Source organism: Natator depressus, chromosome 7 (assembly GCF_965152275.1).
Source record: "Natator depressus isolate rNatDep1 chromosome 7, rNatDep2.hap1, whole genome shotgun sequence".
NCBI classification, from domain to species: domain Eukaryota; kingdom Metazoa; phylum Chordata; order Testudines; family Cheloniidae; genus Natator; species Natator depressus.
In genome coordinates, this window is record NC_134240.1 from 17581900 (window position 1) to 17637004 (window position 55105).

At 41.3% G+C, this 55105-nt stretch overlaps 1 protein-coding gene across 1 annotated transcript; it reads right to left on the bottom strand.

Moving 5' to 3' along the window:
* Window positions 1-14620: 14620 nt before the first annotated feature.
* SSUH2 (ssu-2 homolog) lies at window positions 14621-47674 on the bottom strand. The gene is made up of 12 exons (XM_074959678.1): window positions 47620-47674; window positions 41689-41808; window positions 40041-40122; window positions 37565-37694; window positions 35893-35953; window positions 33953-34077; window positions 33114-33176; window positions 31039-31124; window positions 25733-25828; window positions 23791-23896; window positions 22607-22714; window positions 14621-15472 (listed from the first exon to the last, which is right to left on the bottom strand). The coding sequence occupies exons 1-12, from the start codon at window positions 47645-47647 to the stop codon at window positions 15326-15328; spliced, it is 1152 nt and encodes a 383-aa protein (XP_074815779.1). The 5' UTR covers window positions 47648-47674; the 3' UTR covers window positions 14621-15325.
* Between the last annotated feature and the right edge of the window lie 7431 nt (window positions 47675-55105).

A 55105-nucleotide genomic window follows, 5' to 3' on the forward strand; every position in this document is an offset into this window, starting at 1 on the left:
TGTAGACAAGCCCCAAGAAATATGCTTTGTCAGAGGGGATAAAGCATCAAGATTTCCACCTGTTGAAACTGACACAATTTTACAAAGTGTGGGTGTTTTTTTCCTTTCTGTGAGTTGTTTTCGTGAGAAGGGATGGGATGAATATTAGATGATGGTTTCTTGCCTTTCTGAATCTGTTAAAAATAAATGCAATGGGTCAAATTTAACCATGGTGTAATTCGCCTGAAGTCAATGGAGATTCACCAGGAATTAAGTTATAAATATTGCTTAGAATACGGCTGTTTTATGTGCTTTCCACTCACAGGATTCTCAGGGGGGGAAAACTCTCAATTGGTTACCTTGGAAAAATGGGTTTTATCTTTCTTTGGTTATTTTTCTTGGCTGTATTAGACCAGCTCCACCCCTGTATAAAAAGGACATTGTTATACTGTGACTGCAGAGGTCATAGGGCGAATGACCAGGGAGAAAATACTATCTTCAGTGGTCCTTGCAACTCGTTTGGAAATGTGAAAATAATTACTTGCAAAGAATTAATATAGGGCCTAATATAAAGCCCACTAAAGTGTGTGGAAAGACTCCCATTGGGAGTCCCTTCCAATGGACCTTGGATCAGGACCATTGGGAAAGTCAATGTATTGTAAAGATGAACATTGTTTTGAGTATCCTGTGAAGCATTTGATTTTAAATAAGTTTAAATAAGTTTGGTTCAAATTTATTTATTAAGATTTATATCATCAATGATGTATTATTTGTTGAAATATATATGGCTAAATGTTATTACCTTTCATCTGACATGTGACAATCTCCATGTGTGTGTACAAAGACACAGACTGTCGCCCCATCCTGCAATTGGATCCTCACATTCGACTCTTGTACTCCTGCTGAGATTAATTGACTTGGCTCCACTCTGGCTCACCCACATGAAGTCCAGTAGCACGATCGGCAACTCACAAAATAACAGCAACTGAAAAAAGAGAATTGATCAATGTATACAAGGTCCAGTTACACCTAGATATCGCATATCTTGACATAGTGTAAGACTTGACTGGGTAGAGTCTATTTACTTCCGAGCCATTGGCCACTAAGACCTCATACTAAACACTCATTATTAGTTTTCTTGTATAAAATAGTGGGTTTCTATTTTAAGCAAAATTATTAATTTACATTTGTAAGTATAGCAAAAGAAATGAGGTTGTATTGAGGTGTCATTAATGCACAAGTTCTCTTTTTTAAAAAAACAACATATGAGCTATTTTGGAGCTATATGATTGGGCCTTTTCTCTGGTAACTCAAAAATGTCCAACTTGATTTTGCTCAATTCTTACTTTTCAAATTGGATCATGAAATGGGATCTTCTATAGTGGGGGGTCAGGTAAGCAGAGATTGTTACAGAGTTGAGTGGTGAACCTCTGACATGGCAATTTTAAACTTTCAGGCATAAATTTGAATTTACATGTTTTTAGGTGCCCATTTTGGGTGTTTGCATATTTATAGCATAATTTATCTGTGAAGGGGCCAAAACAAAACAAATCCATTCGGCTGTCTAATGGTTGCTATGCAAAATTTAGCCCCCATTTCAGAAAAATATATAAATATATGGTTAAAGTTGAGGCCATATTTAAAGATTTTGCTGAAGCGGCGTCTTCATCTGCAGTTTGTTCAGATTCTGGTGACTGCACCTGGTCTGCCATGGTCTACCAAAGCCACTGCAGCATGGTCTACCAAAGGCACTCACTCTAGGCTCCAGGCTCCTCAGCCATCATCTCTCTTAGGTAGAGACCCAGGTCTTGCTCCCTCCTGACTGGGTTTTTTCCAAGCTCCTCAGTTCCCTGCCTACACTGTGATATCGCCAGAAAGCCAGACTGCCTAAATAAACCAGTGTCTGCACTTTGCTTTCTCTTGGAAGGCTATGAATAGCTGTAATTGCCAGCAGTCAAAAGTTACCGCACAGCTCTTTCTAAGCAAGCACATTTATTCTAAGGTGAAAGCATTACAGAAAAAATGTACTAAAAACAATAAAAACATACATGCATGCTAAGAGGCTTACTAACTCCAACAAGGGCTTTGGTATGAGTCAGTCCTTCAAGCCCCACCAAGGGCTTCTGTGATTATAAGTTCATAACAGCCTTAGCTCAGAACTAGCCCACACATGAGTAGGTTGGTCTTTCCTTTATACAGTGTAGGCCTTTGATCTTGAGACTCCAGGAACAGTTAATCAGTAGATCATGGTCCTCTCCTTGGGGCGTAGCTTCAAAAGGCTGGGTTTTTGCATAACCAGAGGCAGGGAATTGGTATTCACCTCCCCTTAGAGATTCCCCAAACAAACCTCTTAACATTGTTCATAACAATTCCCAGGGTACACATTCCATCCCCTCTGTAGCAAGAGATTACATACAATCCCAGCCCACAATAATACATAAACCATTAATTTAATGCAATGGACCCCAAACATACTTAAACTTAATTCAACAAGGTCTCCTAAGCATATTGCAGGAAATTGCTATATCTGTCACAGACACTACTTGCATTCGGTAGGATATCTGTCACGAATGGAATTATGGATCATCTGAACAAAGACCGCATATGCCAGAACTGGAGAAGGTGTTATCGCAGTGCCAAATAATTGACTATTAGCAGGCTGGTCTAGGTGTTGTACAGTTGTCAGGCCTGGCAGTCATCCATCATCCAGCTGTTGGTGGCAGGGAAGAAAAACAAACTAAGTGAATATGTTACAATTATGGATCGTTTGAGAGTATGAGAAGAAAGGGGAAAGCTATACTAAATCACTTCACGACAAAGGTAGAAAATAGCTATGTTAATTCTGTCACCTGAAAAGGTTTATGGGAATTATTTAAAATTTTATTAGTCAAATTCTGTAGGCTGGCATTTTGAGATTTTTTTTTCTTTCAGAACATGCGTCCTTATATAAACAGTGAAATTGGCCTATTATTATTCCAGATGCAAAGATACTTTGTGTGTGGACAGTGATAAGCAGCACGTGTGATTTACCTCAGAAATGCCAACTATTTTTTCACCTTGTCAACAGTAAATATTATGCTTGATCTTCTGAGAACCTTCAGGGCACGCAGAGAGAACAGAGAAAAGCTAATGGATGAGAAAAGTGGGTTGCAACTCCAGCATTTGCATTTGGAGCACTAACCATCAGTCCTATTGAACAGGACTTTAACAGTTAGGAGTTCCTAGTGTAAAGTAGTAGGGCCCATTGATATCAGTGGAGTTAGTTCCACTGGTGTAAATCAGGAAATGACCACGGGCTCTAATGCAAATAAGATACACACACACACACACACATACACAAATGTCTCAACATGTACTTAGAAATGGGCCCTTAAAAACATGTATGATGGACCTCACAGAAATAGATTAAAACTAACTTCTAATTTCTAACTCTAACTTCTAATTCATGTACTTGAAATCAGAGATAAAAAAACAAATCCCTGGATCCAAGCACTCCTATAATAGGAAAGAATCGCAGAAAGAATCACTTTCTTCCAACACTAACCCAAGAACTTTATCAGTACACAATTGTATCCCTAAAGCTGCTCTGAATGTCTCTCTCTGCTTCATTGAAGAACTTCTGCTTTCCTCCTTCCTTCCTGAGTTTCTGCAAGAAAATTAAAGAAATTGTGCACGCATCCTCATGCTCCCCAGACTTTGGGATAAATTCTAATCTGATGAGAACTCTTCAGTTTAGGCTTTTTTTCTGTAGAAAAATACTAGCAATTATCTAGTGCAATATTTATTTGAATCAGCTGCTTTGTGAATGATGTAACCGGAATCTCAGAAAGGAAAACACCAAATATGGCAACATTGTAGTGAAAATATATCCTGAAATGGGTTTTTGAATTGTGATTAAAACACAAATGGATATGACAATGGTGAGACTGCAAAAACCCTTACCCTTATTAACGGTTAGACTGCTAACAAAACCAAACTAGAATTTGGAAAGAACAAAATAGCCTTATTCAGGGAAGTTTTCTCCACAAAAATGAGCTGTGTCAGGAGGTCAATATGTGAAGAATTTCAGGGCTAGATAGATGGATAGATCAATGCACTTGAGAGTTTCTTCTGTGAAGATGTTGTTTTCCACAGAGGCTCTTTGATATATTTTTAGCTTTCCTGCTTGCAGTAATGAACTTGCTCCAGCACATAGAAGGGAAATGATTTAAAAGAAAAAAAGCAGTAGAAACATGTGGAGGAATCTAAGTCATCTTTAAGGGCCGGGGGAGGGTCGCGGGAAGGAAACATGAAACTCTTTTTCATCAGACCCAGACGGAGCCATTTCCTTGCTCACCCAACGTCTGCCAGAGATAGGGACATGGATAAAAGCCAGCAAAATTTAAGATGAGTCTAGATTAGATGGTGATGATACTGATTGGTGCAAGAACTGGCCACATCCTCAATTGAATGCATCTGTCTGTCTTTCATCAAAGGGAGTCGTAATCTCCATGCTTTACTACACTCATCCCCAGTCATAGGTTCCCAGATTGCTACAGTTGCCAAAACCACACACTTTTCAACTACTGGTGGACCGCCAATTATGTCCTTTCATCTCAAATGCAAACCTTGCCATAGCTGACCATGTTTTCATTACCTCTCCCACTCTCTGACTGCAATGTGGGAGCCATGCAGGCTCTCCAGCTTGTGCTGAATGTGTGGCTTTTCCCTGCTTAGAAGGTGTATATAGCAAGAGTAGTTTGAACCCATTCTATGTATTGGCTGCCAGTCATCTACCTGGGAAATTCAAAATACTGCTTTACTTACTGTTTTACAATGGCCTATCTTCCCAGCTACTGCAGAGACTCAATCTAGCTCTGCCCCCCTCCCCCATTCAAACACATAAAAGTAGGGAGTAAAGGGGAGAGCATTCCAGTATCACACCCTTGTTTCTGGAATTCACTCCCTTTACACATTCATAGCGTGTGTGCAATCCCGGCCACGCTCAGGAACAATTCTCCTCTTTTGTGCAGGCTATTCACCCACTGCAGGCTCTGGTACCTATCTTGAGATTTCCCTGTCTCGGACCTGCATAGTTGGAGTATTGGAGGCTGTGTGTGCATCCCCCATGGTGATGGTGATGGTTGTTTTTCCTGTGCTAGGGAAATGTTACTGCTTTTAAACTAAAGCCAAGTGAAGTGTGCCCAGAGCATTGGATGTGATGCAAATATTGGAATATATACAATAAGTTGTATACTTCCATTAATGGGTCTCTGTTTCAAACACCCTGCTACCTCACCAGTCACACTCTTTTCCAGGCCAGGTAATAAAGATGTCAAACAGTCCTAGTATGAACCCTAGGACTTCTGATTTTATAGAACCATTATTAACACTTGCTGATGTTGAAGATCAACCAGTTAGTCCTACTCTGCTTGCTGTCTCTGGGACAGTTTCTAACCCAGAATAGATCTTCATCTCTCACTCTAGGACTGCTCAGTTTCCTTAAAAGTATTCTGTAAGGGGCTTTGTCAGAGGCTTTTTGAAAATTCAAATATATATGACTTATTCTGCTTTTTCAACTATATTATTAATACTGTTGAAGTATAGACTAAGCTCAGTTTTTCTTTCCAGAAGCTATACTGGCTTATCCCTATGATGTTCACCTTGGAGGACGGGAAAAAAACCAGGATCAGGTGGGGCAGCATCACCCCACACCAGTTCTAATGGATGTCACGGCACCCCAAAAGTAGTAGCCATCCCTGGTTCACAGACCGTCTCCAATGTCTCCTTAAGGCTTTGCTACCACCTGCCTGGGGTTTGGCTAAATATTAAGGTTAACTCTATGATACAGCTTTGCAGAAAAGTGTGTGTGTGTGTGTGTATTATTTTTTAATAATGTACAATGCTAACAGAGAGCCCCACACAGTATGCACAGTGGAACAGTTTAAGACACCAATAAGGTGATTACAGTCTGGAAGAAAAATTACCTGCAATTATAGTCAGTTATGTGATAAAAATGAAACGTATCTCCCCTCTCTGAAAGCCTCAACCTCTAAGAAGTATTTCCTCAGTCTTTCAACAATATTTTGCTGCAAGACCTAAGAGACATAAGAGGGAGAGCCGACAATAGAAATCCAAACAAAACAACTTGAGAGAATTTATAGTCTTCCTGTCTTTTACAGTTTTGCACTTTTCTGTCACCAAGCGAAGAAGGATATGCATTGAAAGAGCAGTCACAGCAACTAATTTATCATATTTACTAGATGAAATCATAGTTAGGAGGTGTTTTATTAAAAGATTTAACTTTTTTGTATGAAGCTGCGAAGACTCGGGGGGAAATTAGTGGTCTACGAAATATGTGTATTTCAGTACTTTCAAAATTAAAAGTGTTATTAATGGACTTGCAAGGCAGAGTTTGCTTCTTTCATCATAAACAGCATAAAAGCAGAATAATCATTAAATTACATGCTGCAGTGACTGAGACATAAGGTTTTATTAACATTTAATGAAACTTTAGAATTCAGGCAAAGATACAATCGAAATTTTAAATTATTTTTTAAATAGAGGGTTTTTTAAAACTTGAAAAGCTTTCAGCTCTATCATTATGCAGAAAAAATAAAGCCTTTTGTGGCCTAATATAATTGCTTTATGATTTTTGATCGTCACTCAACTCCTGCTACTATATACTGTGTTTTACTATCCAAGGGGAATTGACCAGGAATATTAAAACAAGGGACAGCGTCAATGAATGAGTGGTCCCTATTACATCAGTGTCTTAAAAATATTTCAATTCTTATTATTTTATCCCCAAGAAGTGGTAAGAAAGCTGGCAAAATGTAATGCAAACAGATCTTCCCACTTTGGATGCACTGATCAGAAGAAGAAAATTAAAAAATGCCCATCTAGGGGAAGGGGGCTATTTTATGTCCAAGTTAGTGCAACAAATTTTAGGGAGACTCTTTCTATAACCAGCTCACCTGGCTACTTTGCATCAGCAGAACAAGGCAATATGTTATGACTGCATTATTAATATATATTGATCTGATGCCATCTATGTGCACAGCACTGTACAACAAAGGGAATGTGCAGATAAGCAAAAGATCCTTGTCCTGAGGAGCTTATATTCTAAAGGTTCCATGAGTACCACACTGGATGCATTTGGGTCTAATAATGATTCATGGAGAAATGTGCATACCAGATGCAAGCTAGTTCTCACTCACTGACTTGGATAGATAGATACATTACTTTTTTCAGTTGGGGTTATTGCCTACAAACTGTCAGACTATATAATCAGTGAAGCAAAATCAAGAACAAAGAACTAGTTCAGGGATCGGCAACCTTTGGCATGCGGCCTGTCAGGGAAAGCTGCTGGCGGGCCGGGACGGTTTGTTTATCTGCAGCGTCTGCAGGTTCGGCCGATTGCAGCTCCCACTGGCCATGGTTCACCATTCCAGGCCAATGGGGGCTGCAGGAAGCAGCACATCCGTAGGCCCGCAGCCCCCATTGGCCTAGAACAGCGAACCTTGGGCCAGTGGGAGCTGTAATTGGCCAAACCTGTGGACGCTGCAGGTAAACAAACTGTCCCAGCCCACCTGTGGCTTTCCCTGACAAGCCGCCTGCCAAAGGTTGCCGATCCCTGAACTAGTTAGAAGGATACACATGTTGATTGTAGTAAAGGGGCAGCTGCTGTAAGCTCAAATCAGATGAAGTTTTGTGCAGTAGATTTCCTGGAATTATAGACATTATAGATACAGGAAAAAAGACTTGGTCATTTAATCCATCTCCCCTCACCATTCCCGAAAGCACATTTCCTAATGCTTCGCCCAGTCATGTTTTAAATAGCACAAGTAGTAGCTTTTGCCACTTCCCTTACTATCTAATAGCTCTCATCGCCACAACATTTCCCTGGGCTTCGGCCTATACTTTCCTCCTCTTAATTCTACGGGTGACTAACGCAACCTCTCTGTCCTTTGTAGTTGGACCCTTTGAATACTAGTAACCAGTGAAAGGAACAGGAGTACTTGAGGCACCTTAGAGATTAATAAATTTGTTAACAGCGATTGAAATAGGAGGGAGAGTTCTCACCAGCCAAACAGGAAAGGAGCTATCAGGGAGCACCAATAGCCCAAACAACTCTGGCAGGGGACCTGGGGGGTTCTCTCTGCTTTTAGGAGAGAAGGGGGAGCTGTGGTCTAGCCTGTTCGCTGCTACATTAGCTCTTGCCTGTCAACTGTTATCTTGCTCTCCCTGCACCAGTGCAATTGAGAGGAAAATTAGGCGTTATGTAGCTATTGGATTTCAGCACAATGACATTCTGAAGCTCTGGTTGTTGAGGAAACAGGCTGTCATGGCTTTGCTGAACGAAACGGTGTAGAAAAAGAGCTGTTAATACAATTAATTTACACTCAAATGTAGCAGGTGTATGGGCCAATTTTAGGAGAAATGTGTTTTACCAAGACCCAATCAGAAATAAAAACCTGTCTCCCATTATGCAGAAGGCTGTGCAGTCCCACAAATGCACCGGTAATGGCTCAGGCTACAATGAACCCTTCTGATTTAACATGAAAAAGGGATGAGGCCACTTGGGCACTGCAGTGTGAAGCAACCCCAATTCCCAGGGGTTCCTCAGTGGCATCAGGGTCAAAAGAGGATATCATTTACATGACACCGTGATGGGTACAAGGGTTTCCCTCAGAGTTTGTAGAGAGCCCTATATAACCATGGGCAGCCATGAATATCCATTTGCCATCCCCTTTCAGTAAATACTTTGTTGCCCCTTCTCATCCAAAATAGAACCTTCTGATCTTCCAGGGTTTCTAAATGCTAACCTTATATTCTAAGATATGAGGGGCAGGGTGGTCCTGTGGGTAGGGCACTCAGCCTTTTGGAACATTGGTACAACGACCATTCATGAGCTTTTCCAAGTGATTGTGAAAGCAACCTAAAATGAACAACAAGTTGCAAAGTAAAAACCAGACATTCAATCCTGCCCCTGAAAATCAGCTTATATTATAGTGTTATATTGTACTCCATTCAAACTGCAGGCTGCACATCAGCAGCCGCTGTGTATATTATGGCTCATCTGCTTCATTTCCTCTTGAGACAAAGGAAACAAGTTGGCTTTCAAGTTGGATGTATTTTGCGCTTTCCTAAACAGTCAAGTCAGATTATTAACACAATTCCTGTTAATGAGTTAAACGTGTATGCTGCTGTAAGTCTCCAGCAGTGCTGACATCACATTAAACTCCAACAATTGTATATAAGCCTTGCTATCTAAATCAGCATGTGCCAATGCTTTATTGAAATGGCTGAACGTGATGGCATAACTTCCCTACCAATTGTTGTCTTAGACTTACCCTTTCCAGCTCGGAGAGCTGTAATTGTGTAACATCTGGGATCTTCTTTCTTTTCTTTTCTCTTTACAATTTACCTTCAGTATGTGCACCAAGTAATATCCTTTTATATGTTGATGTCTCCATAGTTTAAGGTCTGTTGATGGGTTTTGTTGCCCAGCTGCAAACTCAATGAAATTCACAAAGGTGCAAAGAATAATTAATGGTAGGAGATGGTGCATAGAGTTTACAATGTGTTTCTCTTCTTTTTTTAACCCTTTCGAAATAGCTGGGTCTCTAATATGCCTCAGAGACCGTGTACAAGGCAAATAAGAAACATACTGTTGTCCCTTTGTAAGAAACACAGTAACCAAAATGAGGACTTCTGTACATGGTAATGTGTTAATCAGGTCTGTTTATAAGGGATTCCAGCCCTGTCCCATATTTTGTGTGCACAATTTTTCACCCATAACTTTTTGCCTGCAATCAGTGGGTGACACAAATGATGCCATTTATATGGCTAACTGGTGCAAAATTGGTTCACTTGGTTCATGTGCAAAGGTTTGTCTGCCCTGTTAAAAATGGTGGCAAAGAGAAGGAGAAGGGCTTTGCTGAAGCACTGATCATGGCTGTGTAGGGATACCTTGGATCAATTAAATTGTATTCTTGAACTCTTAATCCCCTGCATAACGGGGGCAGAGCCTATGACTGGACCCTACCAGAAGTGTAAAGTTGGCTATAAATGAAGGAGCAACTTGTATAGGGGTTATGGAGGTAGATATGTAGGGTCTCTTGGACTGGAGAAGTCATAGTGACATGGGTCCTGCCTGCAAGGAGCATTTTTTAAAAAAAGATGGTTTGGAAAATTACACAGGGAGTGGGACTGGATGCAATATGTACTAGAGATAACAGAAGTGTGTTTAATATATCTGCTAGGGTGCATGACTCACTGAAGATTAGGAGCAAAATAGCAAACCTGAGTTTTATTGCACTTTGATGAGTTATCCTATGCTGGCTGGGAGCTTCACTAGGTGACCTAGTGGATCTTTCCCATCTTCTATTTCTATGAGTCTGGTTTAATAAAGAAAGAGATATTGAGCTGTATTCCAGCTGGGAGCACATGACCATTGATGATTCCGTTTATGAGCAAAAATGTGTTTGCCCTTGACCTGGTTAGTTTTCTTTTCATTTTTGTGACTTTCCTCCCAATGTAGCCTGCATGATGCTAGGAAAAACCCTTGGATCTTTGGTTTCTATGCAGGTACATTTTGTGCAGCCAAAACGCCATGCAAAGATTCTAGTGAGGGAAAATATTAAATAACTTATTTTGCTTCCTTCGGACACTCACACTGACTCTGGCAACATGTCAGAACATTTCTCAAAGAACAAATGACTTCTGAATAGCACTAAATCTTTCTCATGTTGTTTAACATCAAAAACTTTAATAAGACCATGGCTGTGTTTCAAAATGGCTTAGAATCCACCTGGAGGTCAAGGCTAAGCAATTTTGAATATGGAATTGGCATTAGTTCTAGCTTGTAAAATCTTTCTGTTAGATTTTTTATATATGATAGATGGGTCAAACACAGCCTGCTAGGGTCTCTCAGTGATGAAGGAAAGGTGAATGATGTCAATACTTTATGTGACAACAGCCAAACAGAAACCTAGGTTGCATTCAGGTTTGGCCAAAGATGGGAAGAAAAATGCTTGAGCTGTAGAAGAAAGAAGATAGAACATGGGAACATTGACTATGAGGAGGCCTCAGCTGAAAGTGTTGGATAATGATCAGGTTTTATATAGAGAATTGGTTAAGAATTTTCCATTGGAATGATTTTCCAATGGAAAATGTGGTCTCCGCAAAACTGACATTTTCCATAGGGAAATTTCAATTTTTCCAAAATGTTTTGATCTTCTGATGGGGAAAATCTAAATGAAACATTTCATTTGGATAAATTCAGTTCAGAATATTTCATTTTGTTGACCTGACCTGAAATGATTCCTTTCCAATCATTCCAACAAAACTTTAAACTGAATTTCCCTATCAGTACATTGCCTCATGGTCCTTGTAGTTTGAGCCCACATTCTCTCCTAGGGGTCAGGCTCTCTGGTAGACTAGGTGTCCCATAATACAATGCACATTCCCCACTCACCAACCTGTGTGGTGCAGCATGGGAGTCACATGATTCTGGATGCATTATGGGAGATGTAGTCTGGCTACAGAACCCAGTGGAGTACAAATGTTTGCTCCTGTTAAGGGCATGGTCAGTGGGTTCACACCCAACAAATTCTATGCAGTGGGACAGAACAGAAAATGGAGCCCAGGACTCCTTCTCCTATGCTGCAGTAGCTGTCTGCAGGCTGACGACAAGGGCACAGATGCCCTTAAGCACTTGCCTGAGCTGAGGAGTTCTTTCTTGGTTTGTATTAGTAGTTTCTCATCCTGGAGAAATGAACTCACTTTTTGTGTATTAAAAAAAGAAATTAAAGGAATTGATAGCTCTGGCACTGCTATAGCACTTTGTACATAGTAAATGCACACATGAGTTTGCTTGATGTATTTCAGGCAAGACCTACCACTGGGATAGAGTGTGTATTAGAGCTACTGAGTGAGAAAGACATGGATAGGGAGGAGAATAAGTTGCTTCAAACTGTGCTTTGTAAAGGCATCTGTGAAGTGGGGAAAGAAGGCTAGAGGAAGCTTCAGAAACAGCCCTTTGAAATGCTCTTCTTTCCTTGGAAATGCAGTTTGGTTTGTTTTATATTATCATATGTGACACCAGAGAAGTGGGGGGAGAGACTGTGGCAAGGCAAAAGAAAAGTCAAATATTATTTTAAAGTGCATTCTTCTTAGCAGTTTTTCAGTGATTTTAGAAATGCACCTGAATCAAAGCCTTAGATCACAATGTCTTGCCACAAATGTGAGGGCTTCAAAATCTAATTCAAAATGCTGTAGCTCAGACCAATATAAAAGACCACCCAAAGCAACATGGATTTAAGCCGTAATGCAGCAATCTATGGACTAACGGCAGCCGACTCAGTTTGTGAGCCTAATTGTCTTAAGAACAAATGCCAGGGATAAATTCTACTGTGTACAATTGTTAGCAGAAGTCCCAGAAACCATACAGTCTTGAATCTGTGCAAACAACGTTGATGAAAAATGGAATGCCAGGCAAAACTACATTTCTGTTTGCATTTGCCTCCCTCTGGTGGGCAAAGCTATAAGGGCATGTACCTCTCCCAGCTCTCATCCTCTGTGTGTTACAGTAGATTACCAATGGGATGCTTCTTTCTCTTCTAGAAATAATATTAGACAGACCTCCTCTAGAAACTAATTCTTCTGCTGTAACATTACTTTCAAAGGCACTGGATTCTGCTAAATTTAGAGCAGTGAAAAGAATTCTGAAAAATGGTCCATCAACCCAAATATTCATCAGTTCTTTTATTTTTTAATCTAACACAATTCAAGCTATGCACCATCCCTAATCTGCTCCCACATGACCTTGTGATGTCAATAGGAGTGTTATGTGCAAACTGAAGGCACCGAAATGTACTCACTATTGCCAACCCCAACTATCTGAAAACCAGGAGTCAGGCTCCAAAATTATGAAATTGCCTTAAAACTCATGAGAGACAAGGTGGGTGAGGTAGTATCTTTTACTGGACCAGCTTCTATTGGTGAGAGAGAGGTAAGCTTTTGAGCTACACAGAGCTCTTCTCCCAGTCTGAGGAAGGTACTAAGAGTGTCACAGCTAAATACAAGGTGGAATAAATTGTTTAGCATAATTAGTTAACATATATTCTAAGGGATCATTCAAGGTGAAGTGGCCTATTAATAACTCTGCAGTCATATTACAAAAAGAGTGGGTTACAGATTGTTGTAATAAGCCATAAATCCAGTGTCTTATTAAGACCATGATTTTTAGTGTCTAGCAAACTTATGAATTAAGCTCCCCGGCTCATTTTTTGAAGGTGTTGTGCAGGTTTCCTTTGAGGACAAGGACTGAGAGGTCACATATGGAATGATTGTTTTGTAAAAAGTGTTGGCCCATGGGTGTTTTTGTTTTTATCATGTTTCTATGTGAGTTCATTCGTGTGCATGGTGATTATCTGGTTTCACCTACATGAGAGTTTTTAAAATAAAAATGTTGGCTTTTTTTTATTGGCTTTCTGGTTTCTGAGTGTTTAGAGGGTGCTCACTTCACCCACTCAAGCTTTTCTCTTCCACAATTAGGGCTAGACATTTTTTTTTAAATGAAAGCTAGGATTCTTAGGGGGTCTCTGGCAATAGCTGGGACTAGGGTGACCAGATAAGGACAGTTCCGATTTTTGGGTCTTTTTCTTATACAGGATCCTATTACCCCCCATCCCCTATCCCTATTTTTCACATTTGCTGTCTGATCACCCTAGCTGGGCCTTTAAGAATAACACCAAATATTGCAAGATTAGTGGTTAAACTGCAAGAGCAGACAACACTACATACTCTAGGCGTGATCCAGCACCCACTGAGGTTAGTGGAAAGATTCCCATTTAGCTTCAGTGTGTACTGGATCAGGTCCCAGCATTGGATATCCTTCCTAGATGAAGTATTGCCGGCCAGAGGGCAGCAAGCACTGTCTGGAACCAGGTGATGGGAACAGTAAGTTACAAGTCTTCACTTCTAGTGCTATAGCAACATTTTCACATGGCTAGTTTGCCTGAGGAATATTCCACCTTCATCCCAATCCAGGCTGGAAAATTCAGGATACACAAAGCTGTCAGAATCCTTTTCAAAAAAATGCTGACCATCCTGAACAGTCTTCCATGCTTTTCCAGGACTCCATGATCTTCCTCAGCATGATCATCACCAGCCCAGCTTGATGGACTCCTTGATCTTTGTCTCTCAGCTCCCAGTGGACTTTTGACTTCCCATAGACACATAGCTGCATTGGACACCCACCCACCCCTTATTCTAAAAAACCTGAACCCTAAAGTCTGGTGCTAGGGATGGTGAGAGGAATTAAACATTGGCACAAACAGGTGGTGAAATTGACCCCTCACAAGGTTATAGGAATTGCATCAGGATTTGAGTAACGTGGTTTTTCTGCTACTCGTGGGAGCATGTGCTGGGTTCTCAGGAAGAGCAATAATCTTTAATGGCTGAGAGTTTCAGCATTGACTTAAGTGGGAACAGAGTTAAAAATTCCACCCTAAAAATACATACAATTAAATAAACAATTCCACTTTGATGTGCCCACAGGCCCGATGTTCTTCACCTCCTCTCTGACTGCCAAGAACATCACACACAACGTACAGGGTGCCTGAAAATGCTATTTATTCTTATCTGATACCTTCTATACAAGTATTATAACGTCAGGCAAACTCTAGTTGGTATTTTAAAATAAAATAAATTTAATAAATATAGAAATATGTTATCTGTTACTATGGGTTATATGTAGTAGCTCAGGGAAATCCTAACAAAGAAAATAAAAGAAGAGAGACGAGAATGCATCAATCATAAGTAGCATAACCTTGAATGTAAAAAAAAAAAGGCTTAAAAATATGTAACATTGTAATGGTGAATCATTACAGCAATAAACAAAAAATCCAAAACATCCTCAGATGGAAATATTTTTCTGAAGGCCTGATCTTTCCATTGGCTCTAATGAGGCTGAATCAGGCTCTGAGCTGCTAATAGCATTGATGTGTATGTCAATTGTGTTCCTTATTCTCTCTCTCCTGGTAGGGTTTGTTTTCTTCTTTCATTTACTTTGTCTACACTGGAAATTTTAGGTCCATGCAGTTCTGTGGTAGCACTAGATAAAGCTGCAGAGTAAACAGGACTCAGGAGTTATTACCACCCTGTCTTCTAACTGTACCGTGAGCCGGGCCAGATGACACAGTGATGAAAATACCCAGGTCCTGCCATGCTATTTCTTCCTCTGATGCTGACCCCTCTGGCAGTGCATCCACAGGAAGTTACAGATCTTAATATTGCCATTGTAAGTGCAGCCATTGTTTGTTTCACACTGAAGAACTCTAGAAGCATTCCACTCCAATCATATGATGTTGCAGCCACAGCAGTACCTCTCTGGGTAGTCCAGTGCATACACCTTGTTTTCTAGTCCATAGACATAGTATAGGTACGTCTTCCCTGCGTACAGATAATGAACTTCTGTGATGGGGATCAGCTCAATAGTCTGGCGCTGAGAAAAGAAAAAAAAGCATATGAAAAGCCTTAATTAAGGCTGATGCCTCACCTTTTGCCACGTCTTGAGAGGAAGAAAGAAACGCCTGACATCTGATAGAGAGAGATGCCTTCAGCCACCAAATCAGTTGTCAAATGCTCTCCCCCTTCTTCAACAAACTATCCTGTGTGTTTGGAGCTTTCGGCCTTGTGCACTCTAGAACATTGGCAGGGAGTTTATGACCACTTTGTGACATGCTCGGCTTGTTCACAAACAAGCCACGGTTAATACTCAGTAATCCTGGGAGCTAACTGTGTGCCTAGGCCAGGCCAGCATGTAGTTGTCTTCCTGTAACCGTGTCATGACAGTGTTATTTTGCTGTGTAAATGTGACCCTTTCACTGTGTAAACAGGTTAGCCAGTCCTGTATTGTCACAGCTCTGTGTGTGGTAACACACCCCAGAAAACATTGCCTCATATATTGTTGGTACATCTCCTGTCGATACAATTTTCCCTCTCTGTCCCTGCAAGGCACTATGGGATAGCTACATGGTACAGCAGCTTTGTATGAGTAGATGTGTAAACAGTGGACATACGGTTTTCTGGTTAAAAGCCATGAGGGTACAAGTCATCTGTGCTTGCTGTAACCAGGGCAGATAAGCATGTCAATCATGACCTTGTTACAAAACTATTTGAGTACTTGTAGATAGATAAATCCTTAGCTTCCAGGAAAGTTTCAGACGAAAGGAAATTAAAGATATGTTTATTGCTTCAGAAACTAGGTCTGCATCAAAGCCAGCAATCAGGGAGTTAATGTCTAAACTGGGTCCCACACCCTGAAGGATACTGACAGAGCTAATTAGAACTCTTCATTGGTCAACCAGGGCCCAGGTGTGAGTTCCTTATTAACCTTCATTTATAAAGAGATCCCTCAGGTCAATAATCAGGAAGGCTGAGGGGGAGGGTAGTAGCAAGGCCTGTAGTCTAAAAAAGTAGAGTTAGTTTAGTTTTGGGTGAGCAGGGCTCTCTGTTTGGATTTCTGTGAAGGGTTTATCTATATAAAACCTTTGATGGGTTCTTTTGGTTATCTAGAAGTTGGGGCTAGTATGTTTTAACAGGCCTGATGCACAAACAATTACTGTGAGTCATTTCCTGGTTTCGGGGGAGTGGGGGGTTGTTGATAGTGGTTGGCTTTTGTGGGGAGGGGAAGATTAGGGTAAAAGAGTACAGAAGTCTAATCTCCAGGCCACAGTGTGAATATCCTGAGACAGTCTCTCCTCAGGTCTCCCAGAAAAATATTTGCGGAACTTTCCATGTGGGAAGAGTACTAAGACTTTTTTTAAAGTGAAGTATATAGACAAGCAGCAGCAGCATGATAAAAGCCACAGATTACAAGCTTTTAGACAATGAGATTGCCTAGAGAAGGCCATCCTTAAAGGCATAATTTGGTCCATTAAATTACAGTTGCAGATTCTTTTCAGCCCCCATTCCATGTAGCCCCATCCCCCTGCTCCCAAATAAAGATTGTTAGGAGCATGTCTACCTTGGCAGTGTGAAGAAAGCAGCTAAACTTTTTAAACCTTCACTTTTAGTCTACCTACCCTTGTTCTTTCTATAAAATATTCTACGGTGGAAAACACTAAAGAATCAGCCATTACTACACAGTTGTCCTAGATAGCGCCTATTCTGAATGAGGGAGAGGAACACTGTACTACAGGATCAGCCTTTTGGCTAAAATAAACTGAAATGTTTTACTATGTGGCATGTCTCTTATTGGAATATGTTTTCCCCTTGCAGGGAGGAGAGGCTTTAGGGTTCAATAGGTCTTGACCCTTTCTAATGAGAATCAAACCCTGGAAAAGTTTGGATCCATGGCTCTTTCAATAATGTGCCAAATCAAGATCTCCAACCCAGGATCCCCTGAATCTTGGGAAGGTTCAGATTTAGAGCCAAAAATTGTTGCTCAGGCTCTCTCTAACTTACAGTGCTCCTACAGCATAAAGAAAATTAGATGGGTGGTTTCAAAATACTCAGTGAACTTTGTGTAAAAAGAGACCATATTGTAATCTACCTGCTTTTCACTTATATACAGTTTACATGCTATCTGGTTATAGTTCTCTGTTTGATTTAGTTTGTCTGTAATCCATTTCCAACTGGTTCCTATTTCATCTGTTTCTTTTCTCAGCCAAATACCAGTACTATATGAAGTTTTGCAGATGCGCAGGGAGCTAGAGACATTTTTTGCAAAGGGAATAAGGATTATTCCTGTTATTCTTCCAACCCAACATTTAATGGAGCTTTTAGACTTGTTTCTTCCTTATCCTCCATTATGTAGATTCAATTTTACTATAGTGAACTTGCACTATGTACACTTAAAGTTTATGCCTATGATACCTGAGTGGCATATGAACACACACTTCTTTGGTAATCTTTTTCTGTAGTGACTGACCGTTTATTAATAAAACTAATTCAATAGATGTCTTTTTATATGGGAAGCTCACAGTGACCCCTTTATATTCAGAGAAGGGCATCCTTCTACATATTATACAATATTTATCTCACCATCCTGCCCTTAGTGGCAGATTTTCTTTTCTCATATCTTTTTATAAAAGAAAGAAGCAGGATGGGCTAATGGCTAGTGCATTAGCCTGGAACTCAGGAGACTTGGGTTAAATTCTGTGCTCTGCTACAGACTTCCTGTGTGACCTTGGGCAAGTCACTGAGTCTCCCTGTGCCTCAGTTTCCCCATCTGTACAATGGGGATAATACCACTGCCTTACAGGGATGTTATAACGATAAACCCATTAAAGATTGTGAGGTGTTCAGACACTGTGGAGATGAGGCCTATATAAGTACCCAAGATAGTCACAAGATCATCCTTCTGAGTTAAGGTGCTGGGCTAAGGGACTCAGGGGATTTGGCTTCACATCCTGGCTCTGCCACAGCCTTCCTATGTGACCTTAGCAAGTCACGCAATCTGTGCGTCAGTTTCTTGACATGGAGATAATACTTCCTTTCTCTTGTCTGGGCTATATAGACTGTAAGTGGGAGGTGTTTACAGGCTCCCTACCCTCATGGTTTAGAAGGAGGAAGCATGTCTCAATAGCACTGTTCTCTTTTTCTCTTACCCAAAAGACACAAGGGCTCTCCGGGCTTCCAGATATGTGGATGGGGAGGATGCAAACAAGGGACATGCTGCATACACGGTATCCTATTTCCCAACCCTACATACAACCCAGCATCATACTTACCACCGTGCAACCCAGCAGAGTTCTTGTGAAGTTTAATGCTGACCTTATTAGCATTAATCCACCCACCTTTCCCAATTTGCAACTGGATTTTTTTGGAGGGTGGATTCTTGGTGTACTGGCCTGTGGATAGCCCCTTGTAGCAGGAAGAAGCACACAGGGACTGGGGGCAGAAACACAGAACTGCCATAAATTCCATGCCACTCTCTTCCCCTAATGGAAGAATTCTTAGGAAACTTGCAAAATTCCTGTACCCTGTACAAGGGCCTCAAGAATATGTTTGGGTACATTTCACTTCTGCTGGAACTCAAGAAGATTGTGAATCAGAAACAAACCATCTTCTAGGAGTCTGGTGCCTTCTATGGCAGAAAGTGTCACCAATGCAGATTGATTGTATCCCCTCCAAATGCTGGCCTCACAAAACATTTCCACAGTAGTTCAAAGACAATGACAGCAAATGCTTGGTGTTCCTCTTCAAGGATCAGCATCTTCCTGGGAGGGTAGCATGTCAGTGAAGAAGCAGCATTGAGAAAGGCAAAGACGAGCCCATTGGTTGTCTTTGGAGCATATAGAAATATGGGTCTAAGGATGAGTTGTCGCAAAGAGAGGAAGAGGTTTAGGAGACAGTGTGGTCCAGTGGCTAGAACAGGGACCTGGGACTCCTGGATTCTATTCATGGCTCAGTCAGTAACTGTGTGACTGTCTTTCGGAGAGTCTCTGGGGCGTCATGGTACCAAACCTCATCCGACGCAGTGCCTGGTAGGACACCCGTTGTACCACAGCTGAGATAAGCACTGTAGATACTTCAGCTGCTAAGACTCCGTCACTAATGGGTTCCTTGTTGCACCCCAATGCCTTCAACGCCACACTCTTTCCAGGGCCAAAGACACCCTGACTCTGTCCCACACTCTGCCCAGTTGCATCTTCTGATGGCCCTATCACTCCCTCATACTCCAGTACGAGTGAAAGAGCAGACACAGAATCACCATAAGCAGATTGGCCATGCTAGCCCCTGCTGACTCATCCCAACTAGCTGCATGGCCTTGGACAGTTCACTTAACAATTCTGTGCATCAGTTTGCACATCTGTGAAATGGGTATAGTAATCCCAACCCACTCACACCATGTAAAACATTTTGAGTCTCTGTGCAGAAAGCTGCAGATAAATCACACGTGCCAATTAGAGAGTTACCTGGAACAAAATCCTGTTTGGGGGACATTTTAGCAAATGTGTTTCAACAGCTAGAAATAACTAATCAAGTGCAAATATTTCAATGAGGGACCATGCCAGAAAAAGGTCTGGACAGGAAGCTAACACCTAGGTTAAATGACTGTTCACTATTCTGTAGTGTTTTGAAAGCAAGTTTTCAGTCAAACCATTTGTCTACATAATTCTCTCTCTTTAGTCCCATTCAGCCTTGCAAAGGTGTACAGCTCAAAGGTGTACAGCTGGTAGCATTTATTATGAAAAGACACTGCCATCCCGTGCTGAAGCAAAGCTAATGCAACTGGGATCTAGTTTAGTATAAACTAACAAGGCAGAGGAGAAATGCAGTAGCTGTGGTAGATTAAGTAATAATCTCCTGCTCTCATTATGTAATGATCCTCAGTTGCCCACCCTGACGTGTTACAAGTACACAGAAGGTCAGTGTTCTAAACACAACTAAATGAAGCAAGCGAAAGCCGCCAGACTGTAGTCACGCTGAGCCTACGGAACGTTTATGGGCACAATATTTACCTCCATCATATGGCCGACTTCATAAAAAGCTGGAATGCCAGCAGCCAAGCAAATATGGAGTAAGAGGTGTTTCTCCTCTTTTCTTCCAAAAGATGCTGATTATTAAGTGGTACAACTTTAGCCAAGAGCAAGTGGAGGGTGCAAAGAATTAAGTAGTGAGGAATAGTCTGGCAGGACGCAGCTCAGACCTAAGTAAACAACACATGGTCTGGGAGATTTGGCACTGGAAGAGCTTCTCGACACCTGCTTTCCCAGGCAGCTAGAGGAGGCATTTGGATGGTGTGTCCCAACCTAGTGAACAAACTGCTTTTGATAGTGAGAATTATTGCCTGGAATTAATTTGGAAAGCATGAGCTTGCCAAAGAGTTGATTTTAGATTGACAGACCATATGGAAAATCAAACCATTGCCCTGTTAGCTTATTTTGGTCTCTTAATTTACTTTTCTTTTTTAAGGTGGCATTTTTCTCTTTCCTGAGGGAAAAGGCAGTATGTACCAGCTATAATTTAGCATTTGCAACCTAATGAAGGCAATAGATGTGACTTGATGGAACATAATGGTTATGCAAAATTAGCTGCTAGGATATTAACCCGGGAGAATAAAGAATTTATTGTCAGTGACTTTGTTTGGAAAGGGGGAAAGAAGTTTCTCTTGTCTTTAGAGAAAAGTGCCATTATTTCCCCTGGGATTTAATTCTGATTTTTAAAGATATCAGGCTTGACATCTGCTCAAAAATAATATTGCTCTTAAATGACTAACCTAGTAATTAAAATCTAACATCCTCCCCCAACATCACTGGTTTTAATCAATTGCATGAATAAATCTAATGAAATAAACACAATCCAAAATTATCAGGAGTGACCAGTGGTTTTGGCTGCCCAACTTTTGATGCCTTAGGACTAGATTGCCCCGGTTTCTGACTCTGAGTTGGGGAGGGACACAAAGAGCCTTCCCTCATCATCGACTCAGAGGCCAAGGGCAATTGTGCAGCCCCTGCTCTCAGGGAAGTACAGGGCCATCTCCCCCTGCATAGTCCCAGGGATTTAAATTGCTCCAAATAGGGCAGAGACTTGGCACCACCTGCTCTGTCTTTCCTCTCTCCCCACCTTCCCATCCCTACATGCAGACACTGGCCTGCAGAGCTAGCTGGCCATGAAGAGTGAAGCAATGAGATGGTGCAGTGTGTCCCTTCCCCTAGGTGCCGGAGCGGGATTATATCTCAGGACCCCCTTGGATTAGCCTAGCTTCCTGCCACCCGACAATAAATTAATGTATTTTAGGGCTAGCAAGGACCATCATGATCATCTAATCTGACTTTCTGCATAACAGGTGATAAACCCTCACCCAGCAATTCCTGCATCAAACCCATAACTTGTTTGGCTATAGCATATCTTTTAGAAAGAGATCCAGTCTTGATTTAAAGACTTGGAGTGTTGGAGAATTCATCCCTAGGTAAATTGTTCCATTGGTTAATTTTTCTAATTATTAAAGATGCATACCTTATTTCTTGTCTAAATTTGTCCAGCTTCTCTTCCAGCCACTGGATCTCATTGTGCCTTTTTCTGCTGAATTAAAGAGCCATCTACTGTCAGAAATCTCTTTGCCGGGTGGATATTTGTAGACCATGCTCAAGTCACTTCTTAATCTTCTCTTGGAGAAACTAAATAAATTGAGCTTCTTAAGTCCCTCACTGTAAGGCATGTTTTCCAGATCTCAGATCATTCTTGTAGCGCTTTTCTGAACCCTTTTCAATTTTTTAGCTTCCTTTTTGAAGTGTGACACCAGAATTTGACAGTGTATTCCGGTAATGGGCTGGCTAATGCCAAGTAAAGAGATAATACCACATACCTACTTGATTGTCCCCAGCTTGTACATCCAAGGATCACACTTTCCCTCTTAGTTACAGCATCACACTGGGAGCTTATGTTCAACTGGTTATGTACCATTACCCTAAGTCCTTTTCGGTCTCTGCATTTCAGGATACAGACTCCAATCTTGTAAGTGTGACCTACAATATGGGCTACTGGCTAAGAACCTGATCCTTTGACTCCCATTGCTGTCAGGGCATGTTGGGTCAGCAACTAAATTCCACAACCTTGCCTTGCATGAGTAAGAATCAGATATCCACACCTTCTACCCTTGGTCCTACTATCTGGCTTCCCTGCTTACCTGCTGTAGAATGCGTGATGATGTGGTGAATGCTGCATTATGCTCCATGATGGCTCTCTGTGAAGCTAGGGAGAGCTGTGGTATAGGGAAGTCAATGATGGGATACACCTGAAATTAAGAAAAAAAAGGAATAAAAACCCAACCTGCATGGCACAAATTATCTGGTTTGCCATCCTGTCAACACATGCAAGGAGCCAGCTACAGCACAATGAAAACCTATTGAATGTCCTTAAATAGTGAAATTGTGGATACAGATTTATATCCATTTTACCATAACATTACAGACCTCAAAATGTAATTGTGGCTGGAAAAGTGACTGTGTAAAGATGGCATCTTCCGACTTAGAGGCTTCTCTTCTCGTGCAGTACCACAGTACACTCTTCTCGTGCAGTACCACAGCAGCTGAGATCAGCTGATGTTCTCTAATTGAGAAGCCCCAGATTCCAGTGCCAAGGTGGTAATTCCATAGAAAGGATTTCCATTATGGAATTCACTCCCGTCTTGTTCCAACAGAATCCCACCAGTCTTCTGGATTTTGAAGGCTTGTTGCAAAGCCTCATTCTCTCACCATGGCTTTCTCAGTGTGTGTTGATGATTTATGGAAGAAGTACCAGTTCTGTGCATTGGGAAGGATCACTGTCCTGGTCAATCAGCCAAATGAAAATCTGAATGGATTCTTTTTCAGAATGATTTGTTCATGTCCCTTGAGCTTTGGAGAGACACATTTAAAAAAAAAAATCTATCTAGTTTCATGAACATAACTGTTTCCTAGACACCTGTGAGTGATGTATGCTTAGGACTTCAGAGGCAAGACAGCTCTGGAATAGTGAACTGGATTCTATTCTGCCTCACACCCCTGAACTAAATTCTGATTGCAGGATCTTTACTACTGACATGACAGGCTTAGTTAAACCTAAGTATTCTGGGGCAGGGACTCTGCTCAGTTACATGTTTGAACTGTGCCTAGCACAATGGAGCCCTGGGGGATGGCTGACACAATACAAATAAATAATATAAAGAATTCAGCTAATTTACAGTTGGTTAGTGGTTTGAGGAGCTGGTAGTTATTTTAACTCAAGTCCACCCTGCACTAAAGCTGACTTGTGGTAAAGTGGAAGAAAGTCCAGAAATGGGTGTGAGGTAGGAACAATCACTAATTTCCTCCAGCCCTAAGATTTACTCACCAGAATATTTTCATCTTTAAATACATTCTCTCCATTGACTTTACTGAGCAGCTCTCCTGGAAAGTTCAGCTGGTGCTCAGAAACAAATTCAAACACTTTGTTCTTCCTGGGAGAGAAAAAGCATCATACACTAAACTATTTCTAAACGCTTGAGTAAGGCTCTAACGCTTCCCGATTTGAGGACAATATTCCCTCTTTGCAACTTATGTGCTCTTCTGCAACAACCTCTTTTCTTAACAACCTCAAATGCTTTTATGGCATGGATGACTCTTGCATTAAAAGATCCTGAAACTAGAACTTCATGCTTAACAGGCTACCTTACAGTTTTCAAGAGGACTTATAAACCTATTATTTTACTATTGCAGGTTCAGCTGTATATCCTCCATCAGAAGCCATGGTTTCTATTATAATTAATTATTTTGCGCTATGGCTTACAAGATAAAGGCTTGGTTACTAAATAAGAAAGACTTCAAAAGAAGTTACACAATGCTATTGGATATACTGTAGATCAGCGGTGGGCAACCTGCGGGCGGCCATGCCTGCGGACGGTCAATGTAAACAGACTGTCTCACGACCCACCAGCGGATTAACCTGACGGGCCGTGTGCAGCCCGTGGGCCACAGGTTTCCCCACCACTGCTGTATCTGGATCTCTCTATACGTGGAGCTAGGGGTGAGATTCCCAGCTTGCAGAGACATACTTTTTGCTAGCTCTCATCAAACTAGCACATTAAGAATAGTAGTGTGGCTGGGTAGCATAGGCAACAGCGAGCAGCCGGCTAGCCGTGCCAAGTACAAACCCGCCTGAACCCCCCGGGTACATACATGGGCACAGCTAGCCCAAGCTGCTACTCGCTGTTGCCCATGAGACCCCAGGCTACACTATTATTTTTAGCTCACTAGCTCAGCAAGAGCTAGCACACGTACGTCTGCGTGAGCTGGGAATCATATCCCCAGCTCCAAGAGTAGGCATACCTGTATCTCATGTGTATACAGTACCATAACATACCTTACTAGATCATTCCATTGCCTGAAGGACTTCATGTGTTGAGGATTTAGTGATTAGAAAATAGAGCTTCCCAGCTCAGGGTCACTGTCCTTTTCTTTAGCAGTCTGGCGTGCATTTCATAAAAACTATCAGCACCCCTTGGTGGCAATTCCCAATTTAAAGGATGAACGGACGTGAATTTTTGAGAAGCAAAGTTCTTAAACCAGTGGCGCTTGGGCATCCATTAGAAAGTATTTTGGGATGTGGGTCAACAGGCAATGTGTGACTTTTAAAGCGGAACAAAAGCTCACAACCTGAGACGCTGTTAGACCCTTCTGTTACCTCTGGCTCCAAAGCTACCAAATTAAAAGCGTTAATGCTGGAGCCACAACAGAGGGAACCAGCCTTTTTCTGTAGCATAAACCCTGGTAAGTGGGGTTCAGCTGCTAGACTCAGATGTCACGACGGGCACTGAACCACTCAAACAACAAGTGTTAATAGCAGAGTGCTAATGTCATCCATTCTGCTCTGGCTGCCAACCTACCATTAACTCAGACTTGATCATTCATTTCACTCTCTGCACAAAAGAGATGCTTCCAACTGTGAGATGCGTCTGATTACAGGCAAGAAAGCTGGTCTTTTGGGTCAACTCCAGAGTTCCATTTCTGACTCTGCCACAGACTTCCATTCTGACCTTGGGTAAGTCACTTATCTCTCTGGACCTAATCCATCTCCCACAAAAATCAATGGAAAGACTCCCACTGACTTCAATGAGAGTTGGAGCTGGGCCTGTGCACCTCAGTTCCCTATCTATAGAATGGTAATAAATAAATCTTTTTATCTGCATCTAGCTCTTATTACCTATCTTGCATAATGGGGCCCCAATCTTGGCTGGAACCTCAAGGTATTGCTGTACTACATATAATAACTACAACATTCTACCCACCCTACTTACCAGGTTATTATCAGCTGTATGAAATGTAAGAGCTTTTTCTCTCCCTGGCATGTCGTACAGGTTTTGTTGCCCCGCCCAGAACAGGTGCTGCACCTTCTAAAGGCAAAAATAAAGGTTTGTTTCAATAGCAGTTAAATGGTTCGAGTTAAACATTTGAGAGATCTGGAGACTCAGGCCCTACAATGTTTTCAATGTTGTTTGGTTTTGTCAAGGTTCCTTCCGCACTCTGAACTCTAGGGTACAGATGTGGGAACCTGCATGAAAGACCCCCTAAGCTTATTCTTACCAAGGTTAGTTTAAAAGCTGCCACCACTAAAGTGTTACACAAAGAACAGGGGAAGTGCCCACTTGGAAATGTCTCCCCTCAAAAAATATTCCCTTCCCAAGCACTACACCCCCTTTCCTGGGGAAGGCTTGATAAAAATCCTCACCAATTTGCATAGGTGAACACAGACCCAAACCCTTGGCTCTTAAGAACAATTTAAAAACATTCAGTTTTCTTACAAGAAGACTTTTAATAGAAGTAAAGGAATCACCTCTGTAAAAATCAGGATGGTAAATACCTTACAGGGTAATCAGATTCAAAACAGAGAATGTCTCTAGGCAAAACCTTAAGTTACAAAAAAGACACAAAAACAGGAATATACATTCAGCACAACTTATTTTATCAGCCATTTAAACAAAACAGAACCTAATGCATATCTAACTAGATTGCTTCCTAACTCTTTACAGGAGTTCCGACCTGCATTCCTGCTCTGGTCCCCGTAAAAACATCCCACAGACAGAGAGGACCCTTTGTTTTTCCCCAACCTCCAGCTTTGAAAGTATCTTGTCTCCTCATTGGTCATTTTGGTCAGGTGCCAGCAAGGTTATCTTAGTTTCTTAACCCTTTACAGGTGAAAGGGGTTTTCCTCTGGCCAGGAGGGATTTAAAGGTGTTTACCCTTCCCTTTATATTTATGACAGGTTTGTTTCTTTTTTGAGCCCATCTCTGTAAGGCAGTAAAGAGGTTAACAAAATTATATGCAGTGAGTGTACTTCTTTCATTTCTCTGTGATGCAAGGGATTTGCATTTATTGTATAAACTGAATGACTAATACCACCACAAAGACTTTGTTTGTAAATGTGGAATTAGTCAAAGAAATTATTTGTGCATCTAATTAAGGATAATAACAGTTTCCCTAAACAATTGTAGAAGGCTGAGTCCCTTTCCAGACACAGATATCTCTGCCTCTAACAGATGCAGGAGGCATATGCTCATGCATGGTACATTTTGATTGCCTCAACACAACTCAGATTAGCAGCAGTTAATAACTGATTCATTGAAGCTCTTCAAGCCTTCGTTAGCCTCAGTGGATTCATGCTTTACAATTATTGCCATGATTATCCACAATACCATCTCTCAGAGTAGCAGGCGTGTTAGTCTGTATCCGCAAAAAGAACAGGAGGACTTGTGGCACTTTAGAGACTAACACATTTATTTGAGTATAAGCTTTCGTGAGCTACAGCTGAAGTGAGCTGTAGCTCACGAAAGCTTATACTCAAATAAATGTGTTAGTCTCTAAGGTGCCATAATACCATCTCTGTTCTTTTAAATCTAATGGAACCAAATAAGCAAAACAGTTTAGCACAGGGGCTTTTTTGGTATGTCACTTAAAGATCATTTTTAAACGTGTTAAGTTTGGTATTTAGAAAGGCAATAGAGCAATAATTCTCCAAGCTGCATTAGCTCTAAACACTCTTAAACCCAAACAGTGCTCTGTAGAAATGTAAGCCCTGAAGCAAAGCCCACTGAAGACAATGAGACTCTTTCCAGTAGCTTCAGTTGACTTTTGGATCAGTGCCACAAGGCTATTAGAGTTGCTTGGGTCCATTCTCTCTTCCTTGTTTTAAACATTCATACTGTGTCTGGCAAAAGCTGTAGGGGCCAACTCTAATGACTTTACCATAAATCTCACGGTATTTGGTGTCTCCATGTCCTCCAGGTATGAGAATCTTAGGTTTCTTCTTTCTGGTTTGTTTTGTTCTTTTAAAGTAACTTTCTCTGGTTGCAGACTAAAGGCTCAAAAACCAGAAGATGAACAAACCGAATGCCAAATGTATTATTTTAAAAAAAAATCATGATTTTTAAGTCTGCTCCATGATTCTTGGGGCGTGACTCCTGATCTCTGAACATTTGAGGTTGGCGGTATTATATAGGTATAAGCATATTGTCATAAATTATCAGTTTAAAATTCTGGGGAGGAAAAAAGGGTTTTCTAACAAATTAAAAAAGAAAAACAATTTCCAGTTTACCTTGGATTTAATATTTTTAAAGAGATCTTCATCCTGGTGACATAGAAGACTGTGAAGCTTGGAGAATGAAGTCATTTAGGCACCAGCCCTACACTGAAGAGCGCAGGTGGAATCCTACTGACTTCAGGGAAACTGGTCATGTAGATTACTGTGCTGAATAGAGCCTTTCATAAGATTCCTGACTTTGCCCCTCTAATGTGCCTCAACCATGGTCAAAAATATCCTGGGCCAGTTCCTCAGCTGGTGAAAATTATCCCAGCTAAGGATCATAGAATCAGAGAAGATATGGGTTGGAAGAGACCTCAGGAGGTCATCTAGTCCAACCCCAACTAAATCATCCCAGCCAGAGCTTTGTCAAGCCAGGCCTTAAAAACCTCTAAGGATGGAAATTCCACCACCTTTCTAGGTAACCCATTCCAGTGCTTCACCACCCTCCTAGTGAAATAGTTTTTTTCCTGATATACAACCTAGACCTTCCCCACTGCATCTTGAGACCATTGCTCCTTGTTCTGTCATCTGCCACCACTGAGAACAGCTTAACTCCATCCTCTTTGGAACCCCCATGTAGGTAGTTGAAGACTGCTATCAAATCCCCCCTCACTCTTCTCTTCTGCAAACTAAATATGCCCAGTTCCCTCAGCCTCTCCTCATAAGTCATGTGCCCCAGCCCCTAATCATTTTTACTGCCCTCCGCTGAACTCTCTCCAGTTTGTCCACATCCTTTCTGTAGTGGGGGGCCCAAATCTGGATGCAATACTCCATATATGGCCTCACCAGTTCCAAATAGAGGGGAATAATCACTTCCCTCGATCTGCTGGTAATGCTCCTACTAATGGAGCCCAAAATGCCATTAGCTTTCTTGGCAATAAGGGCACACTGTTGACTCATATCCAGCTTCTCATCCACTGTAATCCCCAGGTCCTTTTCTGCAGAACTGCCGCTCACCCAGTCGGTCCCCAACCTGTTGCAGTGCATGGGATTCTTCCATCCTAAGTGCAGGACTCAGCACTTGTTCTTGTTGAACCTCATCCCATTTCTTTTGGCCCAATTCTCCAATTTGTCTAGGTCACTCTGGACCTTATCCCTACTCCCCAGTGTATCTACCTCTCCCCCCAGCTTAGTGTCATCTGCAAACTTGCTGAGGGTGCAATCCATCCCATCATCCAGATCATCAGCGAAGATGTTGAACAAACCCGGCCCCAGGACCAACCTCTGGAGCATGCTGCTTGATACCAGCTGCCAACTAGACATCGAGCCACTGATCACTACACGTTGAGCCCCATGATCTAGCCAGCTTTCTATCCACCTTACAGTCCATTCTTCCAATTCATACTTTTTTAACTTGCTGGCAAGAATACTGTGCGAGACAGTATCAAAAGCTTTGCTAAAGTCAAGGTATATAACGCCCATCACTTTCCCCATATCCACAGAGCCAGTTATCTCATCACAGAAGGCAATCAGGTTGGTCAGGTGAATCCATGTTGACTGTTCCTGATCACCTTCCATTTTACCAAATGCTTCAAAATGGATTCCTTGAGGACCTGCTCTGTGATTTTTCCAGGGACAGAGGTGAGGCTGCCCGGTCTGTAGTTCCCCAGATTCTCCTTCTTCCCTTTTTAAAAGATGGGCACTATATTTGCCTTTTTCCAATCACCCGGGACCTCCTCCGATCACCATGAGTTTTCAAAGATAATGGCCAATGGCTCTGCAATCACATCAGCCAACTCTCTCAGCACCCTCGGATGCACTGCATCCAGCCCCATAGACTTCTGCATGTCCAGCTTTTCTAAATAACCCTTAACCTGTTATTTCACCACTTAAGGCTGCTCACCTCCTCCCAATACTTTGCTGCCCAGTGCAGCAGTCTGGGAGCTGACCTTGTCAGTGAAGACCAAGGTAACAAAAGCATTGAGCACTTCAGCTTTTTCTACATCATCTGTCACTAGGTTGCCTCCCCCATTCAGTAAGGGTCCCACACTTTTTCTGATCACCTTCTTGTTGCTAACATACCTATATAAACACTTCTTGTTATCCTTCACATCCCTGGCTAGCCGCAACTCCAATTGTGCTATGGCCTTCCTGATTACATCCCTGCATGCTCGAGCAATATTTTTATATTCCTCCCTAGTCATCTGCCCAAGTTTCCACTAACTGTAAGCTTCCTTTTTGTGTTTAAGATCACTGAAGATTTCTGTGTTAAGCCAAGCTGGCCGCCTGTCATATTTGCTATTCTTTCTACACATCGGGATGGTTTGTTCCAGCACCCTCAATAAGGCTTCTTTAAAATACAGCCAACTCTTCTGGATTCCTTTCCCCCTCATATTAGCCTCCCAGGGGATCCTGCCCATCAGTTTCCTGTGGGAGTCAAAGTCCGCTTTTCTGAAGTTCAGGGTCTGTATTCTGCTGCTCTCCTTTCATCCTTTTGTCAGGATCCTGAACTTGACCATCTCATGGTCACTGCTGCCCAGGTTACCACCAACTTCTACTTCCCCTACCAATTCTTCCCTGTTTGTGAGCAGCAGATCAAGAGGAGCATGACCCCTAGTTGGTTCCTCCAACACTTGCACCAGGAAGTTGTCCCCAACACTCTCCAAAAACGTCCTGGATTGTCTGTGCACTGCTCTATTGCTCTCCCAGCAGATATCAGGGTGATTGAAGTCCCCTTTGAGAACCAGGGCCTGTGATCTGGAAACTTCTATTAGTTGTCCGAAGAAAGCCTCATCTACCTCATCCTCCTGGTCTGGTGGTCTATAGCAGACGCCCACCACGACATCACCCTTGTTGCTCCCACGTCTAAACTTAACCCGAAGACTCTCATCAGGCTTTTCTCCAGTTTCATACTGGAGCTCTGAGCAATCATACTCGTCTTTTACATACAGTGCAACTTCCACATAGAAGATCTGCCTCTCTGTGCGCAAATGAGGAATAGATTTTTTTCTTAATAAATCAAATTATTCTAGAAAATAATCCAAATGGAGCCATGGTGGCAAAATGCCGATGAGCCCACCTTACCTTTTACGTCCAGTACCTGAACGCATCTGGCATCGCTTTTGCTGCTTTGCCCTGTGTCTGGCCCCACTGCCCGTAACACATCTCATCTGAAAATGAACCAGAGAAATAAAATATGCCCTCCCTGATACTAGAAACAACCATGTTTCAGATTTGTAAAAGCCAGATTTGTCTTGCACATTATCATTATGCTTTCTAACCAGAACCTTGTTCAGTCAGGTTTCAGCAGAAAAAGAAGTTATGTTAGGTATGTGCTTTGCACAATTGTGATAAATAAGATGAGGGATAGCTCCTTTTTGTGGACACCCAGCCAGCCAGTTGGCTATGGAATCCCTCTTGATGGTGGTTCTCTACTTGCTTTACCTGAAAAGGGTTAACAAGCCCACAGGTAAAAGGAAAGGAGGGGGCACCTGACCAAAAGAGCCAATGGAAGGGCTAGAACTTTTTAAAATTGGGAAAAAACTTCCCTTTGTCTGTGTGGTGGTGTTCTCTGGGAAAGGGGAACAGAGAGCAGTTATGCTGTGAGAAGCTTCAAGCCACGTATGAAAAATCATCAGATCATACCTAAAGACGGCTGATCTGAAACCCCAGAAATGTAAGCAAATTAGGGAATGTCTAGGAAGATGCAGTTAGGGTTATTTCTTTTAATCTTTTATTGGCTTGTGGACTCCTCTGTGCTAACCCCAGATGCTTTTGTTTTGCTTGTAACCTTTAAGCTGAACCTCAAGAGAGCAATCTTGATGCTTAATTTTTGTAATTGTTTCTTTTAAGATCTAGCAAAAAGCCTAAGTTCCAAATGTATTTCCTTTCTTTTGGAGTTTAATAAAATTTACCTTTTTTAAGAACAGGATTGGATTTTTGTGTCCCTAAGAGGTTTGTGCATATATTGTTTAATTAGCTGGTGGCAACAGCTGATTTCCTTTGTTTTTTTCTCAGCTCTTCCTGGGAAGGGGGGGTGAAAGGGCTTGAGGGTACCCCACAGGAAGGAATTCCCAAGTGTTCCTTTCTGGATTTTCAAAGGATTGTGGTTTTTTTGCACTTGGGTGGTGGCAGCATCTACCTATCCAAGGTCAGAGAGAAGCTGTGACCTTGGGAGTTTAATACCAGCCTGGAGTGGCCAGTATTCATTTTTAAAATCCTTGTAGGGCCCCACCTTCTGCACTCAAAGTGCCAGAGTGGGGAGTCAGCCTTGACAACAATAATGTGGAAAATAGAAGGTTGATTAAACCTCAGTGCCTATGAAAGTGAGCTAAATAGGTGTCTGTTGGTCAGATTTACCACTGGTATAAATGGGCACAACTGCAATGAGATGAAATGTATTTTATATTATATACACATTTTTGCACCTATATTTGTGATTGTAATGACTAGCAAGCTGCTTTGCAGACACATTTTTTTTAAAATCGGACTAGATTTAGCTAAATAGTATGCTCTTAGTGCTGTGAAGGACAATACGTTTTTTGTTGCTGGGAGCCTTTAGGCAGGATGAGCAGATCAAAAAGAGGAGGCCAAATGCACAGCTGGGAACAACTCAGTGAGATTACTCTTGCACTTAAAGTTAGGCATATGGCTTGCTGCATTGGGGACTCATTTCCACTGAGAAATTTCAAAGCTATAATCCGAGCAAATGTGTTGATGGTTTTACTGTATTGTATGTTTAGGATTCACACTCATTTGATTGCATGCAGAGTCAAATCTACTCTCAGACAAACCCAGTGTAATCCATAGGCTAAAGAGGAGGAAGATATTACAACTCCTGAGGTTGCCTATTTACCTGAGTGGATTTCCAAATAAGATTATTTTCATTGATAAAGTCACAATACAGATTCTGTATATGTGGATCCCTCGATGTCAATAGGAAGTTTGGGTGTACAAAGAAGGATCAGGCTTTTACTGTGCAAAGTTCAGAAGTAAACAATACTATCCTGCTGATTTACCACCCGTACACTTATCCTGAATCCTCCCCTTTTATAAGTACAGTAGCACTGCATTACTAGATAAGACATCTGTGAATGAAGCACCCAAATGAAAAGTAGGGAATTGGGGACTGTCTTGAAGAAGCCATAACTGCTACTTACCCTGCCTGCACCATGGCAAGCACTGCATTTGTGTCGGCCATGACCCTGGCATTTGTGGCATGCCTGAAATCAAAATGTTGCTCATGTATAAAGCTACCAAGATATTTCAAAAACATTAACATAGGATTATGCAATCATTTTACATCAAAAATACTTTCGTGATGGTATTTGACTCCCAATTGGACAGCATCAAATACAGTAAAACCTGTCTTAAAAGACTACTAAAGGAACCATCAATAGTATATTATTTAACAGAGGAGAATTTCTAATTAGACCTACCAGAAAAATGGAAAATATTTTCTATGCATACTTTTGCTGAATTTCTTTTTTTTTTTTTTAATCAAAAGTTTAGTTAAAAAATATTAAATTACCCATGGAGGTGCTCAAAAGAGGAGGGAGGTGTCATGAAAAAATATTGGAAATGTTTCTGCCAATTTTTATCAGTATTAAAAAAAAGAAAGAGAGAGAGAAGGGAAAAATCACCCTACACCGCTGCTTATAAAGCTTAGAGCAAAATTTCTGCTAAACCAAAAAGAGTAGTAAAAAATAAATTATACCTATTTGCCCACATATTTATACAGATTTTGTGTGTGTGTGTGTGTGTGTGTGTGTGTGTGTGTGTGTGTGTGCGCGTGCATGCATGCATGCCATATACAGACATTATCTTCATATGAAGATCCATAAGATAAAATTACAAAACTAACACTAAAATGTATTGAACTCTGCCATCCACAACCATAAATAATTCATTAGATCTTTGGAAGGCTCATCTAAACAAATGTGTCCTAATTAATAACATGCTTTGCCCTTGATTTTAACCAATCCATAGACTGAATTACCTTGACTAATGAAGAGTGAGGTACTCGGAACTTCTTTGTATCATCCTGAAACATTGGCGGAGCCTGGACCTTAATATCCCATAGCCGAGGAGAAGCGCCATTTTGTGGTCCATCTACCAAATTATCTGCAACGGGAAGAAAACCTTGTATAAACCTTGGTTGCACTTTGTCCTGGTGTATATGTGATTGGAAATGAGTCTGGTATCCTCCAGCCACTTCCCAATGGAACACCAACAAGCCCCACAAATGGCATTGCACTACAGGGTGCTCTTGTTGGTATTCTCAGCAAAGGACGAAGACTGAACTGCCTACTCTTTCTCTGGTGTACTTTCTTACTGACTCCTTCAACTGCCTCTCACAGATCCCTAAGGCCCATCCTAGTCAGGGTTCAGGCACATTGTTCAAGGAGTGTAAGGGACTGTTATCTCTGCTGTTCCTCAAGCTGTACCTTTCTTCTAGATAAATAAAAGAAGTTCACTCTCTAGGGCTGTCAGTCTGAAATCTTTCACAAGCCCCACTGTATATCACACTTTGCAGGAAGTTATTACTATAGAGGCCATCCGCTTTTTCTAATGGAAATAATGTCATTGGCTTCCAAGACCCTTCACAAAAACCTCACAAAATGGGAATAAAATGAACCTAGATCTGTAAAGGAAAGTCTTCCATCCACAATGCTCTCTTCAAAGTCCCTCAGCTGCTTCATATAATAGGTCATGCCAATCACTTCAGCCAGAGTGTATTACTTCTCTTAGAAACCCATCACACCTCACCTTTGCAAGACAGACCTCATTGTGTCCTTGACTTCTCACAAGCGGCTCTCTTTTTACTCATTAATTTTTTTTCATTTATTCTTTTTATCACACATACCATAATCTGACAAAATCCTCTTTAAACTAGTCAGGTGAAGCTTACTTTCTTGGTTTAAAGTCCCAAGTCTTAAAATACTGTAAACAGTTGACCAAGAGAACCCATGCAAAAAAATGAATTAAATCTGACTTTAAATTGAAATGAAATAGTTTTAAATGTTAAAATTAAGTTAATGATCTAAGCAGTGAATAGCAGAGCTGACACAGCTTGTTATCCTCCTGCTACAATATTCAGGCATTGCATGGGGTCTCTGAACAGATTGTGATTTTCACTGTGTACAATATGTACCCTATTATAGATGGGTTCAAAACAAAATCCCAGGTCTGACTATCCTTCTCCTGAGCTTTGAGAGAGATCTGATCCATTTCCTCATCCAAACTTTTCATCTTAGGTCCATATCTTATAGGTACTAGTAGAGGATTGTCCTATGTGAGATGGTCTAGTGCAAGAGGAAGAATGTTCCGGTCATGTGGACACCATAGACTTCATCTATGACCATGAATAAATCACATATTCTCTCTTAGACCACATGGATACTTATTCGGGGGCGGCTAGCACATGTCAGCTCTCACTGCTGCCCATGCCACCTTGGCTATACTATTACTTTCAATGCACTAGTTCAGTGTTTCCCAAACTAGGGCCACCGCTTGTTCAGGGAAAGCCCCTGGCAGGCCGGGCCAGTTTGTTTACCTGCTGCGTCCGCAGGTTCAGCCAATCGCGGCTCCCACTGTCCACGGTTCGCCACTGCAGGCCAATGGGAGCTGCGGGAAGCAGCGCGGGCTGAGGGACGTACCTCAACGTACCATTGGCCTGGAGCTACGAACCACGGCCAGCGGGAGCCATGATTGGCCGAACCTGTGGATGTGGCAGGTAAACAAACTGGCCCAGCCCGCCAGGGGCTTTCCCTGAACAAGGGGAGTCCCAAGTTTGGGAAACACTGCACTAGTTCAATGAGAGCTGGCATGAGTATGAGCTGGGAATCACACCCTTAGCTCCAAGTATATGCACAGCCTCAGTTATTCAAGCATTTCCTGTTTGTGTCATTTAAAATTGGTCATGTGGCAGTTACTCACTAGTAAAAGGTTGAAAAGTCCATTCACTTAGCCTTGATTCATGAAAGGTCTCCAGTCGATACTAGAAAAGAGAAATAAACATGCAATCAATTACTGTTAAGTGAAATTGTATTAAGCCACCATAGAATCATAGAATATTAGGGTTGGAAAAGACCTCAGGAGGTCATTTAGTCCAATCCCTTGCTCAAAGCAAGGCCAACACCAACTAAATCAGACCAACACCAACTAAATCAGACTGGAGAACTTTTCCATTTCAAGTTTTCACAATAAGTTGCTGGAAAAAGTCGGCAAGGATGTTCACTGAATCATTTGACTCAAAGATAGAGCTCCATCAACTTATTTATTTTTTTATTTATTTAAAGAATTGGACTGGCAAATACAAATGGAAAGTCTTTTATCCATGGAATTCTGTTGCTTGTTTTCTCGGGAATGTTTAGATAACAATGTTTAGATAAAATGTTTGTTAATCCCAAAAGTTGAACAACCTAGTATAAATGGTTATTTGTCTGAAACAAAAGGTGCAGTATTTATGATTTCTTATTCATCCATTGTCATTTATTGTCTAATCTGAAAGGCTTCCGAAAACCCGCTGGGGAGCAGAAACAATACCATGTGACTTGGATGAACCATCACTCAACACAAATGATGAAGAACTAACAGGCCATAGGCTTGATTCTGAATATTTAGTGAATACTTCCAAATTACTAATGACCTCGCACCTCATAAGTCTTGTGTGAACAGAAAAAAGGGCTAGATTGGCAATAAAGATTATTTTAGTGAGTTATTCAATAAACTCCATTGAGAACCAACGAGTTTTGTCTATTGTGATATTTGGTGTCTTCTATTTCTCTTTTTAAAAGCTTTGAAGAGAGAAGTGCTCAATTATATATTAGAACTTGCTACAGCATAACATTTTGGTTCTATTTAACAGCTAGGCTCGTCCCATTGTATCTGTATTAGAAAGTTGTGTGATCCAGTGTATATAATAACGGGTGGGTCTGTATTCTGAAATGCATTAATGCTAAATTCAATGGCAAACTGGCATTTTTGGAGCAGCACAAAATATATTTTAAAAACATAAAAGAACATACACAAAAGAACTTTGCTACAGAATGGAGGAAGGAGAGAAAGAGAGGGAGAGCTCCTCTTGAACTCACTTTAATAAATTCGTGATGGGGATGACATAAAGAACCTAGATCAGTCAGTTTTCAGTTGAATTATACATTACAGTGAATAACTCTGGGAGAATACACTTAGGATTACAATTTGTTCCCTGTGTTTGTGTGTGTAAACCAAGTACAGGTTAGCATATAGCTCCAGTTTTGCCTGGGGAATTTTAGGGGTATTATGCCACAGACATAGGTCAGAAGGGAGGAGAAAATTTTCAGAAATCTTGTAGCGTTTAGGTATTGCAGATGCTCGTGCTATAGAGAAAGATGGACTTTTTCACTCGTAGAAGGTTGAAAATAATTGTAAGGTGGGTTTTCCTTGGAAAATATTGATTTGAGCAATAGAATTCCATTTCAAGACAAATGAATTAAAAACATTTTATTTAATTAATAGATGATTCTTCATGGACCAGTATCACTTGACAGCTGGAAAATTATCCAAACAACTTGGCCAAACATGGCCCAACCACTGTTTTTTCAGTTTCAGATCTGAATATACTCACTCTGTATACAGTCAGCTGTTTCAAGTCCTGAATGACCAATTCTCCAGCAGCTTTATTGCCATAGCAGCATTTGGAATTGACAAAGCTGAGGAAGGCATTCCTGGCCATGTCTTCTGTCATTGTGGGAATCCTAAGGATTAACATTAAAATGATAAACTCTCAATTTTTAACCTTTTAAAGAAACAGCCATATCTATTTAGCATGTTTAACTCATGGCAGGAGAGAGAAGCCCATTTGAGAGAAGCCCAGTCTTTGACACTAATCACTGCTGACCTCAGCATCTTTTTAATTACAAACAAGTAAAAGACAAATCTATTTTTAAATTACCTGCAAAACTAAAAAGATCTCACTTTGCTCATTATTAGAAAAATGGATCTAATGCAAAAGTTTGAACCCCCACCTTAACGTCTGCTGGTCGGGATAAGAAAAATGCCAGATCTAAAACACCACTGGTGGCTTTTGCAAAATCAAAACCCAGCCTGTGATTTTGCCAGATCCAAACCAAAATGCAAACATCTTTCTTGTCCGATCTCTATACACATGTAGAAACTATAGATAATTTTACACATGAAGAGTAGCCATATGTTGAGTCTGGATTATTTTTATTTCAGGCTAATAGAAATGGCAACAACAAAAAGACTAATGTGCACATGAAGAGAGCATTATATGTGTCCTCTGTAACATGCTGCAATAGCTCTGCTCTGAGTGGCAACTGCCTCTGCAGACAGCAGCTGCCTAGAAATGTAAGGATGCAGTACACAATATAACGAGCATACCTACATATACAGCTGAAATAGAATATGGATGACATGCTAGCAGTCGCAACGGTAATAACTGATTCTTAAACCCCTGCTCCTACTGCCTTCGGTAGTCAATGGTAATACTCACATTGACTGCGAAGGTGCAAGACTGGGACCTACATGCCCCCATTGTAATACTGAACGTTTTCCTTCTATATAGGCGGTACATTTCTCTAATGTAAAAATGCTCTTGCAAAGATGTATTGAAATACTGTAGAGTGGATGCTAATAGAGGAGCTCATCTCAGTGTTTGCTGTTTGGGGAATGCTTAAGTAAGCAATTCTTTTCTTAGGAGGCAATGATGACTGAATCTTCCCAGGTAAAGTAAGTTTTGCTAAGGATTTGTTGTGACCCGAGACAATATCCTTTAAGAATCTTTGCTGTCAGGATTGTGACAACTTATATTAAGAAGCCCCTTTTCAATAAAAAGGAAGAGCTAATATCACAAATCCTAAAATAATATGATGCTACAGGCAGTTATCAGAGAGCGCAAACGACCATTTTATAGGCTATTAGCCAGATAATTCTTGACAGGATAAATCACCCCTGCAGGCCTTCTGATCGGTAACATGGATGTCTGAAACATCCAAGACACCCTAATTAGAGACTGGGGGCTAATAAATCATCCTTGTGTTCACGCTATCCAAAGGAAATTTAAAACACATCTGCTCTTAGCAAATATTCCTGAGCCTCTAGATCCCGTTTTATTTGGCTCAGATGTTTAATTTAATGAGTGTTTAGCAGATAACTATCAACTCACAACTCCTATCTTTCTTTATTACCTTTTTTGTCATTTCCAGGGTGTGTTAAAAAGACATTCAGGCAGGTCCTAATGCCCTTCCCTCTCATAAAGACTGAGAAACTTAATCCCACTGTACACCTAGACGAAATCTTTTTGGAGGCTCCCTCCACTCATTACACTATACTACAGTTCATTAAAATGCCACTTTATCGTTTGTGCTTTGCTTTTCTACTTTACTGGCAAATGGAAGGTCATTTTAAAAGGGTGAGGGCAGAGGCAAAGATGGAAGGCGCTAAGTTCAACACCTGGGGCTGCACATTTGAGGTGAAATTCCGCCCAGAGCAGAGGGCTAGCCCAAAGTGCCACTTAATGAGGTGCATCCCCCCACTCACATGAGTGGGTCCATTCCCTCATGAGTAGTCCCAGTGAGACGAGAGAGGGAAGGATGGCCTTGTGACTAAGGCATTGGTGGGGACACAGGTCAGTGCCTGGCTCCGCTACAGACTTCCTGTCTGGCCTTGGGCAAATCATTTCATTTTTCTGTCAAATGAGGAGAAGAATGCTTTCTTCTTTCTCCCACCCTTTGTCTGGCTTGTCTATAAGGGCAGGAACTCTCTCTCTCATTATGTCATAGAAGATCATAGACTTTCAGGGCTGGAAGGGACCTCAGGAGGCCATCTAGTCCAACCCCCTGCTCAAAGCAGGACCAAGCCCCAATTTTTGCCCCAGATCCCTAAAGGGCCCCCTCAGGGATTGAACTCACAACCCTGGATTTAGCAGGCCAATGCTCAAACCACTGAGCGATCCCTCCCCCGCAATTCCCCTCCTAGATGCCATTGTAATATTAATAATCATCAAAATACTACTCCTGGGGCAGCAGGCTAGGGCCCTAGGTCACGTTAAGCAAATACAGCAGGAAAGGCAAGGATCTCACCTGTATTCGAGAAATATGGGCCTGTTTCTCTGTTCACTGAGCTTTCTCTGTAAGTCTGCAGGTGGTGGTAGGTTTTTTCCTCCTAAGGGAAACAATCAAAATATGGAATTAGTCTAAAATTTGACAGTAAAATCTTTTACTTTACAGAGGTTGCACGTTGCTATGAATTAGTAATGGTGGAACCTCCAAAAAGAGAGGAATTTACATAAGGTCTCTGGAGTCTGGAGGCTTATCCAAAGTCTGCAAAGTCGGGTTGATGGACTATATCCTCAGATGGTGTCAATCATCAAATCTCCAGTGATTTCTGTGGAACTATACTGATTTACGCCAGCTGGGGATCTGGCCCAGAATCTCTTGAATAGACTTTCTCATGAGGTTTCTAATCCTTTCTATTTTCCGGCAGGCCAGAGTTTGGGAAAGAAGGGCATTTTCTTTCAGAGCTTCAACAGTTCTAGTTGCACTAGTCTAGCGCATTGAGGAGAATGATGAATGTTGATCACTTTAAAAAAAAAAGTTTCAGTTTGAGTTTTGTCAAAGGCTTTTTCTCTGCGGTTTTTGAGAGTTTATGTAGCGACTGAACTTTATCCAAGCCAGCAAACTCCATTCATTCCAGTGGAGTTCCAGTAGCCTAATAATGCAGAAATATTAGATACATTGTAAAAGATTTACTAGTTAATTACTAGGCACTGTTAACCCCCAGCTCGACATCCAGCAGAGGGCTCCATAACCTCCCAAGCCTGGGAAAGAGAAGTGCAACTAGAGGGGAAATGGGCTAGGCTCAGGCGGGAGATGGAGGCTGTTGTCAGTAGGAGCAGCAGCAAACCAAACACAGTAACCTGGGAGCTGGCAGTGGATGGAGGTAGCCTGGGAGGTGGAAATAGAGGGCCTGAGAGCTGGACAGAGATGCACCCTCTTGCTGGCAGAGGACCAGCAGGAGGATACAGGGCAGTAGCTTGCAGGGAAGACAGTGTGCAGGGTTTTCATGGGGTCCTTATGACCTTGTATTCACCTATGCTGGGTTTATCTTTTTTTGTTGTAATACTGAAAGACGTTGTGGCTTGGGTGTTTGCACGTCTTTCTGCTGACAGGCCTAGTAAAGAAATCTTCTGTGACTCAAAGCATGGAAATGTTTTGAGGAACCCACTGAGCCTAAAGAACCTAATCTTTGAAGCCTTGGAGACACTCAGCATGCTATCAAGTGTCTGTGGGACTGGTGCATCCCAACACTCGCAGCAACATCTTACAGTGGGACCGGGTTACGGTATTTAACCACAATCCAGAAATATTTAACACTGTGGCATAGATAGGTAGCAGAGTGTGTTCATGCTCCTTTCTCTAGGGATTTCCAACCCAATCCTGATTAGGTCCTAAGTGAACATTAGTGTACTGATCTCATCCAAGCCGCACTCACATACTTGACAAAGCTGCCGCACATGTTGGCATGAACAGCTGCCTTTGCTCAAGAGTGGCCTGGGACCACAGCAGCAAAAGTTTTCACACCAGAACAGAAACTTTTAGGAAAGAGTCATGAGGGAGCTTGCATGGCTCTTGCTTGGATAAAGCTGGGGCAATTAATCCCTCACTTTCACAGAACCAAATTCACATACAGATTGTAATTAAAGAGAAACTGTCAATGCTGCCCATATACCCCCATCTCGGAGAGTCCATTCATATCCGTCCAGTTGTTCTAGAAGATCTGCAGGGAGTGCTAGTGGACTTTCAGGCTCCGATTCCAGATCCAGGGTAGCTAGTGTAGAAATAAGGAACACTGTGTGATAAATAAAATGGAGTAATCACTTACTGTGCTACAGTTTTACTGGTGTCTGTTCAGCAACATCAACAATTGGCGTTATGTTGAGGGGGGTAGGGTTTGCTGTGATCTCTCCATTTTTATCTTTGTCATCTCCCTTTGCCCTGCCTCCTGTGAGCTCAGTCTCCAGGCTGGGGATGGAGCAACTCTCCCAAATTAAACATTTGCAGAAATGTAACTGATGCTGCCTAATTGTTAGAGCTGGGGTTGGATTCATGGGTTCTATTCCTATCGTTCCAATGAATCGTTGACCTTGGGCAAGTTGTTTAACTTTGCCTTAATTCCCCCACCTGTAAATGGGGTACAATAATGCTTGCCTTTTCAGCATAGATATCTTAATGTAAATGGAACAGGAGTACCTGTGGCACCTTAGAGACTAACCAATTTATTTGAGCATAAGCTTTCGTGAGCTACAGCTCACTTCATCGGATGCATAGAATGGAACATATAGTAACAAATATATACACATACAGATAAGTTGGAAGTTACCATACAAACTGTGAGAGGCTAATTAGTTAAGATGAGCTATTATCAGCAGGAGAAAAAAACCTTTTGTAGTGATAATCAAGATGGCCCATTTAGACAGTTGACAAGAAGGTGTGAGGATACTTAACATAGGGAAATAGATTCAATATGTGTAATGACCCAGCCACTCCCAGTCTCTATTCAAACCCAAGTTAATGCCACAAGTACTCCTGTTCTTTTTGTGGATACAGACTAACACGGCTGCTACTCTGAAACCTGTCATTAATGTAAATGCTTTCAGATCCTCAGATGAAAGTTATTGAATACAAACAAAATCATTTCTACTCATAAAGTATTTGTCCTGTTGGTTATAATGAAAAAGATGAAAATACTACCACTGTGATTTAATAATAATATTTGACGTAATTAAAACATTCCACAAACTAAAGGATCATATTAATTTTCAGCAGTACTTCTTTAGGGAAATGGCTGCTGACTTAACTTTTTAACCAAAAAACAAACAAACTTGTAACTGATATCAGATATTAGAATTTAGGTCCTGATTCTGCAGATACTTATGCACATTCTTAGCTTTATACACACATCACTTTAATGGGACTATTCATACTTGTAATGTTAAACATGAGCATGCAGAATTAGGGCCTTACAGAAGTATTCCTGTAAATACCAGTTTTTCAGAGGTTGGACTTCTCTATTTAGTAACTGGATAAGAAAATATGAATGAGAATTTCAAATTGCCCAAGGCATTTAGGCCCATTAAAGATAACGAAAGCTGAGTGTTCAAACCCACTAGTTATCTTAGAAATCTCACCCTTTGTTTTTAGTAACAGTAACGCTGGTAACTAGCAGTTGCTTCTATAAAATTCTGCCACACTTTAAACTATTTTAATCCTAATCTTGGGACACCAGATGTTTGTTTCTTTATGTGCTGCTCTAAAAATACTCCTTTTACTGAGCTATAACAATTGGTACTCCTGATTCTTCATCCAGAAACAATCTCTTATTAACTAGCCTTCCATCCAGTGACCTTTCCCATCATATTAGAGTGGTTTGCACCATGAAGAAAATTCAGTTAATAAAAGAAAACAAAGACACACGTGGAAGAGCCAGGAAATGTCATCTGCTAACAATGTACAATTCAAACGACATAAAGAATGGCTCAGTGCAGTCATCCATCAATTTGATTTACTTGACTTTTCTTCTGAGACCATTCTCAATTCTTCAGAGAGCCTAAATTAACCTCTTCATTATTTTACCTATGAAAATAAGAAACTATATGCTTCAATAGAAATGTCACCTTTCCTGTGCAGGAGAAGACAAGGTTGTCCTTGTACTGAAGGAGTGAAGATATCAGCCTAATGTTGAGTGATAAACACTACAGGACACTTTCTTTTTAAAAAAAATCCAATGTTGCTTTCAGTATAATTATTTTGGTCATGTCCAGAGCAAATTCAAAGTGTTTTTATTTAAGGCAATGAGCAAAGCATCTCTAGAGTAGTAGATTAGATCACAGATTATATTAGTCTATTATGCATTTCTAAAGTCCCTTGAGTCAGAGTTTGGTTTTGAAAATTTAAAATCAAGGGATAGTCCAAGAATTCTGATCTAGGTTGCATTTTATCTGCACTTCCAATGTCCAGGGATAGGGAAAGGTGTTGGATAAATACTTCCAGTTTTGCCCCATCTCTGTGTTCAAAAGAAATTATCTGCTGAAAAAAGAGATTTGGAGAACCTACGCCTATCTATGACTCACGACCTGGAGGGTTCACCTCTGGATAATATGAGAATTATTAATGTTACAGTAGTGACTAGAGACCCAGTGGACTTTGAAGGCTCATTGTGCTAGATCCCATACAAATAGATACTTACCGACAATACTTGCCCCACAGAGCTTTCCAGCTACAAGACAGACGAAGGATGAGCATGGAAACAGAGGCTCCAAGAGGCTGAAATGACTTGCCAGAGGCCACACAGTAGGTCAGTGACAGACCCAGGAATTAGGGCCCATATTAGTTGATGCCTACTCACTCACAGCCTCTCTACAAGTTCAGTTTCCACGATATTTCTGCTGAGATTGCCACTAAGATTTGAACAGCTGTCCACTATGAACTAGACCAGGGGTGGCCAACCTGTGGCTCCGGAACCACATGCAGCTCTTCAGAAGTTAATATGCGGCTCCTTGTATAGACACCAACTCCAGGGCTGGAGCTACAGGTGCCACTTTCCAATGTGCCAGGGGGTGCTCACTGCTCAACCCCTGGCTCTGCACAGGGTCCTGCCTCCACTCCACCCCTTTCTGCCCCCTCCCCTGAGCCCGCCATGCCCTCACTGCTCCCCCTCGCCCCCAGAGCCTCCTGCACACCATGGAAAAGGTGATCAGAAGGTGTGAGGAGGGAGTGGGAGGCGCTGATTGGCAGGGCTGCCAGTGGGCAGGAGGCATTGGGAGCCGGGGGAGCTGCTGACCTATTACTGTGGCTCTTTGGCAATGTACATCAGTAAATTCTGGCTCCTTTTCAGGTTCAGGTTGGCCACCCCTGGACTAGACTGCGATAACCAACCCAATTCACCAACTCATATGACGTACCAATGGAACTCACTTAGGTCATGATGCCCACAAGAAATCAGTCAATTTTATAAATTTGTCTCATTTGGAGAACTAAAAATCCTTTATAAACATTCATTGAGACGGACATCACCCTTGTGTGGTAGGTGTGCATTATGTACATTTTATAGAGGCATAAACTGAGAGTCAGTGGTTTACCGATGGGCACAGTCAGTGCAGACACAAGAACCCAAGTGTCCTTACCCCTAGAACCCTGTTAACCATTACACCACAATCTCTGCCAATATTTTTGATTTCTAAATCACATTGTACTTGTAAAAAATCTAGCTCTGCATGTTCTTAAGAGTACCCAAACATTTATTTTAAATGGGCTAAAGTTAAAAATAGGCCAGCAATTTTAAGTAACTTATTTACAACAAAAATTGAGCTGAGAATATGTGTTCCAAATTCCAGCCCCATGCCAATGTTTTCAATGGCTGAGTTATAAATATCCTGAATTTGGAGCATATAAATCACCAACAGACTTTTTCCTGTTGCTGGATATCACAATAATATATAAACACATGTATTGCTGTACTTTAGAATAACGAGAAGTGCTGAGAAGCGCTTTGACCAAAGCCAGGAAATTGAGAGTGTAGGTTGTTACTCATCAGTTGTGCCTTAGGTATTTCAGTTTGCAGCAAGTTCTTGTATTGTACGTTAGAGATCTAATCCTGCACCCATTGAAGTTAGTGGCAAAATTCCCATTGACTTCAGCAATGCATGGAAGCACATGGTGACACCAATTTGGAAGTGCCCATGCCCCAGAATTCCATCCACAGACCATATGTGTGTATGGATGGACCTCCAGAATGCAGAGCTCATCTTCGGGTAGATGCTTTCCAGTGTGGCCACCCCAAATTCAAAAGCACGTTTGTCTGAGCTGTCATCAAATAGAATAATTTCTCAATGGAAACACCATAATTTTATGATGAAACTAAGGTTACAGGAGTGTGATTTTTTTTCCCAGCAAACTCCAACAGGGCAGGTCCGTTGGGTTTGAGTTTCTGGCTAAGCGAAACTATTGTATGCCCTATCCTATACTGTTGCATTCTTACACTTTCTGTGATATCTCGGTCATTTGTTTTTCAGACTTTGGGGGTCTATAACAAGACTGCAAAACCAACGCCCCATCCCTTCCATGGAGCAATATGGAAGCGCAGAGTGGTTGGGACTGCCTGGTTAAGAATCCACAATGTAGATATGAGTGGATGAGTGATAGGCACATATAAAATAAATGACCAAATACATTTTTCCCCTATCATAAAATACACAGAACTTTGTCATCTCTTATTTTCTCACCTTTCTTTTGTGCCATTTAGCACACAAAAATAATTTATATATTTTTGCTGGAAACGGAGAAAGTGATGTTTGGACAAAACTTAAAAATGGTTTGGAAGAATTCTGGTATTACAGCCGGTTTAAATCTGTCATCCTTTCCCTACATATAAAAGAATATTTGTGGGAAAGTTTATCCATAATTGGCAGGAATTACATATTGAGAAATTATTTTTTTTTCCTTTTGATGAGAAAGGGAAGGTTTAAAGCTAGAAGTAAATGGTGTCAATGCATTTATATGACACTCATAATATATTGGGATGATCATTTTCTTTTTTAAATTGTAATCTGCTTATAATGATGCCCATTTTCTTGATGTGCAATTGTTTTAACGGATACTTGTAATAATATATGTTATTGCAGGATCTGATCTAAAGCCCTTTGGAGTCAATGGAAAGACTCCCGTTGTTTTCAGTGACTTTGGATCAACCCTTTCCAAACAACATCTAGCCAATCTCACTCATTAGAAAAATATAGCATTCAAACATAATTTTTTCTCACAACACCTGGGGAAAGCATCATTTAAACCCAGTTCACCCTGTATCATTTCACCTATTTCTGAACTCTTTAGCAGTTAGTCAGACCTGGAGTTGAGTGCTTTAGATAGAGATTAATATCTCATTTTTCTCTTGATTTAACAATACTTCATGTAGCATCATTATTTCTCCCTACAATAATCAAGACTTTCATCATTCATGAATTAAACATCAGAACTCAATGACATTTCAGCAGTATTAGTGACAGCAGTGTATCATTGGGGCCCCTTGAAATGGCTTCTTGGACTGTATTATAATCTCCTTAAAAAGGTGCAGACAAAGGTTTAAGATCAAAGATCCTTTATCATAGATGTCTAAATTACACAGCATTTTATTAGAAGATATAAATGTCCCTGTTCAATTCATTCTATGCAGCTTTGTAGTAGAATTCAAAAGCCCTCTGTTTATTAAAAACAAAACTGTGATGCAAAACTACTATGGAATTCTAGTTATGGAAGATGATTTTAAGGGCCTGATCCATTGAATGCAATTGGAGTTTTCCACTGATTTCAGTGGACTTTGGATCAGACCCTAAATTTGAATTGAACATTTTCAGCTGTCCAGGGAGGTGTATTTAAGGAATGCATTGACAGCGGCCACATTTTCACAGACAATGGGAGGAAGCATGCATGTATTTACTGTGGGCCTTTTCAGTGCTGGAAACATACTGTTGTTCGGTGGGTGGCCTGAAAGAAAAGCCTATAACTGTTTTTAAGCATGCATTATAACGAAATAGGATAACAAAGTATTAGAGAATACTAATACTCTCTGCAGGACATGGGCTATATTTCCTTTAGTTTTACTTACTGTCATCTTCATTCTGTTCATGGTCCATTTTCAAGGGTCAAGAGGCAAAGAGGATTTTCTAATCCCAATTTCCACCATGGAATGCATTGTTTTCTGAGCATTCTGTGTTCATAGTAGCTAAAGCCCATCCCCTCCAGCCACTCCCACCTCACAAACAATTCAAAGGTCAGAATTAAAGTGAAAGCTGACGCAAAAGTGAGTGATGAAAATAAAAGCCAAACAAATTCATGAGTGTCACGTTCCCCTCCCAGAGCAAAACCCGTAAGAGGGGACAAAATGTTTAGAAAGACTAACACACAGGGTCAGATTACTCAATGGGCCCTTCAGGCCAGCTAGCCTGACATAAGGGGGCTGTAGAGTAGGTGATAAGTCCCCCTACACATCATATTCCCATCTGTCCCTCTTCTCCATCCAGTAATATGAGAAAGGTAGTTCTTTCATTATGGGTTTAAATGTGATCATGGGCTTTATTCCTTTTACTCACCACCCAAAATACAGATGTACTGTTTTATACGTATGTAACAAATACCTTCCTGTTATGGGACTTTGTCTTTTTTTTCCCTTTTCACCTATTTTGCTGTCACTAGAAGTTTTTTGTATCTGATGTTGGGTATTATCTGCTGTTGTGTATGATTATGATTGCTAAATACATGCCAGCTAGAGACCAGAGCTTTTGGCAGACTTAAGCAATGATCAGAATCCTCCATTCATTGCTCTTCATTTAGCCAGACTTGTATATATGTGAATCCTGTACATTACTACAACTCAAATTAGGATACTTGTGGCCCCTAGTGAATACTGTAGCTATACCAAATGAGCTAATAAATATTCTGTGCCAAGATATGCTTAGCTTTCCCAACTCCCTCTTGTGTACCTTACATCCCTTTCTTTTTGTTCTCTGATTCCACAAACATAATTCCTCTTAGAACTTCAACCTTCATCCAAAAAAACTAAGTGAATTGTACTATTTGCAGACAGCATTCCTTTGGTAATATGTGTGCTCTCTAATGTTATCCATCATTTCTACGAGCTGAAATATTAGGAACAGATTGATATGGTTAAGGATAATAAGCCATTGCCTGTCTGGGAAAACAGTTAACGAGATACTTTGGCCAGGTAGCTGATGATTATCATAAATTAAGAAACAAACCTGTTCTTGAATTTTTTGTTATTTATGTGCTATTTCCATCTTGCACATCCATCTTATATATGTTTTGTTTCATTATTGTTTATATTTTATAGAAAAAGAAAAAATGTGAAGTTTTTTAAAAAAAGAATTGAATGGAGGATATGTTGTTACTAGCCAATTTTTCAGTGTCTTACTTATTAGTTCATGTGGCCAAAAGGTTAATATCCAATGATATTCAAATATTTGATTCATTAGGGGCCTGATTCTGTGTCACCCTTATGTAGGTATGAAGCACGTGTGAGAGAGAGAGGCTGTAGGAGCCTTTCTCTAGAGCTGGTCAAATTTTGGATTTTTGTTTTCACTTTAATCCATCACAATGTCAAATGTTGACCAAAAAAGAATCTTTGGGCAAAAAGTTCCTTCCATCCCTTTTTTCAACTGCTATAGACCTGGTCAAAATTTTCCAAATGGCAACATTTCACTGAAAAATTTTGACAGAAAAAAAAAGACATGAATTTTTCATGAAAATATCCTTTTGCATGGACTGCATAACGGACGAGCAAAATTGCAGGCATGATGCTTATACTTAGATTGGGTGTTCTCTGGGGCAGGCACTGTCTTTTTTTCTGTGTTTATACAGTGCCCGGCACAATGCGGTCCTGGTTCACGATTGCGGCTCCTAGGTGCTGCTGCAAAACAAATACATCATAATCCTCATCAACAACAACGGGGAATCAGTAAGGACCTTATAAACTGTGAGAAGTGGAGAATACTTATAGTGTAGTGTTCCCTGGCCACACCACTGGCATGCCCTGATCCATGCCTTATGTCAGGTCTGGGTGCACAGCTGGTGTATAATTTTTACTCCAGTACTTCACCAGCCAGGAAGGCTCCCTACATAAGAGATATTTCGGGGAGCCACCTACACATACTTTAAGGCCTGTTTACGCTGTCAGAGTTGTATAAACTGACAATGTAACTCAGAATGAGTCCCTATTATAGCTCCAAAACCTTTATACATTTTAGTCCATACTGACATTGCTTTCAGGTCATCAAGGAAGAGAGTTTACATTTTACTGCTAGATGCAGTCAGCAGGAGCACGTGAGCTGAATCTCCCCCTCTTTCCAACAGAGAGGGGGTGGCTAACAGAGCGTTCTGAGTGAGGGCACCAGGACTCTGGAACTTGCTCCCCTTCTTAGTCCAAAATAGTCTGAATTTGGTAACTAGTGACATCTCTTTGATAGGGCTTTTGGAGGGGGCTGACAGTATGGGTCCCTCAACGACTGAGTGGGGGAAGGAGTCTCTGTAAGTGTCTGGGTGGCTGAGTTCTTGTCTGAATTGATAATTTAATGCGGCTGAAATGTAATTGTTAATGGAGTTTTTAGAGCACTTACAGCCTTGGCTAGGAATCTTTTTGGCTATTATTTAAATCAGATTTTTTTAAAAAAATCTAAAAATACCAACCACCATGGGACAGTGCTGATAAACACTGAGCTAAACTGTGCCATAGAGCCACACCTCTGAGAGGAATAAATTAACAGCATGTATTAATAGCAATGAATAGATCCACTAGCCCCAGTGCTAAGCATTATTACTGCCAGCGACAGTTGGTGGTGGTCATTAAATGCTGTCAGTGTGCTAGGTGTAGTTGTTATTACACTAGAATTTCAACTTGAGAAGCTGTGATTCATTAAATGCCTTCAAGATTAAAGTAAATGGCTCTTAATGATCGAGCTAGACTTCATGTTGCTGTTAATTTTTACTCTTTAACTAAAAGCTTCCAGGCATCCTAAACAGACTCTAAGGCCCTAATCTTGCAATGAGAGCTGCATGGGTGAACCCCCACTGAAATTACTGGGGCTCCTGGGTCTGCCTGGGTAGGGCAATTTGCATGATCAGGACCTAAATATGCTGCTTAAAAACCTGTTTTTTTTCTTTCCTCCGTCTGTCCCGTCCATTTTATGTGAAAAGGCCTGGAGGCTGTCCTGATGTGTTCCTAACTGTTCTCTTTCCATCTAAGTCAGACCTGTCTTAATAAAAGTCTTAATTGTCCTAATAAAACTTAATAGAACTTGATGGTCACACCTTTTCTGGGGTCTCTGATCTTTTCCACCACTGTGTCTGAGCTATGTTAGGGGGCTTATTCCTTCACCCACTTACTTCCCTGGTCCTTCTCGCATGAACAGAGAGCAACAATACCCGAAGTCCAAAGGTGCAAACAATTCGATGTTTATTGGGGTGAACTTCCAGCAAGCATGATTCCAGTTTCCTTCCTTAGTATCCTCCTTCCCAGCTCTGACACCACAGAGCCTTACACCTGTGTCCCTGTTCCCATTCCTGCCCTTAGCCAAACATTATTCCAATTTCCTTACCCCCATTCCCTGGTCCCATTTCCCCCTTTAGCAAAACATGGTTCCAATTTCCTCACCCCCATTCCCTGTTCCCATCTCCCCCACCCACACACCCATCCCCTCCCACCCACGCCCACTCACTTCCTCATTGACTACAGATTATGTAGTAAAACTTGAGTTCTGCTTAGCTATACCTTAACCAATCATTTTCCTGAAATTTAACTAACCAATCCTAACATATTGTAACATGATTATGTAACCAATTATATCCCACCACCTTAATTAGTTTACACCCAGCAAAATTAATTATACAGCAGACAGGAACAATCACAGAACCAGACAGAGATTATACAGACAAACAATAGCAAAGTGGGAATTATAATGACAAGACAATACAGAAGTGAGGATTTCACATCCCAGCTATTGATAAGTGAGTTCTTGCCAGACAGGATGCTATCAAACTAAGTTTCCTTTTACATTTTCTAGGCACTTCCCTTTCTCTGGAGGTGATAGGAATACAATCCTGTCCTGATAGTGCCTAACAGCCCAATAGCACCTTCTTTCAATGTGACTAGTTTGGAATGTGAGGATGTGACCGGTCGCTTCCTAGCTTATGGCTGCCTCTGCTGCTTAGCCAAAGGCCTTAGCCTAAGAACAGGGCCTCAGACTGTCACAGTAAGAAAAGGCCCTTACATCAGCAGACAGTGATTTTGATTCTCTTTTGTACCTCTATAACTAGCCAAGTGATAAGAATACACCTAAATTCTTAGAGTATAGGCCTTTACAGACAGGCCTGAATATCTATATCCTAACACTCCACCCCTTTTTTTTCTTTTTCTTTTGGGATCCTCCTGCCCAGGTATCCCTGGAAAAGCATAGGACATATGGCGACACATTTCCTGATAGGGCCAGGCATCAAGGTGGAAGCTGTCGATATTCCATTTGTCCCACTGCCCCTTGTGTAGTATAGTGCCCTGCACCTTCTCTCATACGGGCATACCACACCTATTCCAATTAGTGTTCCAGACTTCCCATTATAGTGGGCCCGAGAAGGTTGAGTCCGGGTTGTCTAGTACACTGTAGGGTTTGGAGGGCTTATTACATTCCTTATAGGTTATCTCCCTATGCAACGTAACACAAGTACAGTTAACAATACAAAATCCACAGCAACACTGAGTCCTGACCACTGCAGTATGGTCCAACATTCGAGACACCCCCAAAACACTGCCTCTCCTCCTTCGACAGGGTCACGATCTGATGTGTCCAGTTGCTGGCAGTTGCAACAAGCTGCCCTTGGAGGTTTTGCTTGCTTTTGTCCGTATCATAAGTCCATTGAATGTTCACAGAGAAATGGGATATTGTCCAAACCAGTTTGACCACTTGGTATGGAATCAGGCAGTATGCCCTGGCTTATTCACAGCAATAAGATTCACAGATCCATTTGTGTACCGAAGTCCAGATAGCAGCATATAGATGGGTGTACTTTGGTTATGGGCTGGTGTAATTGTGCCCCCAGTAATATGTACATTCTCAGCAAAACACCTTATACACAATACACCCAATTGTCCACCCCTTGCATAGGCCATTGATCCTGCTCCTCTATAGTCATAGGAGAGGGGCACATCCAAACATCTTCTGTTGATTTACACTATTTTACACACCCCTCCATTGATTCCCAGTGAGCTCCTCCCCTTCTCATTATTTCCATAGGGCTTGTAGGGACCACCTTAGCTGCCATTCCATTTCCAGGTACCACGGTAGCTATTACACAGGTGCTGGCCTCCTAGTTGAGCATTTTGCATTCCCATACACATCTTCCCCCCAAGGTCAGCCTTTTGAAGCCATCCCCCACCCATGTCATGAGATTTTCTGTTCATTAAAACACAGCGATGCTAGCAACAAGACAAACACCACAGGCAAACAACACAAAACATAGATCCATGGTATTCTGAGTTATTCTTCCGCTGGCGCCAGCTTGCTTGTAGAGTGTCTGAAAAACAAAAGAAACAATTTCCACCCCCCTGGTGGGGACAGATTATTGCTTAATAATAATACCACTTTCTTTTACAAATTTCCTTGCTAATTGCAGGAAAAACAGAAGAATTACCTCCAGACTGTACTTATTTTGTTCTATAGTCAGGCTGTTCTATAGTCAGGCTAGTGAATTACCCCACTCACTGGTCATTTATGAAATTCATGAGGTGGTGTATCTCAGTTTCCCCTCTTGTACAACAGGCCATGTTTGCAATAGTTTCTCTGCTGTACCAAGCTTTAAGTTTATTCTCAGGTAATAGCTGAGACACAGCTTCAGATTTTAGCACTGTACACACACACACACACACACATACACACACACACACACACCCCTTAAGGTTAACCTGTCCCCCTTATTTTCAGGCTTGACTTGTTTTTTTCACCTCCCTTTCCTGGAGGGCCTTAATCTGAGTCTTCTAGTAGCTTGTTTGCTGACCAGATGTATTCGTTATTTGCAGCTCCTTTGTGCCCATCAGCTAGGTAATTTGCATTTACACACAGAAAGCTATTAGCAGTTTAGAGAGTGTCTTAAAAGGGAAACATTCCACTTCCACTAGAGTTCTGATTACTTTCCACTTTCATCTCCTGCTCCAAAACACACAGATCTGAAAAAGAAAGCACAACCTATTGTGGCTCCTTTTGGAGCCCTATTAGGATTTTAATGAAGTATTATATTTTATTTGCATTTCTTTTACCCCTTCTCCAGTAGACACTCCACATGTCCTGGGAAAATGCACATTCCTTCCATATAGTTTAACCTCCTTAACATTATATTAGCCATATTAATTTTACACAAGGTGTAACTGCCTCCCCCATGCCCACAGAGTTTTCATGCACACCCACCAAAGCAACAATCTGATCCCCCAGAGCCACCCCAAGGCTCAGTGCTCCCATCATTCTTCCCCTTTTCCTTTTCTTTTACCTGTGCACACACACAAAATTCTCTTTTGCCTAACATCCCTTGCACTGTGATTACTCTTTTTTACACAACTGTACCCCAATTACACTTCCATCTTGTACAACTGGACACAACCAGGGGCAGCCAAGTTAAGTTCCAATAGAAACCCCTTACATCCTTTAGTGATTTTGATTACGTTACCCAATAGTCAAATAATTTTTCTCAGATTCTCTCTCCGCCTGCTGCCTGCAGCAGCCCCTTATAGACCATTTCTGTGGGAAAAGGGCCCATTTTCCCTCAGAACGGCTGTAAAGGTTCTGGGGACAGAAGCGTAGTGGTGGTAGTAGCCACTCTACCTGACCCCCTTGGAAAATTTAATTACCAAGCTTCCATCCAATGACAGGTTTCAGAGTAACAGCCGTGTTAGTCTGTATTCGCAAACAGAAAAGGAGGACTTGTGGCACCTTAGAGACTAACCAATTTATTTGAGCATAAGCTTTCGTGAGTTGCATCCGATGAAGTGAGCTGTAGCTCACGAAAGCTTATGCTCAAATAAATTGGTTAGTCTCTAAGGTGCCACAAGTCCTCCTTTTCTGCTTCCATCCAATGTGACTGCACAGAGTTGCACATACAGTTACATTTATATAACTGGGTTTTATCATTAAACAAAAACTTCCTTCTTGACATCTCACATAAGTATCCAAAGTACCCTCCATTAAAACTTCAGAAAAACAAAAGAGTGTGGAAAGGCAGGTTGCACTTTGAAACTTTTTTTTTTCCCCACTCCCCCAGGACCAAGTCCCAGATCCAGTCTCTAAAGGTGGTCTGTTAACTCTGCTTTTGACTATAAACCCTTTTGTGCCAAATCATCTTTCACTACCCCTAACTAATTTACAACCCTTCAGCAGCCCTTGCTGAAGCAGCACCAAACTTGAAAGATTCCTGGCAGCTTCCCATAATGCTGCCCTTACTTCAAACATCTCACAAGCAGACTGAAGTGCCTCCTTTCCCTGGAAGGCATTCAGTCCCCATGGGCAGGGACCTTCTTCCACTACCCATATACCAAGGAAGGT

Coding starts and splice junctions, on each gene's coding strand:
- SSUH2 (XM_074959678.1), bottom strand. CDS start 47,647: ATGGACCATGAACAGAATGAAGATGACA. Junction 40,123..41,688: donor ATGGACTCTCCGAGATGGGG/GTATATGGGCAG, acceptor TGTTTCCCTTAG/GAGGAAAAAACCTACCACCA. Junction 15,473..22,606: donor CATCACGCATTCTACAGCAG/GTAAGCAGGGAA, acceptor TTCTTTTCTCAG/CGCCAGACTATTGAGCTGAT.